This window comes from Populus alba, chromosome 19 (genome assembly GCF_005239225.2).
Source record: "Populus alba chromosome 19, ASM523922v2, whole genome shotgun sequence".
Taxonomy (NCBI): Eukaryota; Viridiplantae; Streptophyta; class Magnoliopsida; order Malpighiales; family Salicaceae; genus Populus; species Populus alba.
In genome coordinates, this window is record NC_133302.1 from 18776954 (window position 1) to 18827831 (window position 50878).

At 30.3% G+C, this 50878-nt stretch overlaps 3 protein-coding genes and 1 long non-coding RNA gene across 4 annotated transcripts; 1 reads left to right on the plus strand and 3 right to left on the minus strand.

Annotated features, from left to right (window-relative positions):
• The first annotated feature begins 9794 nt into the window (after positions 1-9794).
• On the plus strand, positions 9795-11213 carry LOC118056584 (uncharacterized). The gene is made up of 2 exons (XR_012168934.1): positions 9795-10306; positions 10901-11213. It is a non-coding gene; the product is annotated as an uncharacterized lncRNA (long non-coding RNA).
• Positions 11214-14758: 3545 nt separating this feature from the next.
• LOC118056591 (ethylene-responsive transcription factor FZP) lies at positions 14759-17382 on the minus strand. The gene is made up of 2 exons (XM_035068836.2): positions 17043-17382; positions 14759-14901 (listed from the first exon to the last, which is right to left on the minus strand). The coding sequence occupies exons 1-2, from the start codon at positions 17380-17382 to the stop codon at positions 14759-14761; spliced, it is 483 nt and encodes a 160-aa protein (XP_034924727.2).
• Positions 17383-18830: 1448 nt separating this feature from the next.
• LOC118056577 (exocyst complex component SEC6) lies at positions 18831-32028 on the minus strand. The gene is made up of 25 exons (XM_035068824.2): positions 31713-32028; positions 31572-31610; positions 31374-31462; positions 31175-31265; positions 29930-30019; positions 29748-29827; positions 29009-29101; positions 27933-27959; positions 27352-27459; positions 27069-27207; positions 26938-26982; positions 26357-26412; positions 24850-24958; positions 24465-24605; positions 24170-24349; positions 23721-23804; positions 23533-23619; positions 22439-22483; positions 21641-21719; positions 20951-21020; positions 20242-20329; positions 20031-20120; positions 19775-19891; positions 19434-19496; positions 18831-19161 (listed from the first exon to the last, which is right to left on the minus strand). The coding sequence occupies exons 1-25, from the start codon at positions 31839-31841 to the stop codon at positions 19030-19032; spliced, it is 2271 nt and encodes a 756-aa protein (XP_034924715.1). The 5' UTR covers positions 31842-32028; the 3' UTR covers positions 18831-19029.
• A 2516-nt stretch (positions 32029-34544) lies between these two features.
• LOC118056625 (latex serine proteinase inhibitor) lies at positions 34545-35393 on the minus strand. The gene has a single exon (XM_035068884.2). The coding sequence runs from the start codon at positions 35376-35378 to the stop codon at positions 34641-34643; it is 738 nt and encodes a 245-aa protein (XP_034924775.1). The 5' UTR covers positions 35379-35393; the 3' UTR covers positions 34545-34640.
• Between the last annotated feature and the right edge of the window lie 15485 nt (positions 35394-50878).

The following is a 50878-nucleotide window of genomic DNA, read 5'->3' on the forward strand; positions in this document are numbered from 1 at the left end:
ATTTACATTGAATATTTCTAATTGTATTTTATTTTTTTAATCCATGATCATTTTATTTTTTTTATTTGTTTTCAAATTTAATCCTTGTTTTTTTAATTGTTATTTCTTTTGTTTTGAATCATTCTCTTGATTGATTTGTTTTTTTTTTTCAATCCCACCTTAGGTATTTATTTCATTTATTTTTTATGTCAAATTCGGCTCTTATTTTTTTAATTGTTATTTTTAAATAATTTTCTTAATGGATTTGTTTTTACAATTCCATTAATAAACATTTAATTTCATTATATTTTTCCCTGCACATTTAATTTGATTTAATTTTTATGTCGAATTTAGTCCAAATTCTTTAAATTGCAATTTCTTTTTTTGTTTTGCATTGTTTTTTTAATTGATTTTTTTTTCTTTCGATTTCATTCCTCATTATTTGTTTGATTAATAATCTAACTTATTTGTTGTTTCGGGTTTTTATTTAATGGGGTCACCTAAGTCTCATAACCTGAGTAATAAATTTCAAAAATTAAACTAAGTCGACTTCTGTTTTTTTTTTAAATTATTTTTTTAAAATATTTTCTTGGCAGTATTCTTTTTGCTTCCCTTTTTATAGGGTCATCCCAATTTTATTTTCTATATACGTGTTTAATTTATTGACCTAAGTTGGCTGTCGGGTTCGCTCGAGACTTTTTTTTTTCTTTGAGAAGTTTTTAAATTGACTTATAAAAAACTTCTTAATAGAATTCAAATTCAAGGCTTCATGGATTGCTTGATTTTTAAGATTTGACAATGTTTGCTTTTGCATTTTTTTTTAATATTTTTCTACCAATCTCATCTTTCAAGATTAAATTTGTTGAGAATTATATTTCTTAATTGAATCTCAGTAAAAAAATTCACGGATGTAACGTTTTAGAGATTAAATCCAGATTTAAATATTTGGCTTGCTTTTTTCCCTTTTTTCTATATTAATGTTGTCTTATTTTTATCATCTTTTTAAAACTTTTGTTTTGTTATTTTTTTGGTTTAATTCTCTCTTTTTTTAAATTTTTTTTTATTTTTTTTATTTTTTTAGTTTGATTCTACTAGGTTAGCTCTCAACAATTTGTTTCTATTTCACCCTATTATTTTTTAATCCATGATTAATTTATCATATCATAAATAATTCTTAATTTCACCTTCTATGATTTGTTCAATCTTTCAAGTTTGATCTTAATTCTTTTAATTGTATTTTTTTTGTTTGAAATTATATTTTTTTAGATTTCATCCTCATTAGGTTTTTTTTGTTAGATTTTAACCCTGTTTTTTTTTACAACCTTTTTTACTAATAGTTTTTTTTAAATAATTTCATCTTTCAAAATTAAATTGGATGATGTTTAAGCTTTTTTATTAAACTCAGGTTTATAATTTAACAAGTTATGAGTTTTTTAGATTAGATTAAGATTAAGAGTTCACCTGATCCTCTTTAAGTTTATGTTTTTTTCCTTTTTATTTTGAAGCTTGACTTTTTATTTTTTTTAATTTTTTTCTAGTTAAATTAACATTGAGTTGTTTGATTATGACTTGAATAATCCTGGGTGCTGTTCTTTTTGTTTCATTGTTTTTTTGTTGTATTTTGTTTTATAAATATTTAAATTGCCAATTCACCTAATTACTTGTGAATTAATTATTTTTAACCCGTCACCGTTTTTAAGTAAAAAATTGGTCGGCTTGCGGCAATGGTAACTTGCGGGCAATATATCTAGTACAATATATAGGAAACAGCCCCGTTCTTTAACGGGAAAACATATGTTAATAGAACAGGGAAGAGCACGGATAGTATTGTGGTTAGGGTTTTTGGAAGGGAGAGTGTAATTAAGAATTTATTAATGAAATTTTTGTTTGCGAGTATAAGATATTGTTTTTTTAAAGTGATTTTTTTTAAAAATATATCAAAATAATATATATTTTTATTTTTTAAATTTATTTTTAATGCAGCACATAAAAATAATTGAAAAACAAAAAAAAACTATTTTTAAGCTAAAAAATAATTTTTTTTCAAAAATAAAATCTAACAGCAATCCCAAACACCCGAGAAGCTAGCAATTACTCTGAGTTTGAGGAATTCAAACCATTTTCATATTATTTATCTAAATATTCTTGTTAGTCTTCCTGTTTTTTAAATTGCCTAAGACGAGATAGGATTTAATCTAGAGTTTTGGTGATTCTAATCTAAAAATTGTTTTCGATGAATAGATTTTTCTCTTTTACTTTTTTATTATAAAAAGTCTTTGGTGTTTTTTTTTTTTTTTTAAGATTATAGACTTAATTTTGTCTTGGAATAATTTAAAAAATGGTAATAAATTTTATATTACTTTATTTACTAAAACAATATGTTGTTTTATTGTTGATCACCGTTGTTTTATTGCAAGACACGACCTTTTTTTTTTTTTTTTTCTATTTTATCCTTGTAAGTTACGTGACATTGTTTTATATTTTGGGATTTTTTTTTTAAATGATCTCATGAATGCAAAGTGTCTGAAGATATTTATACATTTAATTAAAGATTACTATTACAAAATCAATTTTTAGGCTGCAGGAAAAAAAATGAAAGAACAAATACCAAAATTAATTAGCATAAATAATATTTTGTTTTGTTGCTGATAACTGGAGTGCAAGACATATTGACTTGACCCGGGCTAACCATGATTAACCCATAAAATTTATGATTTGAAGCATGAGATCATGATAACTTTACAAATCTAAATCAAAACAAAATAAAGAGCCTAATTTTAATCAACCGGATATTGAAGCCTGAAAAAAAAAACATTCGATTTCAAAAACCCAACAAAAGCTATACATAAGCAAACAATAATATTATGAAAAGAGCATAACATGTTTATATTCAAGTGATTGATTTAATTTAATATGAACTATTTTTTTTAAAAGCTAAATTTAATAAATAATGATAAATAAAAAGACATGAGATCTAACCTGAACTATTTTTTAAAATTAGTGAAAAATTCTATATAAAGCAAAAAAAAACAAAGAGCCCAATCTTCAATTAAACCAAATATTAAAGGATCAAATTAAAAAAACATGAGCTTAAAAAAAAAACCAACTAGGAAAAATCTCATAAACTTTGGTTAATCTCCAAAATTCATAATCCATTAAATCATAGACTCAGGCTTAATTAAGAAACTCAATTCAATATTAACGGATTAAATTATAAAAAATTTACCAAAGTAAAAAAAATAAAAATAAAAATAAAAATAAAGGAAGATGAAATCATAAAAAATAATAATTTTAAAAATTATCTCAAAGAAAATAAATAACAATAAGAAAATGAGAACCAAATCTAATAGATTAAAAATTAAAAGTGGATAAAATTAAAAATAAATTTTAATTATATAAAATAATTAAACAAAAAATTATTAATTGAAAGCATTTAAAATAATTGAGACCAATTTTGATAGGTTAAAAGATTAAAGTAGGGTGAAATTAAAAACAAAATTTAAATTTATAAAATAATTCAAATAAAAAATATCAATTGAAAGAATATGGACTAAACCTAAAAAAAAATAAATTAAAGGATTGCTACAAAATTTTAGAAGGTCAAGTGTATAAATTAAAAAAAAAAAAAAACCAACACCAAACCAGAATGAATGTGTCACATGTGCCATAGTAAAGTAGGCCTCATCGTGATGAATAAAAAAAAAATCAAGAAAATTGTTTTTAGTCATAGTAAATTTGATATGTTAACTCGAGTTATTTTTAATTGATTTTTTTAATTTTATTTTTTAATATTAGGCTGATTGAACATAATTTATTTTGATTTGTTTTTATAGGGTTATAATAGTCTTATGATTTAGGTTACGAATTTGATATATTGATCCAGGTTATTCCAAGTTAATCTAATATGTTGTTATTTTAATATTAAAAAAATATATCATCTTGAAAATCTTGTCTAGTCAAATATTATTTTTACAGTTTTTGAATCATTAAAGTAAATTGACTTACATTGATTAAATTTGTACACAATTTATTTTGTTAGGAAAAAAAAGTTGAATTTTTTTATATTAAAAAAAAAAACTTTGCCCATAATATATCGCGTGTGTGAATCGTCTACTTGTATTTTTATGGTGAAGTGGTTGATTAGATACTGCGTCTTACCGACTGTAATCATGTAATGAGTTTAGATTATTGAAGGGTAGCTTCATACTTGGGGACATGTTTGTCCACGCCTATGCTCAGATCGAAAGAGAAACAAAAACTGACGGCCTAGGATCAGATACATACAAGGAGAAGCCCGAATCATTATATTTTGTCCGCTTTGTGGTTTTTATTTTAGACTAATATAAGTATTTTCATCAACTTACATATATTTTAATTAATTTTATAAATTTTATAAATTTTAAAATTAATAATTATATAAATATTTAGTAATTTCAAGATTTGTAAAACTCGAATTGATAATCTTTAAAAAACAAATTTAAAACTTGACTAATTAAGCTACGCTCCTTTAAAATTACTAGGTTTTTTTTTTTTTTTTTTTTTTTTCACAAACCAGAATAGGATACAGCAAACCATCTCTTAATTAATTGGATTTCAACCAATCTTTGCCTCTATTCAACACTTTCCATAATCATCTAGAGTGATATATATAAAAAAAAACCCCTCATTTAGCCAAATCCCAACTAGATGATTTTTTCAACTCATGACAGGGAAATACCAAGTTATTTAACACTTTAATCCTCAAAAATCAAAATTTTGAATTTTTTTTATTTTTAATTTATTTTTCGATATCATCATTTATCATTAAATTTATTGGTATTGAACTTTATAATTTGTCTTAATCTACTTTCCTTTTTAAAAAGAAAAATTTTAATTTTTTATTAATTTTATCTTTCAATATTGAATTGATTGAAAAATAAATTTTATAATCATAATTAGTTTTTGATTTTCTTTATATGAGGTTATCACCGGTCTCATGACTCGGGTCGTGAGTTTTACAGGCTTAGTCAAATTAACATGGGTTTTTTTAATTAAATATATATTTTTTAATTTTATCCTTCAACATTAGATTGATTGAGAATTGAACTTTATATATATATATATATATATATATATATATATATAGAGAGAGAGTTATCTCAATCTTCTTACCCGGATTTGCAAGTGAACTCGGGTTGACTTGAGCCAACTTTTTTTGTCCCTTTTTTATTTGATTTTATTTTCAATTTAATCTTTCAACATTGTGTTGATTAATAATTGAGTTTCATAATTTATTTTTTATTTTATTTTTATGGTGTTATCATGATTTTATGATTAGGGTCACGAGTTAAACCATTTGACTTTTTTTTTGTTATTTTTAATTGATTTTTTTAAAATCTAATCTTTCAGTACTAGATTGCTTGATAATTAGACTTCATAATTTATTTTAATTTACGTTTTATGAAGTTATCTTGGTCTCATGACGCAGGTCAAAAGTTTGTTTAGTTGACTTGGGTGGTTTTTGGTGTCATTTTTTTTTTATTTTTTTATAATTTCATTATTTAACATTGTGTTAATTGTGAATTAAGTTTCATAATTTATTTTGATTTGATTTTTATAGGATTATCCCAGTCTCGTGATCAATGTTTGTCAGGTTAATCTAGGTTGATTCATCCCAGTTTTTTAGTTGAATTTCATTTTTATTTTTATCCTTCAACATTGAATTGATTGATAATTGAGTTTAATATTTTTTTTTATTTGCTTTTCTATATGGTTATCAGGGTCTCATGATCCTGGGATACAAATTTGGTTGAATAACTCGAGTTGATCTAATATGTTGAGGTTTCAATACTTAAAAAAAAAATATCATTTTGATTTTTTTTAGTTAGACTATATTATTTTTATCGGTCATCCATATTTTTTAACTTGCCAAGTTGACTAGGTCATATTAGATTAATTTCTATATAGTTTCAATTTTTTATACTAAAAACACATTATAAACACTTTATATATTTTTTTTATATAAAAAAATTAAATCCAACCCACAATATAGCGTGAATAATTATCTATTAAGCTACTAAACAAAAATAGTTTTGTGTATATTTGTTTTTTCCTTTAAAAAACAACTTTTAAAAATCTTTGATTTTTTTTCTTCAAATTAATTAATATCATCTCGTCATTCGTAAAAAAAAAAAAAAAAAAAAAAAAAAAAAAGAGGTTCAGGATGGATAGAAGTCATTAAGAAAGAAGAAGAAACGAGGCTAGGGAGCTTCTTCAAATCCTTTTTGTTGAAGCTTTGAACACCCAACGTAAGCTCACCACCAACTTCAACTTTTGTGTCTGAACACACAGACAAACACAATTATGCAAAAGCGCTCGATCATTTCAAGGATCATAAAGACTGAATTCTTTTCTATAAGGCGAGGTGAGGACCGTGAGGTACAGGTCCACAATCCATGCATTGACGAATCTAGCTGTGTTCCTGCATGCCCTAGCTAGTTTATCACATAAATATCAACGTGATATCATGTACGATCCTTTCATGAGATACAAATGCTGCAGTGCTCCTTATATTCTCAAGTCTCTATTTTTTTTTCATTATTGTCAAAAATCAATTTAATTTAGTATTTTAAGCTGTTAAACGTGATTTAAAAATATAATTTATATTATTTTTTAATATATTTCATTAAGTAAAAAATCCCTTGAACTTGAAACTTGCATATACTCATATTATCTTGTGCTTAATTTTTTTAAATAAATAAAAATAGTGAGATTTAAACTCGTGAATGCTTAGTGATTAAGATTCTGATACTATGTCAAATAACAATTTCAATCTAATATTTAACTTATTAGATAAAATTTTATAAATATAGCTTTCGTTGATAAAGAAAGCTGATATATTAGAATCCCCATTATAAACCTGTACAAGAAAACAAACTGAAGGAAATATCATAGTGAAATTGATACCAGGGCACAGAAACAGTAGTATTGCATTATACACAATTTATCATCCAGTTAATTAACAACAAAAAACTTCACTCCAAATTGAATTTGTTTAGCAAGAATAATCCATTTTCTTATGGATTCATGAAGTTCCAGTAATCATTAGCTAGTTTCTACAAGAATAATCAATTAATAATATTATTTTCTTTAACTTCATGGTCTTTTTCCATTTATTTGTTTTTTAATTAGAGATGAATTAGGGGTTTTTGTTTTTTAATTTTTGATGTTGGACTTTATACTTATCCATGAAGTAAGTAATAGACAAGGAAATATAAAATTTTCCCACCATTTTTATTTGTTTTCTTCTTTATTTTTATTCAAGACGTGTACTTATAATTTGTAAACATGATTTTCTAACTTATCACCCTTTTTTTTTTCATAAAATAAAACTCTATTTTTTTTTCTTTTTAAACAAAATATTTTATTTGACGTGTATTAAATTGATATATGCACTGATAGTAATTTGTTTTGATAGTACCTGATTGGTAATTTTATTTATTCTTTTTTAAATCTTACACTTTCTATATATAATTAAATTCAGAACTTAATAATGTAAAAAGTAATTTTCTTTAATTGATATTCATTTTTCTTTTCTGTTGAATTCTTTTTCATCCAAAATCATAATTGGAACGGGAATTTTTGAATAAATTTGTGTCTAAAATTATAAAAATAATTTGAAAATGCGTTGTTTTTACTGCAAGGTTGAAATAGGAGATTCTAATACGAAAACAAAGTTAAGTAACTAACCCCACAAAAAACATTCTAAATTGGCCATTAATTTATTTTTTATATGAAGCAATAGGATTAATAAATGGCATAATAAAGGTATGTTTATAGACTTTCCTTTAATTCTGATATTGATTTTATCTTCCCCATATATAAAAGTATGCATATCAAGTACCGATTGCTGGGTTATTTCCTTACTGTATTGAAGATGATCTATATCCAAAAAATAAAAGTGCCATATCTCACATTGATGTACGAGGAATTGATAATTAGTCTAATTAAAAGTATTAATTACTAACTTATCATATGTATTTTGAAATATTAGGTTTAAATATGAATTCGCGTTACCATAAACAAAATAACAAAAATAATAAAGTCCGAAATAGATAATACATAATAAATTAGGCTGGACTGTTAAAAAACAAAAAAAACAATCAAATCATGTGATTACGATCATGCCATGTGCAGGTGGAGTACGAACAATTAACTACTTCATTCGTAGGAATGCTTCGTTTTGAGCTAAGAAGATCAATATACCTGTTCGTGTTATATCATACTATGATCATCGAAATGTTAGGTGAGATTGAAACTTCGATGCCTGCAATTAATGGGATAAAATACACATGCAGTGTATCCAGACTTGTAATAAAATAGTTTCTCAAGAGAGATTCTTCATGGCCAGACCTGCAATCCCAGTTAGAGAAATTCTAAGAATATAAACATGTATATTTGGTGAGACGGTGTTTGGGAGTGTGATAACGGTTGCTTTTCAAATAGCTTTTCGTGCCGAAAAGCATGTCAATAATGTTTTTTTATTTTTTAAAAATTATTTTTGATATCAGCACATCAAAATGATCTAGAAAGTACAAACCACACTTAATTTTAACAAAAAAAAAAATTAAAATTTTATAAAATACCGGTAGGACCGCAGTGCCGGCCTTGACAAACAGAGGACGCCATTAATGAATCGAACAAGCTGTATGCATTGTCTGACATCCCTTCCCAGGGGTAGGTAAGGGGTAGCTTCGTTTGTGTCACGCCTCTTTAATAACACTTACTGCCCTTTGGCCCTTGGCATCCTGTCTCCTTCCCTACCTGTTACTGCCATGTTCATTGATTATAGTTTTGCTGATATTTGTTAAGTTTTCTCTCAAATGGGCAGCTCTTTTTCCAGGTCTCGTGTGGGCAGAAGTATCTTGGAAAATAGCATGAAGGAGTTTTCGTTGAAACTGCATATCATAAGAGCTTCTTTAATGTCTTTTCCTTTTAATCTTAAAATACAGTTTTGAGATTGTTCATAAGAAATCAAGAGATTTTCTTTTACTGTGGAATGAAAAAAAAAAAAAAAACTTTAACACAAATATATAGATTACAAGGGTTAGTTAAATAGATGAAATCATTGATATTATTAAACTTAGCTCGATCAATTCATCATATTACTCAGGTTAGGTATAAAAGGAAATTAACCTAGAATTAATATAATTTGACCATATTGACCTAACGAGTCAACTTGTAATCTAATCAAAACTTAATAAAAATCTCAATTGATTTTTTTAAAATAACATTGTTTTAATTTATTAAAAGGGTGTTTGGGAGTGTGGTAGCGGTTACTTTTTAAATAGCTTTTCGTGCCGAAAAGTATGCCAATAATGTTTTTTCATTTTTTAAAAATTATTTTTGATATCAGCACATCAAAACGATCCAAAAAGTACAAACCATACTCAATTTTAGCAAAAAAAAAAAATTAAAATTTTTCAAAAAACAGGTTTGACCGCAATGCCAAACGAGCAATAAATCCGTAACTTGTTTTTTGCACCGGTTTAACTTTAGCTTGGGTTTAATAACCATGGGTGAAAGGGGTGCCTACATGTATGTTATGCAAATTGGAAGGACTGAAATGTAGTTCCACTCAAATTAACTCTCTATTAGAGCATCTTTCGAGGTAATTAAACCATGTCATAATGATGTGGAATATTGTTGAATTTACTTTGGAGGTAATTAAACCATGTCATAAGCCTCATGATGTGGATTGAATTTACTTTGCAGGTAATTAAACCATGTCATAAGCCTCATGATGTGGATTGTGGAATTTACTTTGCAATTCCTCATGCATACAAATTGAAATCATTTCCATTGACTCATTCGTGAAATTCATTAATTAGATTTGGTCATAAAAGGCACCGACCACGTACGTGTGAAATTGAAGGGACAAGAACCGGGGACTGTTTCGTACTTTATGTCAATGGCTGTCAAGTCGCATTATAAACACCAGCAGCCAGTAGGGAGACCTGCTGGAGTGAGGCTAGCTGTTGAGGTAGATCAAAGAACAAGGAGGAGGAGGAGGAGATTCAAAATGGATAAGGGGTCATCAACAGAGGAGGAGATACAGGGAGATGTTCTTCAAATCTCTTATTGCCATTCCATTTTTGTTGAAGCTTTCAATGCTATTCTCAGGTGTTTGGGACTGGGTACTGTTGATCACCAAAGGATAACCCAAGAAAGCTCAACAACTTCAAGTTCAGAGCAAGAAGATGAAGGACAAGCCCCTGAAGAAAGCCCACAATATCCTCCTGCAACAAGAACTTCAGACCCACAAGCTGATCCTCCCACAGATACCTCTGTAATCTCTCTCCCTCACACTCTCTCTCTCTCTCACACACATGGACACCTCTATGTCTGAAGATGTATAATTAACCAGATCACTTTCATTCTAAGACTCATAAAATGCAAATATATTGCTGCTAATTCAAGCCAAAGTGAGCAAACAGGTACACAACCCATGCATCGAGCAAATCTAGCTATGTTTTTGCCCTAGCTTATGAATTCAACCTGTAAAACATTACTTTTTTTTTTTTGTTATAAAGAAGAGGTTCCAACTGTTCAAAACCTCTCGCGAAATGGAGGAATACCAGTACAGTACAGTCTCAATGGCCTATGAAATGCGACTTTATCACATATCAGTGTGATGTTAAACCTTTTTTCTTAACCCTTTCGGACTACACAAACGGAGGAATTCTCAAGTCCCCGTCGATCCTGATATCTCATAATGAAAATCCCCGGTAACGGGAAAGCGTGACATTATACTGAAATCACTTCAACTAAACATTCATGGTGGTGATAATCTTCCATTTCTAGATACGGACTCATGATTATTAGTTCGACGACAGTATTATATACTGATCAATGTTTTGTTTGATTTGCTATGTGCTTATAGGAAGATCCTTCTACAGATGCAGCAGCGAGGCGGACTCCACCAGTAAGCAGAGGGGGAGGGGGGCAGATTAATTCCGCCGCATCCTAATTCAACATCTCAAGCTCAGAAATCTGACGGTCACACCAAAATACGGAATTAGCTTTGCTGAAGTCCAATAAAACATCTTCACTGTAGATGACAGGACTAGTAGTATTTATTGTGCGCACTTAGGATTGTGTCTTTCTCTATCACTAAGGTGGCGAGGATTTGTGGCTGCCGTATGGAAAGGTCTGTAAATCTTAAATCTAATATCATTTTCACTATACGAGTATCATATATGCTTATGTTCTTATTTAGGGGTTTTAATTTTAGGTTAGCAAAGGGTTACAATGGAAGGCTTGAGATAAGGACTTGTTTCTATTTTGGGCAGAGTTTTTAAACTCAACCCAACCTTATTTTTTTTCAAATGATCAAAACATGTTAGGTTTTACTCGGTTTTTAATCTAGGTTTTTAAATAGATCATACAAGTTAATTTTTTTTTTATTATTTTTTGTGAAATAAACTAGATTGATTAGTTCTGATTGAATCTATTGAGTTTATCCAAGTTTTAAAATGATAATTTTAGGTAAAAAAAATAATATTTTTAATTAGAAGGTGTTTAGGAGTGCGGTAATGATTATTTTTTTAAAAATATATTTTTTTAATATTTAGATCTCTCAATTTCTTTATCTTACAATTTGATTCTTCAAAATTGCTTTAATTTGTGATTGGTTTTAGTAATTTTTTTCTTCCATTTGTGTGAGCATCTCAAGGCATCTAGAAAATGTTATGCCCCTCAATTAAATTTAATTTTTGTGAAACAAATGTCAATTTCATTGATTTAGAATAATTAGAGCTTCATGGACTGAATTTGAAACTTAAAAAAATTTCCATTGTTTTTTTTTTTCCTTCTAAAATTAGGGACAAATTACTCAAAGGGCAAGTTCATGTACCTTTTTGTTTTTTTTAGTCCCTAAATTTTTTATTTTCAATTTGATCCTATCATACTAGCTTTATTTGAGATTTAGCTTGGTAGTTTGTTTTGGTTATCTTGACAGAGATCATGCAATATTAAGGGAAATTTTCAATGGTTAGTTGATGCTCGATTTTGCAAAATAAAATAGAAGTTGGCTATTTTTTTTAAAAAAAACTAAGTGTCAAGGGATGAAGACTGAAACAAGTATGGAGATTGAGGCAATGGGTAGGGAAAATAGGGTGGCATGTGCAACATACATGCCAACAAGTGGAAAGGTTTTATAGTCTTTAGAAGGCATATAAGGATCACCATGCTGGCCATACATGAATACAGTGGTGTTGGAAGTGTCATGCTATACTCTTCCCAATGATGTGGTGTGTGTTAGTGTTAGCACGATGGTTGAGCTCCATGGGTTTTTATTCTTGTCCACTCCATTCTCTTTCTCTTCTCTATTTAGGAATCACACTAACCTTTAAAATTTGAAAGATGTCATCTCATTTGTTTAATGTATTATTATTATTATTATTATTTTACTATTTATTTTATCCTGAATATGGTTTTTTTTTATTGACTTTGTTTTTCAATTTTATCCCTTAAAATTTGATTTTATTTAATTCTTATATCAAATTTGGTCCTTATTTTTTTTATTGTTAAATTTTTATCATTTTTTTAATTAAGTTTTTTTCAATTTCACGCGTTAGCATTTTGTTTCATTTTATTTTTATGTCAAATTTGGTTTGCATACTTTTAATTGTTATTTTTTATACTTTAGAATTGATTTTTTTTTAATTTCATCCTTCAACATTAAGTTTGTTGAGAGTTATGTTTTTGCTATTTGTTTTTGGCATGGTGATCCTAGTCTTATAGCCCGTGTCACATGTATGAAATATTAACCTGGATTGACATCACTCTTTTTTTTTTCATCGATTTTCTTTTTCGATTTCATCCTTCAACATTGGTTTTATTGAAGATTGAGCTTTGTTATTTTTTTTTTGTTTTTCTTTCTATGAGGTTATCCTAATATCATGACTTAGGTCACATGTTCAGTGGGTTTGTCCAAGTTAGTTTTGATTTTTTTTTCAGGTAGTTATTTTAACATTGAATATTTTCTCTGCTCCATCCATCAACATTTTTTTTTTGTTTTTTTTTAAGAATTGAGCTTCATACTTTTTATTATTTTGTCTTTTATTATGTTATCTCGTTCACATGATTTTTCTTGAGAGGTTTGGCGACCTTACCCTTACCCGAGTTTGCTTGTGTTTTATTTTTTTGAAGTTTTTTTTATTAATTGATTTTTTCTACTTTCATCCTTCTACATTTGGATTGTTGGGAATTGAACATTGTTATTTTTTTTAAAACTTTTTTATAAGATTAGCTCGACCTCACAACCTGAGTCGTGAGTTTTCCATGCTAACTCGAGTTGACTCTTGATGTTTTTTTTGTTATTGTCGCACCCGACATCGCGGCGGCCTTAAAAATGATTCTTTGGAAAAGAAAAAACGGATTTCTGGCATCCTGTTCTTTTAGGGGAAAATGTCTTGTTTAAGGAGTCGCCACCTAGTATTATGGTCACTAAGAACCTTAACTGGTCAACATAGATTCTATGGTTCGGGACTGGTTACGTAAAATGAAAGATATTATCACCCTTTAAACGTCTTGCCTGAGGCGGGTTGCATTGCTAGTTTCGTCTTAAATTGCTAAATATTTATTAGTTTATGCTATGAAAATTTGCTTATAATATTCCTGACTCTGGCGCCAGTGAATATTCAACTACGAATATTTCCAACTCTGGCATTAGTAAATATTACGTAGTTATAAAATAAATTAGATCAATATTTTTTATTCTCGACTTTAGCACCAGTGAATAAATCAAATAACAAATAAATTTATTTTTATGAATGCACATATTTTTATTTTTCTAGCTAAATAAAATAAAATAAACGAATAAAAATAATATAAAATTAAACCGGTATTTTTTATTCCTGACTCTGGTGTCAGTAAATAAACCAATAAATTTATATTATTTTTTATTTTTACATACATATTTTTTATTTTTCTGTTTTTTAATTTTTTTTTGGGTTGGATCCAGCTTAGCATATATTTTTTAAACTAGGACCAGCTCAGTCCATATGGCTGGGCTAGCAACACGCGTGCTAATGCATGCGTGTTGCTACACTGTGCAAGTGAATTAAAAGTTACTTGCACAGTGCAAATGCAATTTAAACAAAGGAGCGCAAGAAGAAAAGATTGCTTACCTGGTCTGCTGCCCCTTTTTTCCTTCTTCTTTTGTTCTTATGATTCTGCGAATGGTTCGTTCCCGTGCTCCTGGTATTTGATCGGTCTCCTGTGCTCCCTCCGGTTTTCCTTTACTGTTTGCGGCTGCCGAAATTGTGAAGGAATTCTGCCTTCCCTTTCCTCTGCTTCAATTTGCCCCTGTCTTCCCCTGAGTTTTTCGTCTCTGTTTCGTCTCTGTGTTCTGGGTTCCTCGTCCCTCCTTCGGTTTGTTTGGTTCTTTTTCCCTCAGTTTTCCCCAGGTTTTTTCAGTCTCTCCGCCTGGCTTTTTCGTGTCCCCAGTTTTTTCTTGTTTCCGTCCCCTGTGTTATTCGTCTTCCACTAGTCCTCCTCTGGTTTTTGTTTTGGTTCTTCGTCCAGCCCTGTTGTTCCCCTGTTTTCTGGGATTTTCTATGGGTTCTGCTCTAGTTCTCTCCTCTGGTTTTCGGTCCCACAAATCCCCCACTGGTTCTGTTTTTCTCTTCTGATTTTCGGCCCCCTTTGTCCTGGGTTTTCTTCTCCTTTTTATAGAGAAACTTGCCCCTCAACCAGTCCTGCCTTTGCAGGACTGTTATTCAAATCACGAACGGGATCATGGGCAAGAGACGTGGTCCACGATTTGCTGCAGATTTCCTGTTGAATCGGCTTCATCCGCGCAAACGTAGGAGACGATGAACAATGCTTCCAAATCGGCGCCGTTGTGGCCTTGGGCATGGCTGTTTTTCAATTTAGTCCCTAAACAGTTTAAACTTAACAATTGGGATCCTAATCAGAAATAATTGATTTCTAATTGTGCCCTTGGATTAAATTCAATTGAATCCTTGAGTTATAGTGCCATTTACACAACAGTCCTGGGTGTTTGGACTATTCAATTTGATCCTTGGACTTTATTTTTCTAGCAATTTTTCCTTGAATCAGCTCCAAACTTTGGTATTTTTTCAATTACACCCCTGATTTCTTTAATTAATTAAATCAAAGTTTAATTAAGTCCTCAAACTCATTAATTCTTCAATTAAACTCTTGATTTCATTAATTAAAATAATCTAAATTTTAATTAAATCAATTCTCCAATTAAACCCTTGATTTAATTAATTAAACTAGTCAAAAGTTTAATTAAATCTTTAAATTTCCAATCATGTTGCTCTTAACCCAAATTTTAATTCATTCTTTATTTATTTTATTTTTATTTGTTTTTCATCATTTTTTTAAAAAAAATAATTAAAATAGAAAGATAAAAAATTGAATTATGACAGTTATTTTTCTTCAATTTCATCAGTTTAACATTTGTTTGTCTTGAAATTGAGCTTTATAATTTTTTTTTCTTTTGAAAGTCAACATAATCATCTTTTCTTTTTAAATTTAGTCCATTTAATAACGTTTTCTTTCATCATATAATTAAATCTAACAATCTTATTTTATCCAATAGGATATATAATTCAAGTCATGAGTTTTTTTTTAAACATGCTAATCAAATATTGTATTTTTTTTAATTAAAAAAAGTAAAAGTGTGATCATAACAAAGCGCTGAACATCTATCGAGTACATACAAAGCAACATTCATCTCCTACTCCAACAACTAATCTATAGCAATTTAAAATTTGTATTACTGCCTAAAGAAGCTAGTTCAGATTGTTAGTGAAAAAATAATTGAGCCTGAGGTTTCAATTTTGAGTTGTGTCATTGGATATTTTATAAGATGATGCATGTGCTCCATTGAATGGTATCTTAGCTTCATCCATGATAAAGTTGCTCTGAGGTATTTAGATTCGTGCGTGGTTGCAAAAGACAAAGTTCATATTGTTAAAAGTGCTCTTCTCTGAAAAATTAAAGAAATAGATCCTACGCAGAAAGAAACGGCGTTGTCTTGGAAAATCGCATGCAAATTGCAATATTTACTGATGGCATTATGGAGTAACCTAGCAGAAGCAGAAACAGCAGCAGAAACAGAAGCAGAAGCAGAAGCAGAAGCAGAAGCAGAAGCAGAAGCAGCAGCAGAAGCAGAAGCAGAAGCAGCAGCAGAAGCAGAAGCCTTTTCATTTTTCCGCAAGGGAGCTTTATCATTGCCTTCTGAAACATTGCGTGTCGCCAGAATTTGTAATGACTTACTCAGTATTGTTAAAAATCTATCTATTACCCAGAATTGCTCTTATCAAATGTTTGATATTTGTTTAAAAAATCTCTAATAGCTAGGCCAACTTAGTAACTCGTTAATTTGCATCGAGTTTCAAATTAAACTAGATAAAAATTAATTTTATTAAACAATGTTGACCCAATTAAAATTTAATTTAATTTTTTTTCAAAGCAATAGCTTTTGATTTTTCATTTAAAAATCATGAAATAAAAATATTTTAGATTGATTGAATTACTCAAGCTTTAAACCGGAACAAGTTTGCTAACTTTGACTTCGACCAAGTTTTTTCTGAAAAAGAATATTTTTCAGCTAGTTTGAGTTTCAATTGAGACTCGATGAGTCTCCTCTCCCAACAATCTTAAAAGCGTCCCTCTGTGTTGGCTTACTTCACTTTGTACCTAAAATTCAAACTCGGAATTTCGAAAAGAAAATTACCCTTTTTAAAAAATAAAATTTCGTATGATATAAACTCTAATTGTATTTTTTTTTGCCCCCCGAATAACTATGATATTAACTTGTAAAGCAAAAGGAAATGAGAATAAAACATGCTCATTGTTGAAATTCTCTGCTTTCCATTCCTGACTTTCAAAAGGATTTCATGAGCGTTATAGCCATCTTTATGGAAGGAACTAGTTAATTATCAGGAAGCAATTCTAAATTTGTGGATGGAAAGAATAACTAGTGGACTGGCAAAAGCTTTGCAAGATAGAAGCAATAACAATAGACTCGTCATCTTGTGTTGTACCTATGTCCTCCATACCAAGTTGATCACCCTTCTCCATCTCAGGCGGTGGCAGTGGAGGTGGAGGCGCCTCTTGTGAAGGAGAGGGATGCGCGAAGAAAGGGAAGTAGAAGTTGGTACGAGCTCTTTCAATGCCACTGAAAGAGATGGAGGATAGATCATATGCTATAGCAGCTTCCTCAGCAGTGTCAAACGTGCCTAGCCAATGCCTCTCTTTAGTATATGGATTGCGAATCTCTGCAGCATATCTCCCCCATGGTCTTCTCCTTACTCCAAGGTATCTACTTGATTGCCTAGAGCTTCTTTTGGGGTTTCTGTAAAGCAATGGAGGGAAGTTTTCCATTCTTTTTTATGCTATTACAGGTTGAGCTGGCTATGGGAGGAGGGAAAAGAGGGGGAGTGGATTTATATGCAAATTAAGTTGCATAATCAAGGTGGCCTTTGCTGGTTAAATTATCCACTCTTGATCCCTCACTAGATTGGTAGAGCCATAATAAATATTTAGAAGTCATTTTCATGTTAATTTATCAATATTTTCATATTAGTCAAGAGGGGCAGGTAAGATGCAAAGCTCATCAAAGAGTAAAGTAATGGATATGTTCATGATATCTTGTTTCTCTAATGGCTGTTTGTAGGGTTTTGCCTCCTTAAAATCCTCGCTAATGACACTACTAGTGTGAACAAAACGCAAAAATCAATGGAATCCACGAGGCATTTGCTACCTGTTGGCATCTAGCGATCTCTATCTCACTTTTTTAAGAAATCCAAAATGTTTTTTTATAAACACTGTATGAATCAAGCTTGCTGCATGTGTGCAAAGTAATGGCAAAACGTCCATCACATCAATGGTGATTAACTGGAACTTCCAACAGCAAGCATAGGGAAAGCTGAAATTTTTTCTCCAGTTTTCTTTACCTACCCTGGTGGAGTTGTTGATACCTCCTCACCCCTACTTGATTATGGCAGAATACAAAGTGGTTGAGTTTGTAGCTTGCAGTTCATGAAATCGGAAACAAAAAAGTTATATATATATTAACAAAATCTTATAGGGATAGGGCGGGCAAGTTCCGTTGCAGCTATAGACATAATTTATTATTATAGTTAAATTACTATTTTCAATTTGATCGTTATTTTTTTCTTCTGATTTTTTTCTTAGTTTTTTTGTTAAAGTTTTGTTGGCAATCAAAGTTTATGTTGTTTAATTGTTTTTAATTTAGCTCTCATTCTTTTGATTTTTTTTTTGTTAAAGTTTTTTTTTTCTTTTCAATTTAACCCTCCAATTTAATTTTGTATGCCATTTAATTTATTTTTTATTTCAATTTTCACTCTCATTCTTTTAATAACAATTTTTTATATGATTGACCTTTTTAATTTTTATCCTTTGGTATTTGATTTGTTTGGAAATAAACTTCGTAGTTTTTTTATTTGTCATGCTTTCGATTTAATGACAAGTAAAACGAGTTTGAAAAGTTTATGCAGTTTAAGATCATTTTTTCTTATTTTTTTTTATGATTTTATGATTTTACATTATTTTTTTAAATTAATTTTTAAGATCATTTTTTCTTATTTTCTTTTATGATTTGATGATTTTACATTATTTTTTTAAATTAATTTTTTAATTATCTTCTCCTGGTCTAGATAATTGGTTTTGCAAGTCTTTTTTAAATAATTTTTTTTTCTTAAAATATTTTGTATGTATTCTATTTTTTATTTATTTATATAAATAATTATCAATTTATTTTATTAGATGTTTTTATAAGCCTTTTGATTTATATTTTAAATTTCTTCATGTAAAAAAACATATTAAAATAGTCTATATACCCAACACAACATAGCGTAGAACAAGTAGCTAGTATACATATAGGAGACGGATATACACGGTCAAAATTTGTCATCATCAACACCAGGTCATTACAATGGACGATTACAAATGATTGACTTTACAGCAGCTTCCTTCTTCTTCTTTTCTGCGTCCATGACGGCACTTGACCTAAGTGAGCTTTCGCCAGAGAGATCCTTTGGATGCTGTCAAACACTTCACCTTCGGAAAGAGAAAACCAGCCTTTGCGGGGTTTCCATCAACAAGTGAATTCTCATATATCTCTTTGCACTCTTGCATAACCTGTGAAAGGAATGACATGAGAATAGATTTCAGATATCTTCCCGAGTCCTAACATGCTATATGGTGCAACTGTAGATATCCCCATGCTCTTGTTTAAACCCTGTGAAGCCCTCCCCCTGTTGCTGATAAAAAGAAGAACCGGCAACACAAGCAGTTCCGACGAGAAGTATATGGTTCGGGGTTGGATCCGTTGATTCATAACAACATTAGAAGCATTTGAGGTTTGCAAGTGTCTTTTATACATCAGATTTATGTAATAGGTTTGCATGTACCTCTTTTGCATCCTTCCGCGGTATGCCTTCTCGCAGTCCAACAAGCTTTTCAACAACTTCAGGCTGCAATACACGAGCACAGTACACAAATCAGATACCAGGTTGATCAGAGGCAGAAACCTTGGACAATCTTGACACGTACAAATACAGAGTGCACCTTTTCTCATGGAATATATAACTTGAATTGAAAGAAATCACTCAGGTCTAACCCATTAATTTGCCCTAGCCTACCATACAATTGACAACTGGTGATCTACTCGTGCACAATGGATCCAGTATAAGAAGAGTAATTATCGGAACAGTATCATCACTCAAAAGAAGAAATATTAAGTGACACTTACCGGACAGTCGGGTTGATGTTCGAGAATATTTGTATAGATGAGTGTGAAGGAATCCAGACTCTCTGCTGAAGCAAGTTCTCTCAAATCACTCAGTATCCGGACTCTACTTTCTACTTTCTGAAGCAAAGGTCAGTTGATCAAATATTAATAAAGAACAAAAAGATGATACAAGAACTGTTTATCTCCACAGAATTACTTGCGAATATACTAAACATAGAATAATTCAAACAAGTTTCTACAGGGAACAGCTACTTACAGACACTGTGATATACTCCCTGAAGAAGTCCATAATAACCTCTTCATCTAGCCTCATCCGGTCTATTGTCTCTTCCTTTATGTAGTTTCTCTGCAATAATCACAACAAATTAAAGATTAGTAAATTTAAAATTGAAAGAGACACGGGGCGCATACATGCAGGTGTATCTTCCAAGAAAATAGAAGGTTCAACTTTATATTTGAAATAAAACCTGAGTCAGAAGGTGATCAACGTAAACCACCATTGTTTCCTCAAGACAAGCTTCAACGAACCTTCTAAATGATCTTTCTTCAATATACCTGAGGTACCAAAAAGAAAACAAATAAGAACAACTTTTCTTGTTTAACCTACATATACAAGAACAATAACGATGCATGTGTGTGCAAGAAAATATGTAGTTTCCAGTAGATAAACTAATTTACACACCAATTGATGTCTTAGATGTTGACACAACAACTTCCAGACTAAGAGGAAAACCTAATTTCAATAACCTAATCACATGGGTATAGCTAATGTGTTAGTCCAAAGTCCTTCAAAATTTTCCCAGAATCTCTATAAACAAATAAGAAATGGTAGCGGGCTGAAACCCTGTGATATTCCTCTAACCCTTCCCCTAACAATAGCAGGCTGAAACCCAAGCTTCTGATCCCAGGCTGCATGCAAAATTCAATTTGCCATGTAATTAAGTGGCCTTGGCTATAGAAGTTGGGACTTCCCTTAGAAAAATCATGAATCTTTCCCCCAGAAATGTGTAGTAAAAAGAAAATGTTCACCTGAGAAGCCCCTACAACAAACAAATGAAGTTAATTTGCTATAATGTACCTAAGCATCACTTGTACCTATAGTGCAATGCATCCCACAAGATGTAACCCAAAAGGCAGAACTCAGAAGAAGAAACACTGACAAAAGAGCAAACTTACATCTTTACATCTGTAAAATAATCACCAAATGTAGCAACTAGGTACTCCGTGACCTGTCCTTCAGACCACTCTGAAACATAAGGTAAATGCTTAGAGGTAATATTTGATAGATCAAATGCATTAAGAAAATTAATTAAATCAATATCTTTCAACATATCTGAAAAATATTCTATGAAAATCAACATAAGCTCTTTCAGTAGTTAAACTTAAAACATTTCACTAACATTTCAAGACAGGCACATTTTATTTTTCACAAGAAGTAGATTCTTTCAGTAGAGATATTTTCTCTATTTGCAGTGTACTCCCAGGGTAGCATCATGCCCTAATGAAATAGATTCTTTCATTAGGGCAGCATCAATAATTTAACATTAAAATTGTATGTCTGCATAAATTGTTTAATTATAGGCATCCAAACATGTAGAATATGGCAGTCTTAATGTGAGTAAGAAACATGAGGCAACTAAAATGTTCAAATTAAACTCTACATTTCCTTCTAAAGTACATAGTCGTGAAAAGCTATTATGCAGGCCCACATCACAGTGATTGGATATAGTGATTGCATTGGCCTGTTAATATGCACTTGAATTTTGTCAGTTTGGTACAATTATTTAACACAGATAGCATAAATGACATGTTAAGAGTTAACCAAGATAACATTATAGAGCATGGTAAAGCTGAATATTACTTTACCTTTATGATAAAGCTTGACAATTAACTCCTGCACACCAGGATCTTCAAAGATAACCCTAACAGTTTGATGTACAGCTTCCTGCCATCAGCAGATGGATTAAACATTTATTTAATGATATCATATTTGTGCAGGAATGCCAATAAAAATGCTAATGTATGCTAAGCAAGGCCACTAGCTATAGCAATACAAACATCAGGATTGTGGAAGAAAATAGCATTTGCAGTGAACAAACTCCATGCTAGACGGTGCTGTTGGAACTTAGCAGCCATCACAACAAAAAGCATGAACACATGTGCATACACAATTCAGGTTTCCTCTAATTGATCGTTATCCTATCTGCAACAGTGTAGATGTTACCAAAGGAAGTACAATCAATTAAAAGAATAAAATGACTCCCCATTATTACCGTTGTCCATTCTTCATCAATGCACAGAAGTTCTAAACTTTCCATCCCTACTGTTTACAAATCCATATCAACAAGCACACAAAAGATCACTCATCACCCAGAAGACTTTTATAAAAAAAAATTACAAACAATAACTAATTAGTCGATGAAGGATTTCTGCTTCAAGTTGAACACTTGAAACAAGCAAAGCCAAAGTTCAGAAAAGTAAAGGATGTATAGATTAGGTAGGTCTGTACTTGATTTCATCAAACCATCACATATAATGGAGATATAGCTTGAATTACATATGAAATAAGATATCATACATGGTCAATAAGAAGTTTGAAGGATACTGGAATATAACAAAAGAGGCAGAGAGAAAGGCATAACCACTGTCGTTATTTGTTTATACCTTCGCAACCTCTAGGAAACCTTTGCAAGTATCTTCAAAGTTAACCTGTAAAAGTGACAAGGATAATGGATTTCATATGGCGAAAAAGAAAGGCGCTACATATTGTATTTCAACTATGCAATTAGCATAGTGGTTCTGAAGCATATCATAAAGTAATGCAACTGAAAATCTTGGCAAAGATTTGAGACATTTAACTTATGATATATATTTAATTACCTATTAAAGTGGGATCACAATAATGCAAAAACCAATTTCTTTAAGCAGCATTGAATATAACGCTGTGATTAGTAGGTGTTTATTTGCTGCAGTCTACACATTGGTGCACACAAACACACTCATACTGACCAGAGTGAAAAGGGAAACAGGAAAAATGAAACAAAAAAATCCACCCCAATACAAGAAAACTCATAGAAGCTATCCTGAAGTGGAAGTAAAAATAGGCAAGCCGTTACAAAGAACAGTTACATCTTTATCAGGGTACCTTTCACAACCACTGTTGCCTTTTCTTTTCTGGAAGTTGGCATGCCTAGCCAGGTTCATGAAGTAACAGGTAAATCACTTAGGTTAGAATGACTTTCTCTCAGACCTTCAGCCATGACTCACAGAGTAGGTAATATGAACATGAAAAGATTGCACGCAACAAACTAAACAATTAAAAGCTCAGGCAAGGAAAAAGGCAGGAATGAAAGCTTCCCTCCTTTGATTAGAGTGGAAGGAACAAGAAGAATATGGGATGCTGCTTCCTCCTAGACCTGTCAATTTCACTCACTATAAAATGGACAGGTTTAGAGGAACAGAGAATCTTTTAATCTTTTCTATATTTTCCCTTTCTGAAGAAATAATTTTTTATGCAATACACGTTCCTTTTGTCAGAAAAAAAATATATTTAGTCCTTCCTTTAATTACCCCAGCAACAGAAGAGAAGGTAGTCCTTCCCTCCAACCTCTCCTTTATTCCCATTAAGTTTTTAACTTCTTTCCAATTTTCCCAACCTCAGACAAACAAGTTGTTTCCATCAGCACTGTGATCATTTTAACTATAAGAAAAACTGATGAATTGAAACAGAAGCAAATAAAAGTAATCATATAAGAAACCTGCTCAGCATAGTTTTGTGGTAGGGCTTCCATGGTGCTGTTACTCAACTCCATTGCAAGGTCATAGCAGCGCAGATTGTTATTTATCTGTTTGTTATTTTCATAGAAAAAACAAGTGGCTAACAAAATAGAATTTAACACCCAAACATGATAAATTACTTAAAATGCATATACAAAAGTACACAAACCATTGCGCATAAAGGTTCCAGACCAATTTCTGAAGCAGGTTCCTCAAGCCTCTTCCTTTCAGCAGCTTGAAAATCTATCATCACCTATAAAACACAAGTGAAAGAAATTTAATCATTTGAAACAGAAAAGAACACCAAGCACATGGTCAGAAACTAAAGACGGAAGACAGACTTAAGCACTACTAGCATGAAGCATAAATAACACACTCAACTAGATGCTACTGCACAGAATTACAATAAAAACAGTCATCCTTATGATGCCAGGAGTCATCCAATTATCAAGGCAAAGAAGAAAGGGTCAGGTACAACAAGCTAAAAAGTGATTAAAGTGAACATGGTTGTTCCATGTATTACAATATTCTTCAAAATACAGTCAAACTCTCTTCCAATTTTTACACTTAAATTAAACAAAAATGTTGCTTATTTCAGAAGAATTTATCTACACTTGCCTGAATTATAGCCAACGAGATCCTATATAGCATGACATCTGTGCTATTATCCCTAACAATCTGAACTTGCTCCCCAAGGATCCTAAACAGATCAACAGCAGCTGGAGTATATAGCTTTCCATCATCTGTTTTCTTTGGTGGCTGTACCTTATCAGCTTCTAGGATGTTCAAGTACCATTTCTACAAAAGCGTGAGCGAAACAAACAGCTATGAGAAATAGAAAAGGTGAAAGCCGAATAATAAACATATTCCATACATAATAGCATTGCAGAGCTATGGGATATCATATAATTACCCTTGTTGTAGCTTGCATTCTCTCAACATATGAATTCATGAGGGGATCCATGGCTCCACTCTCAGAACAAACTTGAGCAAGTAACTCATCAACACCAAGTCCAACCAAATTATCTTGATATTCAACTACCCAACCAGTTACCTAGTTGTAAGCAATCAAAATTACACACCACTCAATCTACATGAAAGAAATCATCAAATGTTACCCTAATGTGAAAACAAATGAGAGCCGGGGAAAAGAAAGTCTCTTTTCCCATAGTAGAACATAGTATTATATTAAGGAAGTTATGAAGCACTGCACAGCAGGAGAATGGTCATCCTCCAATATCGTGCTCTTATAAGTACGAAATGAGTTGTTTCAAACACATTATCAACCAGGTGACTACCTTTAAAATCTCTATATTTGATAACTCATTTGCCCTGTTGCTCAACAATCTGAGCATCTGAGTAAACCTCTCAGTATAAAGGTTTACCATGAGTTGGAATATTTCATATCTGCAAAACATCAAAGATCAACTTAACATACCAAAGAAAACCCCTAGACCAACCTATTTCAAGAAGATGATGCTCTGCTCCAGAGAAGGTTTCTAGGCAAAAAATAGTAGTATGCATTAATGCAATAAAAAACTCTTCAGAGTCCAAGGCAAAGCAGTTTCTTAGACATGCTAATGTCAATCAAGAAAATTTACACATTACCAGTTAATGAAGTGTGTGATCTAAGTCATCATACTCTCCAATAAAGACATAACTTCCAAATTAAGCCATCCAATCAAAACTTAAGCTGACTCGAAGGACCAGATTACAACCACAAGGAATCTTACAAGCAACCTTTTTCACATATATTTGTTACTAATAGCTAGCAAATGAATGTGTCATTTAGGAAAACTATTGGAGCATAATGCACTAAGAGAAAATAGCACCAAGCTTGAAATCTCCATTCAGGGTCCCCCTAGTTCCTTTTGTTGCAAGCGTCAATAGCACGTAACAAATGTTCAATCATACAACTTATCTCAACCAATATGTTACGAGTTCTAGTGATATGAGTGATTATTAGCATGGGCAACAAGCAAGATTAGAGATTGTCAAGCCAGAAGAGAATGTTTAGCAGAAGTGCATTAGCAGAGATGGCAACTGTCATTGTAACTAACTTTGCAGCAGAACTAATGGATTACATGTGGCTAAGGTTAGTTAATTAGTCAGTCAGTCAGTAATCAGTTGGTTAGCAGTTGGTTGCAAGTTAGTTAGAAGTTCAATCCTTGTACAGAAGAAGTTTGTACAGAAGCTTGAGGCAGGCAATAAGAAAATTACAGTTTGATGTAGAATTGCATTTTCTCTCTAATTATTCTCATTCTCTCTTCCTTCTACTCTTCTTAAAGTTTATTTGTTTTGTTAAGGGAAACCTTGAAACAACATTGTTTGCCGATCTTGATTTCTCCACCTACATCCTCTAATACCTCCGAAAATGGTCAAAGGATTGAAACCCCAACACAATTTTGAGGATCATTTGCTTTGGTACCAATTTGATGTAGCGTGGGAAGAGTGAAGCAGTAGAAAACAGAAATTACAGCAGAATAATGGCTAAAAGTAGGATAAAATTGAAGTTAGAACAAGATAATAGAATTTAGGGTTCACAAGAAACCTCTAGAATCTGAATATATTGATAAAATAACAAAGAACTACTTTTCTGAATAACCTAGCAGTCTATCTATTATAGTTTAAGCACCGTACCCTTGTAGGAAAAAAAGGATTCCTAGTCCTAGTCCTCAAGTAGAACTACTTAGGAAATACGGTATAAAGTCACATGGTAATCACATGACCCTAGATTAATTAAGTAACCCTAATATCACAAATATAATAAAATAAAATCCTGAACAAAAGCCTTGTATAACTTACCGTGGGGGAAAACATGGGGCCACATAGTCATAAATATCACCAAGCTCTTCACCAATCTAAAAGTCAAAAAAAGAAAATGAAAACGCAACATAAGGAAAATCATTGATCGATTATGAATGTTTCAGCATTGACAGCTTCCTGATAGAATATAAACTAAAATTCGTTTACAAGCAAAGCAATGCTAAAAACAGCCACATAAGCACATTAAAACAAGTAAACAATATGGCAAACATGAAATCCTAAAAGGCAAGAAACTATGTTTGATTTCTCTTTCAAATAAAATAAACAATTTATCAACTCCCAGCATAATGGTGGAAACATGCACAACCAGAAGAACAAAGGCAATCACATGCACATGCTCGCCCACACAGACAAACTGCTGTGATGGGAACTAATCCTTTCCCCAGTTCAGATTTTTTCAAATTTCATGTAAGAGCTTTTTGATATCTCCAAAACCATCTCATGACTATTTAGTCATGACCTTCATGTACCAAATGAAAATCATGGAACTTAGATAAAAAGTTACAGTGTATAAAAATATCAAATCTCGAAGACCAGGGAAAAGTAAATAGTGTACGTACTGTTCGTGCTTCTTCTAAGGCAGCTTTGAGGTCTTCAAATACAAGCTGATGAACAAATACCATTATCAATAATATAAAACACCAAAAGCAAATATTTATATTGAGTAGAAGATTAATCAAAAGATGCACACCTCTGTCAGTAGCTTGTTAAAACGTCCTTCAACTGCCTTTCTTATACTCTCGTAACATTTATCCTTAAACCCTTTACCCTGAATCTTCAACTTCTGTTGCATGGGGTTTTTGGAAGAAACTGCTGTGGTGGTAGATTTTCTGTGATCCACAAGTAAACTTTCTGTTAGTGATTTTCCCTTTGTGGATTAAAGGTGCAATGAAGCATGAAACAAAATCACTGATGAAAAATGTAATTCATAGTTCGAGCGAAATAAAGACACAAATAGGTAAGACTCTAGTTACTTGGCAGATCTGCGAGGATTTGCAACTGTTGCCATTGCACCACCTCCCTCAGCCTCAGCTGCCTCCTCAGCAACTTGTTCATCAAGAATTTCTTGCATTTCCACAACCCTAGAGAGGGGAAAAGGGATAGAGTAGCGTTTCAGGTCTATAGTGAATTAAGACAAAAGTGCATGTCATAAATTTTCAACATGCTGGATATGATCTTTTGCTTTTTATATTTTTACCATCATTTGTTGAATCAAATGACAAATCAAACCATAAATGAAGTACTAACAGTATGATGCCTCTCTTTATCATGCTAGTCACATTAGAGCAGACAAAAAAGACTCTTTTATCATAGCAAGGATTCTGTTACAAACAGAATGGTTAAAACAGAATGCTATCTCTAATTACCTAGATCTCCTATCATCATCTCACATGAGACAAACCTAATATAATCATTGGAACCTTCAACTACTAACTATTATTATGACACTGATAGATGAGTACTACTTTAACAACATGAAAGCAAGAACATTTTGAGGATATGCAGCAGCCTAAGTACAAAAGAGAGAAGCCTGGAAGGCTTGTCAGAAAAGTACCTTAAAGCACGAACCAGCGTTTGTGGGCTGCCAAGGTAGAAAGCAAAAGCATAGTTATTAGAGTTGAGCATGGAAAAAAGAATCACAAGGTTGATAAAGAATATATATACTGTGTTACTATTGCACAGAGTAGTAGAACTAATGATTGAAAATTATAATTGGCGCATTTTATTGTACAAAAAATCTAAATACATTCACAAGAAAAATTGTTGGGCTTCATATTTCCAGCATACCACAAAGCTCGGGAATTGAGAAAAAAGAATTTCAGCCCCAGTTACTCAGTTCCCTCTTATGCACATGTCTGTCCAGTCGACAAGCATTTTGACATTTCCAGGATACCATGAAGTAAAAGAATTTCAGCCCCAGTAACTCAGTTCTCTCTTATGCATATGTCTGTCTACTCAACAAACATTTTGACATTTGTTAATGAGCAGGCAAAATGACATCTGCTTCTCGTACCAATATAATCAACTACATAACGCTAGCTATTGTAAGTTTAGCCCTTTGAGGTTGCTTTTTGAGACCAAATGCCTATAAATAGACAATGTGGTAATATCAGGAGAATGGGTTCCATTTTCCATAGATAACATTTTCAGTTTTGGTTCTTTGGAGACTTTTGGTGGCAAATTCCCTTCCCCAAGACCAGATCCCATATTGAACTGAGACCTCTACTCTACTAATGGGGAGTGGCTTTAGTTAACATGTTTCAACCCGATGAGCAAAAGGCTTCCATCAAGGAATGAGGCATTTTCTTAGAAAATGACATAACTTACTTCAAAACAACCTCAATGCTCCTAGTTGATTGTTGGGGTGGTGTTTCTTTCTCTTGGGAGAAAAGGTTGTTAAGGGTTGCTTTTGCAAAATAATAATCAGAAGGCACACTAATCACTAACACCTCCCATAAAACATTTAAACAACACTGTTTTGATTGATTTCTCACATTAAGCATACAATTTATGCAGGTAGAATGACAGAGAGAACATCGATAAGAGCCTTGTCACAATGTGGCCCCAAGAATTAGGAAAAGTATTCATATGCACATTATCACACACTTTGATAGAAAATAAAGAGTATACCTTTCTTTAGAAAGCTTAAAGAAGTTGGAAACATGTCCCCATAAAGTCTTTTCAAAGGTTTCCCATGTCTGATCTACATCTTCAAAATATTCTCTGGCCATTGCACATAAAACATGACAAAAGTCATTGAACCTCAAGCTACAAAAATCATGCACAAACATAGAGAGAAGAAATATGTCAACTATAAAGGTTCTGCCTTCATCTTTACCGTCATCCATCTCTTTCATTTTCATCTTAAACATTTCTAGGCCATTTGTGCTGCTAGGACATCGAGCTTTTGCAGCACAATGCAATTCAACTCAAACTATTTGTCTTTACAAGTAGCAAAAAAGAAATTCCAAGACATGGAGATGCACCACAAGTGCATCAAAATTACCACCAGGCAAGAAAAAACTTCTTGGTTGAGGCAAAGCCAAAGTGCCAAATATTAGCATTTTTGTTCAAGGAAAAGTTGTTGGGAAAAAGTTATTTTAGGGAAATGGTAATGAGGTTGTCATCAAATTCTGGTCTCCTGGGTACAATTCAAAGGCTGGCATCACAAGGGGTTAAATGATATTTCTTTGACACTCTAAATATTATGTATAACTACATGTAATTTATATCAGCACCATGCAACCGCGTTGATCAAATGTAAAGGAAATCATAGCCAAGCCAGCACTTAAATTGCTATTTATTTTCCCTTTAATATTAGTAATTTGTTGTGCTACATCAAAATTAACTTGAAAGGGAAGATCCATACCTTAATCTGCCAACCTCCTCTTTGTGAGATCCAGCAGCTGCTAATGCAAACCTCCGCTTCCCATCAAGTGCAGTTAACCTCTATGAGAAATTAACAACAAAAAGTCATCAACCAAGATACAACTAGACACACATGAGAAATATTCTACTTAGAACTTGACAAGATAAAGAATCCAGCTTTACCTCATAAGTATTAACAATTTCTCTATCATCACTCAATGAATCCCGTGCCTCTGCTGCTTCAACAGATATTGACATCATACCTTCGACATCCTACATTGAATCAAGAGGTAAAGAAAAAGGTAATCACAGAGCAAAATAATAAACTCAGAATATTCATAATAGCTAAAGCTTGGGCATCAGAACATACAGCATACAGCTTATAAGAGAATGACTATCAAATCAACTAAAGATAACACACTCTCATTTGCCACACTAATCACAAGCAACCAAGGTTGTCAATTCCATTCCAGTTAGTGTTCTGTTTTTTCAATTGGAACAGTATGTTTCGGTTTTAGAGCATTTCAAGGTGCCGTTTCGAGGTTGTACTATATATATATATATAAAATTCAAAATATTAATTCAACAAACATAATTTCAATTCAAATCCAAAGATAAATTAACTTGAAATTATGCAATTCAAATTTCAAACACAAGTAAAAAAATGAGAGGTGAACCGATATGACCCGATCAACTCGATGAATCCAAAGACAACCTAAAAGACTAGTAAAAATATATTTTGACTCAAAAAAGTACAAGATGACATATTTTTTTAAAAGATATTAATATAAAAACATATTAGATCGACTCGGGTTAACATTGGCTAGCCTTTTGAATCCATGACCCGAGTCATGAGACCATAATAACTCCAAATAAAGCAAATCAAAACAAATTATGAAGCTCAATTCTCAATAAACCTATTGTTGAATTATGAAATTGAAAAAAATTCAATCTAAAAAAAAAAAGGACACAAAAATAACTTTTCGAAACAAAATTACGAATTTGAATAAAATTACAAAAATGCCATCATCAATCTCATAAGGCCTTTCTAAACTCCGATTACCCTAAACTTTTAATCTAAGATATAAAAATATGTCAAATGACTCGTAAAATTTTAGTTGGATTCAATAGTCAGATTGAGAGATATTATTGATACTGTAAAACCAAACAATAACTTTTTTTTTTTAAAAAAAACATTATTTGGCTGAAACAGAATGACCGGAACAGAACCGGAGCGTTCCAGCCAGAATTTGGGCGGAATTTATGTAACGGCCGAGATTCTGAGCAAGATGAAATCTATTCTGGTTTGTTCCATTTTTTAAACTGGAATGAGATATGCCGGCCATGCTGCTGGAAGGAACATAATAGAATTGAGAATCTTGCAAGCACCAACTACAAGAAACCTAAAGGAGAAAAGGTGGCACCGACCTTCAGCGTAGTATTAAGATTATTCCTTGCATTGCTAAGTAGCTTTATCTGATCATGATTCTCAATCAAAGTTTGACATTCTTGACATAACCTAACACACAAATAAATCAATTATTAAATCAAACCAAAAAAAATAATGCAAAAGCATCTGTCCTTCAAAAAAGAAAACAAAACAAGAATCAGCAAAATGAGGACATACTTTTCAATAGAAATGAAGTTCTCTCGTAGCTGACTGATCGTCTTCTGAGACAAGGACAACGATTCCAATCCAGATTGTGCTTGTTCCACCTTCATTTTTACATTATTTAAAATAATTAATACATCAAAATAGAAAAATAGAAACAATATAAAATCAACAAGCAATAATTAATTAAATGTGTAATTATGACAAGATTACCTGCTCTGCTACCATTGTACTAAGTTGCGCATCATTAGCCTAACAAAACGGGAAAAAAAAAATAGTAATATCAATTTAACTGAACTACGATCCATAAAAAAATTGAAAAAGAAAGGATGAATTTCATCGAAATGCAGTTACTTGTTGGCGGGCGATGTAATCGGCTTTGATAGAAGCAATAGATTGAAGAAGCTCTGGAAGCGGTAACAGTTTCGCCACCTCACGCACGGCGGTTTCTTTCGCTTCGATGCCGAGATCCTCCGCCATCATTTTCGATTTCTAGTACAGAATTACACGCAAATTAACTGAAAACAAACAGAAAATGAGTGCGTGAGAGAGAGAGAGAGGAAATTTGGCTTAGGAATTGAATTCTGTTATGACTGTGAAGTTTGAACGGAAGTGGAGGAAGATGGAGAGGAGACTGAAGAAAATGTTGATTTTCTGTGAGAGAAGAGAGCGACACGTATTTCGACATTTGATAAGAACGACTCGTCGCTGGACTCCGAGCCCCCTTTCTTTCTTTTTTCTCTGAAAGATGATCTGTAGCATATAGGAACGACTTGTCGGATCATTGCTGCTTTAGTAGTTAGAACTTAAGACGACTTGAATATCAGCATATGTATCATTTTGCACATGAAAAAAAACAAAAAAACTTATAATAAAATCCATAGAAAAAAGTGATTTACAAAGTTTTCTTTTCTTATACCTCCACAAATTTATTTCTTTTGAGTTTTAAGCGATTGAATTTATTAGAAGATGAAATTGTGATAGATAAAAATAATTAAATGTAGTATTTAAAAGTATAGTAGTAGTTCAATTTCAACAATAAAAAATTATTATTTAAATGTATTAAAATAATATTTTTTTTATTTTTTAAAATTATTTTTAATATCAGTTGATTATTAAAATAATCTAAAAATATAATAAAATAATTTAAAAAAAAAAACATGATGTCAAATGTCTTTTCAAACAAGGTCTTTATTTTAATAATCATCATTTCAACCTTGCAACAATAAATAAACTTATGGGATAGGTTGGATTTTTTTTATATCAATATTATATTTAGATTTTTATATCGAAATTCAAATTGAATGGAAAGGAAAAGAAAATATATATCAATATCATTATTTCTTAACATTTTAAAAAATAATGGAAATAGATGCTTTATAAAAATAATAATCATCCAAGTAAAAGCTAAAACAAAATATATGATCACAAATATATATATTAAAGTCTCTATGCACTCCTAATTTTCTAATATGAGCTTTAAACACATCCCTGGTATAAACTTAGTCAAGAGGTCCGTCCATGTAACTCATAAATATGTGTTGAAACTTGAAAGTCCTTTTTTTTTTAGCGCCATGAATCAAGTTATATTTAATACTAATGTGTTTAATTCTACCATAATACTGAATTCATTATTGCAGGCCAATGCTGCCATATTATCACGGTGTAGCAATACTGAGTTGGCCAATGCATTTATCTTGCCTTTTTTATTATTTTTTAATCATTTTTTCTAAACTTATTTTTGTTTATTATTATTATTATTATTATTGTTAGTATGATTGTTAGATTAATTTGCATATAACTCGATTAATTCTACGATTCCTGAAATTAACAATTATGTAAGTTTTTAATAGCCTTGAAAGAACTTGAACTTATAATTATTAAGAAGCAAACTTAAATTTTAATTAATTAAGTTATCCCTCAGAGTTTTTCTGAACTTATTTTGTTTCCTGAGATTGTGAGTTATTATTTTTTTTTTGGCTCGTTTTGGTGTGAGAAGGTGATCAAGGTAATCGCCCCATTTTTCTTCGTTGCAAGCTTTGCAAACAGCCAGCATATTGCCTCCGATGATATTTCTTTGTATCCTCGGTTAGAACTTCAGTCCCCAGTCCCATTTTTCTCTTTTATATTCTATTTCTAGCTATCTTGTTACAAAATTTAATTTGTTATAATAATTATTTTTTAAAATATTTCTTTACTTATAAATAAGGACAATGATTGGATAATTTGACCATTTTTCAATGTAACAATGATTGGGACTAGTTGGTAAGTTGAATCGATTTTTTAACATTAAAATTAAAGTCACATTTTAGTCCAATAAAAAGAACTTATACATTGATTTTACCAAACCTAAATGAATCCTGGAAGGTGAGTTTCATATGTGCCAAACATCCATTGATGCAAGTAATTCTAATCAGTAAATGGTGGATATGCTATAGCTGGGTTATGTGAATAACTTCGCAAGAATGTTTGTGGGTTGAAGTGGCATGATTATGCTTAAAAATATATCTAAATAATATGGGGGATGATTATAACTTTTTATTTGATTATTTGATTATTGAATTATTTTTAAATTTTACCAAGATATTTTACAAGCTAAGTTATATAAGTGTTAGTTTAGTATAATAAGTTAAGGTCCGGAAGACCGCAAAAATATATTGTGCTTCTATAATAAAGATGTGTTTAGAAATGTAGTAATAACAATAGTTTAAAGTGTTTTTTGTTTAGAAAATATATTAAAATAAAATTATTTTATTTTTAAAAAATTATTTTTAATAACAAAATATTAAAATAATTGAAAAATATATAAAAATCTTTTAAAATAATTTTTTTTAAAATTTTAAAAAAATACATTTTATACTGCATTTCCAAACACATCATTAACAATGAAGGTGGGTGAGACTCACAAACATGGAGGGTATGGATAAATAATATTGCTGGATCAATATATATATATATAACATTCAGACATGAAAACCACATTGATATATTTAATTAGATCATGCACTTAATGTAAATTTTGTTGAACGTAGGTTGGGCTCGAAACAAACATTCAAACTTGATCAAGACTTTTTTTCTCTTTTCCGCTCAAGTTTACCTGTCCCGTGACTCCATGAATGCTTGCTGTGGCAACTTAAATCGCTACTTGCTAGATTTCAACGAACATCTTCCAATTTTTCATCAATACCAGATGCAATCATAAATGACAAGCTCGTGTTTATTTTCAATCCCAGTAGCATTATTACAAGGATTCCAAGGTCACAACATGGACACATGCAATCATTACACAACAGCTTTTAATCCATCATAATCGTAAGCCACTTCAAATCCAACGATTAATGGCGGTTCAGTCAAAGCCAGGTATCTAATCCCCGTTGTGAAGTCGAACACAGCACCAACATCACTAGTAGTAAGAGCTAGATCATACGAAGAGAGCTTGTAAGCAACGAGCTTGTAGTTGGACACAAATGAGCCTCCGACGTTAACAATCCTGAATATGGTGTTGACATCACCTTCAACTCCACCGATTGTCAGAAGCTCAGTTGATGAACCATTTATACTTTCATGCATCCACACCATTGTTTCGTTAGTGCAGTTTGAGGTGCTATCAAAACTAATGTATAAATCAGTTGAATCTGTGATAAAAAGTTCCTGATTCCCACTAGCAATCGAAAATGTTACTGGTGTACCTGTAACGCAGAAGTTTTCCAGCAGAATAACGTCGAGTGGGCACGTACCGTTTATGTCGTTGCCCAAGCTGACAACACCACCAACAATCGGCCATTCACTTGAAATCATGTAATATGGAACTCCGGGGAGAAGCCCCAAGCCTTTAACGTCAAGCACTGGATTCCCTGAAGCACGAACTGCTGCAGGCAGCAGTGTCAATGTGGAAGCCAAGAGAAGGAAGGAGAGGGGTAGTAACATGTTCTTCATTGTAATATTGTTTGTGGTGTGGAAATGAGCAGAAACAAGCTTGGATTTATAGAGTAGCTTGGGACTATTGCCACCTACTGTCATTTTGCTATTTTCCACTTCTCTGGCCAATTTCCTTATGATCTTGACAAGTCCCTTTCCAGTATACCTTACCAAATGTTCCTCTCTCTCTCTCTCTCTCTCTAATTCTGCATTTTGTTGCTCGCAACCATTTAGCATTCCCAGGGGATGGAAATTTTATATTCGGAGAAACAAATCATGTGCTGTGCAAGGATAGTGAATGGGAAAACATTGTAGTTGTTGACTAGTAGTTAAGCACTGTTGCTTCTTTTCACTTCTAAACCTTTTTCTTGCTATTTTTAGAGGCTTAATGTTATTATTAACATTAACAAAACACTAGTGTTTTTGTGTTTTATATTTGGCTTTGTTTATTTATTTATTTTAATTTCACACTGGAATCAATTTTTATTTTTATTCTTTAATATGAGATTATTTTAAGAATTATATTTTATAATTTTTTCTATTTCCTTTATGTTGGGTTATATACCAATCTCATGCGTTCAAATTTTGTTTAATCGATATCAACCTTCAATGCTAGATCTATTAAAAGTGAAATTTTTTTTCCAATTGTTTTTTATGAATTTATTTTAATTTCATAACTTAAATTATAGTGTTAACAAGTTAACCCGAGTTGATACGAATTATTTTTTTGAGTTGCTTTTTCTAATAGGTTTTTTTTTTTTTTTTATCCTTTAACATTAGGTTAGTTAGAAATTAGACTTCGAGATTTTATTTTTTATTTTTCTTTCTATTAGCTCGATGTCATGACTTGGACATGGGTTTGAGAAGTTGCTTGAGTTGATTCTGTTTATTTTCTTGAGTTTTTTTTAATTAAATATTTTTTAATTAGGCTTCATAGTATTTTTTTTTATTTTTTTTTATAAAGTTATCCTGATCTCATGACCCGATTCAAGAACCGGTTTGACAAGTCAATAACTTAATCTTCTTTTGTTTTTATTTATTTATATTTTCAATTTAATTTTTTAATATTAGATTGTTTGAGAATTAAGCTTTAGAATTTTTTTAATTTTTTTTTTGGAGTTATCCCGGTTTCATGGATTAAATTTTTTTCCCTCAATTTCAACCTTTAATATTGGATTTGTTGAAAATTAATTTTTTATTTATTTGTGTTTTACGAAGTTATAATGATCTTATGATACAGGTCGCATATTTATCGGGTTATCCCAAATTGACTTAAGATTTTTTTCTTGTTTTTTTTTTATTTCATTATTTAACATTTAGTTGGTTGGAAATTAAACTTTATAATTTTTTATTTACTTACTTTCTATGTGGTTATCCTAATCTCATGACTCAGGTTTTTGATTTGACATGTTAATCTCAGTAGTTTTTTGTTCTTTTTTAAATTTAATATTTTTTTTTCATTTCATCCTTTAATATTAAATTGATTATGAATTTACCTTTATAATTTTATTTTTTTATTTTTATTCTTATAAGATTATCATGGTCTTATGATTTGGGTTAAAGATTTGACAAGTTAAGCCGGATCAATCTAATATTTTATTATTTAAATATTTAAAATAAATGTCAGTTAATATATCATTGTATCAATATTTAAAAAAAACATTGTTCAATATACATTATATTTTGAATTCATGATTAATTTTTTTATTATAAAACACATTTTGGATATTTTTTCTATTCTATGTTAAATAAATTAATTCAATCCACGGCGTGCAGTGCAGACCAATAATCCAATAATTCCTAAAATATATGCTCCTCATATGCTATATCAAGTAGAGGTTGAACTTGCAAGCAAATTTTTTTTTTTTTTTTTTTACGAATAAATCAATCGAAGTATGAATGGCCTATTTAGTCATCATGAGGTAAATTAAAATTGATTCGATGATATAATTAGGATTAAAACCAAAAAAAATTTGAAAAAAAAAACACTCCGAATTCTTTTTTTTTTTCTTTGGAAAACAAAACTCCAATATTTTCAGTTAATAAATTAAAAAAAAAAAAAAACGAAAGGCCATCCACAAGTCAATAATGGCTTGAAAACTAAAAATATACCGGCAAAGAATGAAGAGCATCTCCGAGCATGTTAATTTTGTAAGGTTTGTACCAAAGTAGGATTCGGATATCCCTTGAAGATATTTCGGATAGGAAATGATGTCTTTCTTAATTTTGGATGTCCAAGAAATTATACTTTGGCTAGAAGATCATTAATTAATTAATTAAACACTAAAAGAGGCTATGTTCGCACCCTCTCACAAAGTTTTGTGCTACTTATTTAAATAGTATTTTTCTGTTTATTTTAAATTTTATTTTTTAATATTTGGTTTGCTTTATAATTTATTTTAATTTATTTTTTATAAAATTATTATAGCCTCATCGTGACTTAAGTTGCAGGTTTTATGGATTAATCTGGTTGACTCTGTTATTTTTTTTAATTGATCTTTTTTTTTTTAATTTCATCATTTCATATTTTATTAATTGAGAATTAAGTTTTATGATTTATTTTGATTTATTTTCTATAGTATTATCCTAGTCTCGTGACTCATGTCACATGTTTGATTGGTTAACTTATGTTGACTTGGTAATTTTTTTAATACTTTTTTAAATTGATTTTTTTTCATTTTCATCCTTCAACATTAGATTTGATTGAAAATTATGTTTCACAATTGGTTTCAATTCACTTTCTATGGGATTATCTTAGCCTCAAGACTCGAGTCATAAATTTAACGAGTTAACTCAGATCTTTTTTATTAATTTTTCTAAATTGATTTTATTTTTATTTTCATCATTCAATATTGATTTGACTTAGAATTGTGCTTTATAATTTGTTTTAATTTGTTATATGTGAGGTTATCATAAGCTTATAATCATAGTTGCAAATTTGACAGGTTAGCTCGGATTTACTCGAGTCGATCAAATATATTATATTCTAACCAAACATACATATGGTTTAATTAAGCCCAAAACCATTTTACTTAGCTAGACTCATTCATAACTCTTCAACTTCTGACTATATAAACTGAAAAGAAAATATAATATTTTTACTATCTAGGATATTGAGTTTGAATTTCATCAATAAAAGTAAATACACTTCACTTGTAATTTGAATTAAAACGTTAACATTACCTACGTTTTTAAAACAATTTTTCTAACGTTGGATTTCAATTTATTTTTTTATAATTTCTTGCCCAGTGCAAGTGGCAGTTGATAATAATAGAGCATAAGATGGAGGTAGGTTTTTATTATCTGTAGATTAAACTTTTAAAAACACTTCTGATTTTAGAATTATTTGAGAATTAGTTCCAATATTACAGGATTAGTCGTCCGGGATTTATTAAGAAAAAAGAAGCAAATAAGGACCATATTGAAAATTTTGTAAGACGTTGGTTACTAAAAGTAACTTTGTATAAAGTCCTTGTTAAACTCACTGACCTACGGGTATTTTTGTCTCTTCTCCACATCATCTAGATAATTGGTGCTTTACCAACTCTCATTTTGTTTTTGTTTTCCTTCAATACCACGTGCCATTTGCATCCGTCACATTTTTTTTTAAGGATATCATCTGCAGATTACGTGTATAAATTAAGTTTTTACTACACCCTATATTCTGGTCAATCATGCTGACACCTTACAACTTATTTCAAAAAACATGAGTATGAAGTTGGAATTCATGCTTATTTATAATTATATCTGATTCTTGTAATCTAAATAAAAATAAAAATAATTGTTTTCAATAATTAATTAATGAGTTGAATAAGTTGTAATTAGTGGTGATTTTAATATATAATATTTTTAAAAAACAAAATCTTTAAATGAAGACATATTGATGCAAATATAAATGATTTTCCTATATATAAAATTATTTTGAGTTGGAGGAAGAATTCTAATATTTCATAGGAGATCTATTTTTTCAAAACTAGTTAAGTCGATCAACTCATTCATAAAAATTTTAATTTTCATTATAATTTTTTTCACGATTTCATAAAATAATATTAAAATAATAATAAATAATTCTTCTAGCGGTAGACAATGCTTCATTTGCTTGTAAAATTCTAGCAAAAAAATTATTTGTAACTCTTTTTTTCTCTTGAAAACATCTAAGTAATACTCTAAAAACTTCAATAAACTTGTTTATCCTTAGTAATCACCGATAAATTCTCATGCAATACTTTATTACATTTGTTTTTGAAAAGGGTTTGAAAGCTGTTAACGATTATCTAGCTGAGAGAATGGAGAAAAAAATGTCAACTAAGCAGTTTGTTCTCAACAAAATTTGCAGTCATCTTACCCGCAACACAACACGGGAAGATGACTAGTTTCTTCCCAGATGTGATCATGGTTTTATTGATACAAAGTTTAAGAAGATGACTAGTTTCTTCCTAGACTTCGCCAGCTTCCATGCATGGGTGTCGAGAGCTTATGGACACACAGCAACAAAAGATCATCCCAGTTTAACAATGCATGCTGCAAGACTTTTTTAATCATTGATTTCGAGGCTGTTATCAATTTTGTTCGAAATTCTTGAGAAAAGATTGCCGTGAAATATTTGAGGTTTTAATTTCCTTTTATTACAGTGATTAAGACCATCGAGAGAATGTAATCAGGATCAATGCAAGCTTAAAAAACCAAAAGCATAGAAAAATAAACCACCACACTAGAACCCGTGAAAGGTCATATAGAAGGGATGGCCAGCACTACGCGAAACAAAATCACGAAAAATATGTACTTGAGGTCTTGGCTTAGCGGTTGAAGGGACTTGTTTCCTTTCTCTGCATCCTGAGTTCAAACTTCACCGTGCAAGCCTATCATCCCCGCGGTGTCTTACATGCTCATTGGGTTTGCAGGATGTTCAGTGAGCTGTGGAATTAGTCATGGTGCGCGCAAGCTGTCCCGGACACCCACGTAAATAAAAAAAAAATCACATAAAATATAATTTTGAGAGATGTAGTAAGATGGCAGAAAATATAATTTTAGAAGGTATAATTTAATTGATTAGGTTTTAGATTTATTTTCTAAAAATTACTAGTTTGAGTTTAGCAAATTTTAGAATTATTGAATATTTATATAATTATTAACTTTAAAGTTAATAGAATTAGTCGAAAATACATGCAAGTTGATCCGAATATCTATATTAATAATAAAAAAAAAATCACCTACAATATATATAACTAAATGAGCACTCCTTTGAACTCTTATTCCAAGCACAACATTATTAATTATTACTCCACTTATTCATCCTTCGCTACCGGATTACATATATCTGTGGATGATGACAAGTACAAGAACATCACATTACTCATCTTTTTTATCCGTTACTCTCTTCTGCCGTTTTCACAAATATTGCAACAGATAATGGTTCATTTGACGATGACAAACGTCCATGTACATGTAACACGATGATGATGGTAATGGATAATATAAATAATATTTTAAAATTTTATTTAATAATTTAAATTTTTAAGTTGAATTAATTTTTTAATATAGTATTAAAATTTTAATGATTAAATAATTATAAAATAATATGAATAAGTATAAGTTTTCAATCTAAAAAACTTTCATTTAAAAAAATATATTAAAAAATAATATAAATTATATCTTAAAATTTAAACTAATATTTAAAATTTTAAATTAAATAGATTTTTAACAGCTGTACTCGCGCAAACATAACCCATTTCAAATCCGAAATCAGAAAAGAACATGGCTGAAAGCTTGTAGTCGTTACCAAATCTCCATCCCTTGTTGATAATCCTGAATTTAGTTTTGGTCTTACCTTCACCAATTGTCATAAAACCTCCGTTCTCTTCAGACCTCCATTCGGTTGATTCAGCACAGGTAGAGGTGGTATTGAAACTGATGAATACAGAGGTGGAATCCGTGATTGCTGTTCCCGTCTGTCACCGGGGCCGCCTCTATCAGAAGGGTTTCGTAGCAAAACTACATCACGGCCGGGGGCTGGAACTGTGTATAAATGTTGCCTAGGCTGACACCTCCGCGGTGTGTGTTTGGGTGAGAAGTATAGTAATTTTTTTTTAATGAAAAACATGTATTTTTTTATTTTTAAAAGGTGTGGTATATGCTTTGAAAGGATCGTATTTTTTTAAAAAAATCACATAATATTTCTCACCTCCGAAAAGCTCGTCGCCATCAATGTCACGTATTGCATCTCCTGAAGCTTGAACTGCTTCGGGAAATAGTGTCATTGTCGAGGTTAAAAGAATGAAGGAGAGAGCTAATAACATAGTCTTCATTGTTATAGCTATGGCGGTTATCCCCTTCAAATGGTGTGGAAATGAGCATGCAGGAGGCTGCTTTTATAGTCTCTTGAAAACAAGAAAACTAACTGTGTTGAATTCACGTGTGTAAAACCTGAGAGAAGATCAACAAGTCACAAGTTTGAATCTTTTTTTAAGATTATTAAAAATTTATATAATTATTAATTTTAAAATTTATGAGAATAATTAAAGTACACATAAGTTGACCTGAACATTCATGTTAATTAAAAAAAATAACATATGTAATTGAATTCCATCAATTAATAAATTATTACAATTTCTATATTCTAGTAATAGAATTGAATTTAATTATATGTGTGATTTGAATTTAATTAATGATTTTTTATAATTTTTATATTTAGAATAAAATATTAAATGAATTTAATTATATTGTTTGAATATGTAAAAATAAGTTGAATTAGTAATATAGACTATTTTACCTTTAATTTAAAAATCCTTTCTTTTTGTTACAAAAAGAAAAAATCTTTTTGTTATAAGCACACTTATATTTGTTTTGCCCTTAATTATTTATTAAATGTTGATGCAAAATATAATGGAGATTATGTTTTATTTTATTTTATAGTATTATAAATTTATGATGATATTTTTCGTTGACATTAAATGTACCCCTGGAATCAGATAACACATGCCATCAGCTATCACCTACATTGTGAACCTACTGAGCTCCTCAATATGAATTCCAAATTTAATTTAATTTAAATTATACAGCTTGAGCAAGTATTTTCAGGGTCCATTCGGCGCCTTGACAATGTTAATAACTCAGTAAAATAATGCATTTCTTAGTTTTTATAATTAAAAAGATATCACTAGAGATAAAATAACTTTTTGATAATTACATAAATATTAGTTCTATCTTTTTATCTTTTTATGCTTAACTTGTACTCTTCAATAACATATTGCCAACTTATTTTTTTTTGCCAACCATTTAAAATTTAGCTTTTTTGAATATTAAAGAAATATTATAATAATATTATGATGATCTACAAGCCATTCAACTTCAAAACAATTTGATCCCTCTAATCCTAATTTTATTATTGCTTTAATTATCTTTGCTAGCTTTCAAACTTTATAATTTGTGTTCATAATAGCTTCTTTTTTACATATTTACTAATCGAGATATTATAGATGAAACTAGTTTACTATTAAACATATGATAAACTAGAATTCAAAACATTAAAAGATGTACAAATTAAAAAGAAGCACTGACAAGCTCATTCATAGCTTCTACAATATTATTTCTTGCACTAGTTATCTTTTTAAATTACAAAAAATAATCATTTATCATTGGTGATTTTTATTTTGTACCTTTCAAAAATAAAGTTCTAGACAAGAATTGAGTAGAATACAATGGACCTTAGGTTCTTAGTGTTGATGGAGCACTTTCACAATTACAAGGATGGAAGTTCTTTAAAATGAATCTCATTATTTAATTGATTGCATCTCATTAATGTCATCCATATTTATATCCCTTTTTTTTTTTTATCATTTTCAAACCTTTTCTCCTTTAAGAATATTCAAGTGATAAAGAGGTTTTCTTCGACTAAGTCTTAATTAACTTAAGATTGGCCTTGTAACAATAAAATAAAATAATTGCAAGTAATAAATATATAATAATAAAAATTATGGCAAGTGAATTATAATATGAAGATTTCCACATCTCCGTTGGAGCCTCAAATGATTTAAAAGTATCATTTCATCAAATTCTACTTTTCAAGTCATTTGTTTTTGTTAAAACCATTTCCTCCTTGATAGTTTTCAAAAGATTTGACATTTTTATCTTAGAGGTGTTCAAACATAGATTTTCATTTATTTCAACTATCACCTTCTTATATATATATATATATATATATATATATAATATATATATATATATATATATATAAAAGAATTTCAAGCGTCGTCCTATCCATTTATATATTTCATCTCAAGTATTCATCACCATAATCTCCACTATCTATCTCAATAGCATCATAGCATCGTTTGCGTCCATGACACCGACTATTGATATATGACATCATGTAATACAATGCAACAATCAATAAATATTAAAATAAAAATACATAAAAGTCAAGTATTGAATCTCAAGGTCAGAATACTTAAAACAATTAAATTAATTCAAAGTAAAATACAAACAATGTTTTTATGAAAAAACAAGAGAAGTTTAATCAAAACCATAGTCTCTCTCATAATTTCTCCCCATCGTTTATATTCACACGGTCTCTATCAAATTGTGCAATAATTTCTTCATCCGGATCAAGATTACACCTAGCCCTGCATGGTCCATGCCAACCAAGACCGACACTGACTTTGGGGCACAGGTCATAATTAATTTCTTCATCCGGATCAAGATTAAAATCCTATCCCTTTAAAGGATATCTTTTGTATATATTTACTATTTTGACCTTTTAGATCACCATGAGTCGTAATTTATCCATTAACGGCCACTACCACATTACTGTTTATAGCCCTGCAAGCACTAGTGAGAAAAGATAAAAAAAAAAAAAGGGGGGGGGATTAAATTGAGAAAATTATAAAAAAATAAATTATAAAAAAACTGATTAAATTAATTAGAATATTTAAAAAAATATTCGGTTTAGTTTTGATTATATAATTCTGAAATTAAAAAACTGATCGAAAAAAATAAAAAAAACCCTAAAAAATAATATAATTTTTTGTTTTTAATATAAAATAATCGAACTATACCAAAACCGAACCAAACAAAACCAGAACCGATCGATTAAGTTTTGATTTTTAATATAAAACAACCAAACTAAATTTAAACTGATTTTAATTTGGTTTCAATTGTTTTATAACTAAAAACCAAATCAGATCAAAAGTGATTATCCTACTTGTGATCAATGCTATTTATTTTAGACAAGAGCTAGTCACCTGTTCTTTCTTTTTCTTCGTTAAGATTTATTTGGATTTATACTAGTGGTTGCGGTTCAAAGTGCTTTTCGCTTAAAAATATATTAAAATAATATTTTTTTTATTTTTTAAAAATTATTTTTAAGATTAATATATTAAAATGATTTAAAAATATAAAAAAATAATTTAAATTTAAAATAACACGATTTCAATTACGTTTCCCGACAGAACCTGAATGTGATGCTGGTATTAATATTTAAGAAATTTAAGAAGAATGAGAACGCATGATGGCCAAGACTTGCAGCTTCCAAGAGTGTCAAGAGCATGCATATGTATATATATGGACACACGGCAACAAAAGATCATCCCAGCTTAACAATGCAAGCAGCAAGCAAGAGTAGTACTGTACTGTCTTCTACATGAGTCAGCTGCAGTTTCGATCACCTCCATGACTTTTTAACCATTGGTTTTGAGGCTCTTATCAATTTTGTTCGAAAAGATTACTCTGAATTTGAGATTTTTCCTATCATTAAATGAGTGTTTGGTAGTACATTCTAAAAAATATTTTAATTTTTTTTAAATAAATATATTTTTAATGTTTTCAAATCATTTGATTTCAAAAATAATTTTTAAAAAATAAAAAAAATTATTAATATATTTTAAATAAAAAATACTTTAAAAATAATAATAATCACACTTTTAAATATGTTTTCATATGAGAAAGAAATTTCATGGAGTTTCAATAACTCACCCTTGCGTCGTGATAGAGATCCCTGCATGCATGCATGCATGATGACGAGTCATTGATTGCTGACTGGCCACCATTAATATTCAGAAGAAGAAGAAGATAAGATTTCTGTATGCTTTGATCATTTCATTTCTGTCAATATTTTAATGCAACTCCTTCAGCTCTTCACTTGAACTTTCAGCTGGTTGGGTGATGATCATTCATTGTTGGATATAATAACTAAGGTCCCTTTTACGATATCTCCTTTCCTGCTGTCCGCATCTTGTATTGTTAGCAGCGACAAGTTGAAATGTTTTTTAAAAGAATATGATGTTTATTATACTTATTATTTATAATATATTTATATAGATATATATATTTTTGGTTTAAAAGTTTTTGAAATTAGATGATGAACTAATATGATATTATAATAGTAATAACCAAGTGATAGAGAATTTGAATTTTACCACCTTGATTAAATTTAAAAATTAAATATAAAGTAATAATAAATATGTATTAGTTATAGTACTTGCACAAAAAACAGTGAGTGAGAGTTTTAAATTGCAAAATCAGGTCCTTTTTTTTATGTGACTAATATATTCTTCAACGCTGCTCACGGACTATCAGTAATTTTCAAGAGTCAAATCACGAGGAACAGCCAAGATCCTACTAGTGATCGCATTGGGCTAAATACACAATTGCGATCCCAAAATCAGGTCTTGTAAGGTTGCATCTCGCCGAGCCCAAACGAATTTTTCGGAGACCAAAGCATCTTGTGAGGTTTTGTGATTGCTTTTTAAATAATATTTTGTGTTAAAATATATATTAGTGATTTAAAAAAAAAGAATTTTTAACATTAGTATATTAAAATAATTTAAAAATACTAAAAATATATTAATTTAAAATTTAAAAAAAATTAATTTTTTTTTAAAAAAATACTTTTAAAACACAAAAACAAACCGCCAAGCCTAATTGATTAATTGATGGAGTATCCACAGCAGAAGACAAGGTATGTGTGTGTGCTCGATGAATTTGCACTTATCTAATATATCTTTCAAATATTTTGCTTGGAGATGCATGACAGCTTCATTAAAAACCAACGTACGTCAATCCTGGAAAAACAGTGCAAGGCACCCAGTTCTCAAAGAGTGAATTTTATAAAAAAAACCAAGAAGAATCAATGTTGGAGTCGTAAGAAACTTGAGTAAACAAGGAGTAAGTAGAATATCATATGAAACCCATCACGAGAGGCTTATTTTAAATCACAGGGAGTCTTGCGTAAGTTTGTAGACATTATTTTAGTTGTCTCTCATTTCCACGCACCAACCTTCGCCGATCAGCCATGGAAATTTTTCCGATAAAGCTCCGTTGAGGAATGCAACTTGATATACCCAACTAGGCAAGGCTTGAGCCTCTCAACTGAACCATTAGGGTTTTGTTTGATTTGTAGACCCATTTGTTGCAATAATATTGGTGTTTGCAGGTGGGGGAGCAAGATCATGAGTCCATGTTAGGTTAGCATTCAGAGCTGTAATTTCTGCTTCCATAACTTCTTTCCAAACAGCAGACTCGACAGATTTTGACATTTTGTATAGAGATAGAGGAAATGCTGATACCATTATAGCTGTAGAAGATTGCGGTGGCTCGCATGAAGGACGCAAGTCCACAACTGGATTGATGTCTAGCACTGGGTTACAAACGCTTCTACTTGGTGGTGAAGGAGTGGTTATCTGTATCTTAGAAGTAGCACCAATACAATAAGATAGAACTTTGTTCTCTGATAGCTTGACAGTACGTAAGGTTGGAGCTCGCGAGAGATTATAAAAGTCGAACGCTCCACAATTCTAATGGTATAACTCAATGGATTATATTTTATATTTTAAAAAAAAATTATTAATTTAAATTTTAAAAATATCGAGAATCAGGTTTGCATGATTGTTAATTTTAAAATGATACACACGAACTAAACTAAAATACTCACATTAATAATAATAATAATAAAAAAATAATAACAACAACAACACACTAAGTGTTGAGCAATCTTTTCAAGTGAGGTAAATTTTTATTTCCTAAAATATATAACTTTTAAATATACTTTATTTACTTTTAAGATTTGATTTTTTTTTAATTATTAAATGAATGTCTTGTATCATTGTTTAAGTTATCCATATACTCTAGTCGGTTCTTACTAATTGCAAGAAAAAAGAGAGATAATTATAAAGAGTTGAAAAGATATTCAAAAGTATAATAACGATTGTTTTTTAAAATATTTTTTAAAAAAAATTATATAAAAAAAAAATATATTTTTTTAATTATTTTTTATATCAACATATCACAATCTGAAAACATCTAAAAATTTTAATTTTTTTAAAATATTTTTAAAAAATATAAAAAAAAATTACTTCTAAAAATTAAGTTAAGAAAAGTTTTCTCTTCCTCTGTTATTGTAAATTGTATACTTTTCTATATTTCTAGTAAGATTAATAGATGTATGAACATAAATAATTGTCAAACCGCATTAAAATCATCATGTCTATATTTTAAGCACCGACCACTAATCCTAATAAATGGAATCAGACTTTTGGGATGCAAATAAATATGTTTTGAATATTCTAATGTGAATAATATTCCACTCGTCGTCGAGAAATATGCCCACGCACCCCTTCTCCTTTGTCATCCGTGTCCCTTGAAACCCAGATCCACGACCCAGCAACCCGACCTGGCCCAGACTTGACCCGATCCAGATCATCGACATGGAAGTGCCAAGTCGTCCAAAAGATCCAGTCATTTTCCACGTGATTAGAAGACCATGCATGTGTTCATTCATTTGGATAAATTTGACACTTTTATCTTGATTTTATACTACGTATTAATTTTTTATTGATAAATTTAGTTATCTTTTTTTGGGATTATGAAAATTCAATATCACGTTATTGAATATTTGTTATGATTTTTTTATAATTTATTTTTGTCAATTTCATTTTTAATATTGATTAAAAATTTATATTTTTAATTTTTTTATTTTATCTTTTTGTAGTGTTTATATGGTTTTGAATTTACTAGAATAATCTCGGTTGTGAGTTTAGTGGAGAGACTTTCTAATTTTATTTTTAGAGTATATTTGAAGTGTAAATAATTAATATGACATAAAACTCAATGTGGATTAATTTTGTGATATACATTCAATTATGGATTTGGCTCCTTTTAATTTGATTTTCAAAACTTGACAGATCGATCATGTAAGTAAAGTATACACTATATATCAAATTCAAATTAATAGTTAGGATCTATCAATTATGTTTTTTTCTTCAAATCATATAGAGAAAAAAAAATCTAACATTTGATTGAAATTCTTTTTTTTTATTATTATTATTATTGGACGCAGTCGACCATGTGATTCTAATCAATGTTTCTTTTATTTTTTCTCTTTAAATATCGATTTTTTTTTTTTTTGTTTCTTACAATTCATGATTCCCTTTTGTTGTTGGTTTAATTTATTGATGCTTGCCAGTTCAAGATTATGTGCTTTGATTCCGGTCTACAATATTACCAAAGAGAGCATTATCTATGCAAAGAAATTCATGTGCATGTTAATTTTAAAACATGAAAGTGAACATGAAGAGAGAGAAAAAAATATAAAAATATATAATATTATTAAGTCATTAAAAAAAGTGAGAAAATCATGAACAACATGGATTCATATCAATGATCACCACATCTGAGCTTCTTTGTAAACTCTAAATGGAGACCCCATGATTAATTAAACCCATAAATTATTTCAAGGATAAGCTTTTTTTAATTATGAAAAGTACAATATGCGCTAGTCTTAGATGCAATTCTAAAGGCAAATCAAAAGCAACATGCAAGATGATCGTGCATTCATGCTGTTTAATATTTATATTCAAATCATTAGCCATTGTTGCTATGTTATCTTATTTCTTGGTCCATTTCTGCATGATCACTTGATTTATTTATTTATTTAGAGACTTTTATCTTGATTTTATACTATGTATTAATTTCTTATCGATAAATTTAGTTTTTTTTTTTGGGATTATGATAATTTGATATCATGTTATTGAATATTTGTTATGATTTTTTTAAAAAAAAATTATCATTTTATTTTTTAATATTAGGGTGATTAAAAATTTATATTTGTAATTTTTTTTTTTATCTTTTTATAAGGCTAATGTGGTTTGCGAGTTTATAAAAATAACATCGATTGTCCTTTTCGATGGGTTTGTTGGGGAGGCTTTCTAATTTTAGTTTAATAGTAGATATAATAAATGTAAATAATTAATATAACATAAAACTTAATGTGGATTAATTTTGTGATATACATTCAATTATGGGTTTGGCTCCTTTTAATTTGATTTTCAAAACTTGACACATCAATTATGGTTTTTTTTTTCAAATCATATAAAGAAAAAAAAATCTAACATTTGATTGAAATTCTTTCTCTTATTATTATTATTGTTGTTGTTGGACGCCGTCCATGTTGCGATTCTAATCAATGTTTTTTTATTTTTCCTCTTTATATATCAATTTTTTTTTCTTTCTTACTATTCATGATTCCCTTTTGTTGTTGGTTTAATTTATTGACGCTTGCCAGAGGGCGGGACGGGTAGCAGTCAAGTTCAAGATTACGTGCTTTGATTCCGGTCTACAATCTTTCTAAAGAGAGCATTATGCAAAGAAATTCATGTGCATGTTAATTTTAAATCGTGAAGAGAGAATATATATATATATATATATATATATAGTCATTAAAAAAAGTGAGAAAATCATGAACAACATGGATTCATACCAATGATCACCACATTTGACCTTTAGGGGCATTTTTTATTTTTAAAAATGTCACCCAAAATTAAAAACAAGAAGAAAGAACTCTCCAAAGTGTCCCTAAAAATTGAATCTCTCGAAAGTATTCTAATGATAGTACAAAGTTTACAAGTGAAGGCAAAATATTAACGACAAAACACAAAATGTAATTTATAATCAGTAAAATTTCAAAATCAAGGCAGTGAGCTAAAAGAATCCTATATTTGTACACCTTTGAACACCATTTAAGCTTTATATATATATATATATATATATATATATATATATAATAATCATGATTTGTAGCCTGCATTATACGTCTTTAAAAATTCTTTCTGATGAAGAATAACTTTTTTATGTTGGATGGTGTCGAACTATACAGAGAGAAGAAAATTATTGTTCAATGAAAGTTATGACTTGTGAGGGCACTACATTCTTTCTGACATTGAAGCATGCAATTTTACTAATGAATGTATCAGCTCAACATAACTTGAAGTGGGATGCTCGAAAGCCAAAAATCTACTTTTAAAATTCAACCTTTAATTTTCAAAATAACCCTCTATTGGACAAGAAAATCATTGAAGCCACAAGTAGCCTAATTTTGAAATAGCCATTTTCTCTCACAATCTTTTTTTATTATTATTATTAACGTGGATGTCTGGTCAGTTTGTGTGCATCTCGACTAATCTTACAGATTTTAAAATTAACGATTATATAAATCTCCAGTAATTATTATATTAACAATTATAGAACTCAAATTTGAAAATCACATGAAAAATAAATTCCTTTTCCTCAAAATCTCAATCAACATGTACCTCTTTATTTGTCAATAGAATGCC

What these genes read in the sequence shown, in the direction of transcription:
- LOC118056577 (XM_035068824.2), bottom strand. Translation starts at nt 31,841, where the DNA reads ATGATGGCGGAGGATCTCGGCATCGAAGCGAAAGAAACCGCCGTGCGT. An exon ending in CAAATATAGAGATTTTAAAG is followed by an intron (nt 24,606 to 24,849) that starts GTAGTCACCTGG and finishes GCTTACAACTAG; the next exon opens with GTAACTGGTTGGGTAGTTGA. An exon ending in TTGATCACCTTCTGACTCAG is followed by an intron (nt 20,121 to 20,241) that starts GTTTTATTTCAA and finishes TGATTATTGCAG; the next exon opens with AGAAACTACATAAAGGAAGA.
- LOC118056625 (XM_035068884.2), bottom strand. Translation starts at nt 35,378, where the DNA reads ATGACAGTAGGTGGCAATAGTCCCAAGCTACTCTATAAATCCAAGCTT.
- LOC118056591 (XM_035068836.2), bottom strand. Translation starts at nt 17,382, where the DNA reads ATGGAAAACTTCCCTCCATTGCTTTACAGAAACCCCAAAAGAAGCTCT. An exon ending in ACTTGGTATGGAGGACATAG is followed by an intron (nt 14,902 to 17,042) that starts GTACAACACAAG and finishes TAAACTGTTTAG; the next exon opens with GGACTAAATTGAAAAACAGC.